This window comes from Melospiza melodia, chromosome 17 (assembly GCF_035770615.1).
Source record: "Melospiza melodia melodia isolate bMelMel2 chromosome 17, bMelMel2.pri, whole genome shotgun sequence".
In the NCBI taxonomy this organism is placed as follows: Eukaryota; Metazoa; Chordata; class Aves; order Passeriformes; family Passerellidae; genus Melospiza; species Melospiza melodia.
In genome coordinates, this window is record NC_086210.1 from 10,969,031 (window position 1) to 11,040,128 (window position 71,098).

Genomic DNA, 71,098 nt, shown 5'->3' on the forward strand with positions numbered 1-71,098 from the left:
TTGGCTTACATTGTACTGGCTTGGTGCGCATGTGTAGCCCAAAGGTGAATTAAAGGACAGGGCCTTCATCAGTGACGACCCCCAAAGACTTGTGCGACCACCAAACCGAGTGGTGGCGCATGCGTGGTAAAGGTGGTAATAAAGGCGGAGACAGAAAAGTGACGAACCAAAAATAGGAGGAGATGGCATTGACATATGGCATATAAGGGGTGATTTTCACTTGGCAAGCTTGTACGTGAAGTGGCAAGGGTCGTTGAACCCTGCACTCCGTACCCCACGGCATCTCTTGCTTATGCGCTATTATTGGAACCAAATTATCCCTTATTTTAATCAAATTATATTGTATCCAATTTTATATTTTTCATTTTAATTATTCAATTAAAATTGTTACTACTTTTAATATTGTTTGGGTTTTTTTTAATGATGGGATAATTGGGCAAACATAACACAATCAAAAGGTAAAGCCATGTCTGGAATCTGGACCCCACCGGCTGGGAGACTTCTTTCTTTGGTCAGAAGTTGGACCCTCCACCACCTGGGATACTCCTTTTGTAGGATACATCCTAAGAAAAACTAAATCACAATAGAATATAGAATTGTGATGTAAAAATTGGGAAGAGAAAATGCTGATGAGTAAAAATTTGGAATAGAAACTGCTGAGAAAGCTTATGAGTACCCCTATAAATACCTGTAAGCCACAACTATCGGTGTGCAGCTGGAGGGAAAACTTCCCCCACTGTACCCAGTGCTGTATTGTGCATACTTTACCAAAATAATTAATAATTTGATTGCTGCTTGAATATTGGCCTAGTCAAGCTTCTTATTTATAACAGTGGAAAGTCAGAGAACCTGAGATTTTACCCCTAGAAAGACAGAACATTTTCTGTCTTTCCCCTAACATTTACCTCAGGTTTTGTCACAACATTATCTCTATGTGACCTCTAGAAATTAATCATACTTTGCCCCAAAAGTACGTTTTTCCCCTAGAGATCACCTCAAATCTTCCTGCTCAAATATCCACTACTCAACTGATCACCTCCGATTTCATTATTCTCACAAACCAGTGATTGCCTGAACTTTAAAGCCCAAATGTTCACTCTGTGCCCTACTGGTGGCACCAGGTAATTCCAGCATTCCTGTGTTAGGAAGTTCTGTCCCTCTAGGCTACTGCAGCTTCACCCCCGGCAAAGTGAAACACTCCGTGGCGCTGTGCCAACGCTGCCGCATTCTCCTCGGTGTGTATGAGCGCAGGGCAGCCCCGGGGCAGCTCCCCCAGGGTTTCTGGAAGGCCGCCCGGCGCCCGACCCCGCGGGGCGGCCCCAGCGGGTTCCAGTTGCCGCCCGCGGCTGAGGGGAGCGGCGGGGCGGGGCCGCCCGCGCCTGGGCGGGAAACGCTCCCCGCGGCTGAGAGGAGCGGGCGGCGGCGGCGCAGCGGGGAGCGGCCCGGCCCTGCCGTGTCCCTCTGGGCGAGCCCACGGCCCCTCAGCGGCCCTGGCGTCCCTTCAGCCAGCGGCATGTGCGCTCAGCCACACGCGGCGTGCCGTGTCCCCCTCAAGTGACGCTCCCGTTCCCTCAGTGACACCGCCGTACCCTGAGGGACACGACAGACACTCGCCTCCCCTCAGGGACTCTCGCTGGCCTCAGTGGCATGCAGGGCATCTGCCTTCCCTTCAGTGACACAGAAGGTACCTGCAACCTGCTGGGGAAGACTCAAGTCCTCAGCATTGGGACACCCACCTTTCCCTCAGTGACCCTCACGTCCCGACAGCAAATCAAGAGGCACCAGCTGTCCTGTAGATGACTCAGAGCGGGTGCAGTGGGTCATGGTTGCCAGGGGCAGCTGCAGGCAGAAATCCATCAGAGCTGGGGAAAAGGCTCTGCTCTGCTTACAGGGTGGGCTGAGGGCCGGGAGAGCTCCATTTCCCCCTTGTGATGTTGGAGACAGGGCCTTTCACCCTCCTTATAGGGCTGCCCCTCACTGCAGGCAGCCAAAGGAGCATGACAGCAACAGGCCGAAGACAGCAAAGCAATGAGCCAGCCCTGCATATAGAGGAGGTGGCCCAGTGCAAAGGCAGCGTGGCACCCTGAAGGTACCTGCCACACTCTCATGTGTCCCTGCCCTGGGAGGGCCTTTCTGTGGCCCCTGTGGGCTCAAAGCTGCGTCTCTTCTGGCTCAATGGGGCCTAAAGCCACAGAGCTCGGCCTCCCCCACGGCAACACGAACAAGACTCAGCAAGCAGGCAGTGGAGCTCAATGCCTAAGGCTGAGGGGCCGGGGGCTCCAGTCTGGTGCACAGGGAGGGCACACGCCAAGCCCCACAACTCCAGGCCTCACAGGTCTGAAAGGCCGGCAACAGGGTTCCACGCCTGATTCCGGGGGGTCCCTCCAACTGCCCATTGAGGAAGCATCAGAGCAGCCTGCCGTCAGGATCAAGGCAGCTGCCAGGGGGCTGCTTGTGGCCTCTGACAGCCCATTGCCCGGGGCTTGCCAGCGCCCCAGCCCCTCAGGGGCTGCCCCAGCCCGGCCAAGCCGCCCGGCAGCAGCCCCGCAGCCCCACAGCAGCTCCAGAGCAGCCCCATCCAGAGGCACCTGGGAGCCCTCAGCAATCCAGCCAGCAACACATGGGCAGGAGGACACGGATGGCCCTTCTGGCCTGGCACAGGGCTTGTGGCCATCTCCAGGCACCGCTCTGGCAGGGATCCCCGCAGCCCCGGCCCCTGCCCAGCCGCTCTGTGGGCAGCACAAAGGCTTCAGCAGAACCACCAAAAGCCAAGGGGCTTCTGGCCATTTTCCCTGCAGCACTGCACACCTGTGCAGCTGGCTGAGTGCAAGCACCCTTTTCCCCCTCTTTACCTTTGCTGTATAGACCCTGGGATGCAAAGAAAACCTCCTGAGAGTCTGTGTATTGTAACAAACTCTATATTTACATAGGATATGTAATTGAAGGGAAGGGAAGAAAAATCTTTAAGGAAATTAAAAATTCCCAATTGGCCCAGGTTGCCCCAGCAAAGAGAGCCTCCCGGATCAGCTATCTACAGCCCTCATGCAGTGCAGCCAGCCGAGCCCTGACAGACGACGCCGAGTCTTCCATGCCTTGCGCAGCTGATTGTGCAGCCTCTGGAAGACGAAATATCGCCCATGCTGTGTTGCTTGGAGGATATGCAGCGTTTGAAATGCCAGCTCGGAAACGGCACTGCTCATGTCCTCCGTCAGGTGTTCAAGGGCTGCAAGAGAGAGGAATAGAGCCATGGTCAGATCCCGGATCTTTGGGAAGCCGAGGAGAGCCCCCTGCAAGGGCCATCGCAGCCGGCTCTTGCCATGGCCAGGAGGGAGCAGGGAGCAAGGGGATCAGCCCAAAGCTGCTGGCCACAAATCCCTCATGTGGCCCTGAAATCTCTGTGTGCTCGGCCAACGGGAGCAGAGCCCTCCGCAGCCGGGGCAGGGCTTGCAGCTCCCCCCTGGCAGCCCCCGCTGTCAGCCCACTTCCCTCACTCACCAGTGCAGATCAGCTGCAGCTCTTGCTGCTGCCCCCTCAGGCGCCGCCCGGCCATGCCTGTCAACACAGAGCCTGTCACGGTGCCAGCGGCACAGCTCCCTGCCAGCGGCTCTGCCGGCGCTGTGGCCACACGGGCTCCTGGCCCGGTAGAGCTCAGCCCAGGCCCTTGCCGCACGCTGCCGCCCAAGGGCACGGCTGCCAAGGGCACAGCAGCAATGCCCAGGCTAGACGGGGCTCCACGGCGCCGAGCCCGGCTGGCGCTGCCGGGGCTGCAGGCGGGGCTGGGGCCGAGCTGCGGCGGGCCGGGCCGGGGAGGGAGCCCGGACTCAGGACTCACCCAGGAACCTGATGGCCGCCTCTCGCAGGGGCTCCTGTGGGCTCCGCAGGTAGCGTAGGGCCCGGCGCAGGTGCTCGGCCGCTCTGCTCCTGTCTTCTGCCAGCTGCAGAGAGCGGCAGGAGGGAAGGGTTGGCGCGGGCTCAGCCGCTGGGCCGGGCACTGCCTGCACCCAGCCCCGGCCTCCCCTGCCTGCACAGCCCTGAGGCGCGGCCAGCAGCCGCTGGCCAAGGGCTCCCGAGGGGAGGGGGCAGAGGGCCGGCTGCTGCCCGGGGAGCCGCGGTGCCGGCCCGCAGCCCCGCCGGGCCAGGGCTCCATGGGCACCCGGCTCGGGCCCACGGGAGCCTGCAGAACAGCCCGCGCGGCCTCTGGCTGCAGCAGCGGGCAGGGGCATAGCTGCCCGACCCGCACACAGAGCACCGCCCTCAGGGGCCTTCTCCAGGCTGAGCCTGGGGCTTCCAGGCCCTCCTTACCAGGCTGTCTGCGAACATGCACAGCTTCTTCTTCTTCAACAGTTTGTCAAGGCCCCTCCTCTTCAGGAATCTGGCCACACAATGCAGCGTTTCCGCAGAAGCCTGGAGAACAGCAAACACGTTGAAATGCCCACATAACCCAGGGCAAAGGACCTGCATGCCAGTTCTAAAGCCTGGAGGAGGAGGCTGCAGTCTGCAAGGCGCCCGGGCAGGAGGCAGCCCAGCCCCCTCCCAGGGGGGACTGCAGCTGGCCACAAGTCCTCACCTCAGCAACAATCTGATTCTCATCATGGCAGTGGAAGTAGAGTGGGACCAGGCTCTGGCGCACCTGGGACTTGAGGGCCTTTCTTCCATCTTTGGTTAACAAGTCCAGCATCTCTTGGAAGACACACATGCAGCTCAGCTGCACCTGGATATCATCCTGTATGAAAGGAAAGGCAAAAGACCTGAGCATCAGCTGCTTCAGGCCCCCCAGGGCACAGGCCTGCATTTTCACAGGGCACCAAGTTTCAGGGCAGCAGCCAGTGGCCGTGGCTGTGGGCACAGAGCCTTACATGGTCAAAGAGTGGCAGGAGCGCCTCAGCCAGCTGCAGGGCGATGGGGGTGGGTATTGGGGCACCATTATCCAGCAGCAAATATCTCAGGAGAAGAATGGTCATCCTGATCACATTGCTTTCATTTTCCTGCAGGAGCTCCACAAGACTTTCAGTCAGGCTCCACATTTTTTCAGCCTGTGTGGAACACAAGTTTGTGAAAGGCCGCCCTGCTGCCGCAGGGCCCAAAACCCAAAGGCCTGTCCCGAGGCACTGAGGCAGCTGAAGCGGGAGGCAGGAGAGCGGGGAGCAGCTGCCCCAGCGCCCGAAGCCCAGGCAAGGCCAGGCGACTGTGTTGCCCAGCCCCACGCTGCCTGTGCAGCTTCAGCCACTGCCCCCTTCTCACCATGGAGGGATTCTTGCCCAGCACTACGAGGCCTCTGAGTGCCAAGTGACGCCTCTCCCTGTCCTCGCTCTGTAGGTTCCATGCCATGATCTCCAGAACGCTGTCACTGCATTCCCTCAAGTCCAGGCACTCGAGGACCTGAAAGGCACAGGGCAGTGACAGGGGAGCCGGCCGGCAGGAGCCCGGAGCCGCACAGGGCCGGGCCCAGGCAGCAGCACAGGGCACGGGCACTGTCCTGGCAGCTGTGGCTGCGAGAGGGCAGAGAGCTGGGAGGCGGCTCAGCCAGGCAGTGCTGGCCTTGAGGCTCACCTCCACAAGGAATGCCAGGGCAGGGAAATCCCAGTATGGCATCTCTTCACTGAGCATGGCGAGCAGGTAAAATGCAATCCCGGAACAAAAGTGTATGGATGAATGGCAAATTAATCTGACAAAAGGAAAAAGGCAATAAGACCCTGAGCCAGTCGGGCAAATCTCTGCCAGGATTGACTCACAGAGTTCTCATCTTTCCCCACCACCCTTCCAGCAAGGGGACCTGGGCCATTTGGGAGTTGGTTGCTCATGGGCACCCTCCTCTCCCAGCCTTTTCCAGTCTGCTTGGCTGTCCCTCAGTGACAAGGCCCTCTGGCCTATGACCACGGGGACTGTGTGGGTCACACTGGGCACAGAGCACACATGTCTGAGGCAGTGGGTATAAGGGGGTCACACCTGGCCAGCAGAGCCACAGCATAGTGGCGGGTGTCAACAGAGAGCAGCATGTCCCAGCCACACCTGCGTTCCATTGCCACCACCACATCGTTGTACTGCTTTCGGCAAAGCAGGGACTTCAGGGTCTGCACTGTAAATCTGTGGGCACAGCAAAGCCCAGGTCACACTGGCAGCACTGGCTCCTTTGCAGGCCACGTGGCAGCGACAGGAGGAGTGGGATGGAGCACCTGTTGGGGCTGGTGGCAAGGCCGGGCTCTTCCTGGCATCCATTCCAGAAGGTATCGACCTCCTCTGTCATCTCTTCTGTGCTTAGGAACACTTGGAATAGCAGACGCACAAATAGGCGGGGCAAATACACCTTCAATATACATGGGACAGGGGGCTCCTGGAGGATCTTCCACATCACCACGGTTGCCTGCAAAGGACAAAGCCCCCGAGACAGCGCTCAGTGCCGAGGTGTCCGTGTGGCAGGGCCCGAGCGTGGCAGGGAGAGGCCCGGAGAGACCTTGGCAGGGGGAGCACGGGGCCTGGTGGGCCTGAAGCTGCCCCTGGGCCAGGTTTCAGGCCAGCGCCTGAGGCAGGGAGATGCAGTGGGGGAAGGAGGATGGAGAGCTGCTGGAGAGGGAGCCTTGGGGCCAGCAAAGGCCAGTTGCAGAAACTCACAGCCAGGGCAAAGACACCCGTTTCGTCCCCATCGGAGGTGCACGTGCTGTGCTCTGGCCAGCTCCCCAGCACATCCAGGAGGATCAGCTGCGCCAGCTCTGCAGTCCTGGCTGAGCCCATGATGGTCTTCCACATGGCCATGGCAGCTCTGTGGGGTCAGAGCTCTGTCTCAGGGACTCTGTCTCAGACACAGCCCCGGGGGGAGCTGAGCTGGCTGCCAGTTCTGCCTCTGCCCACTGGTCCTGGCCAGCAGCACCCAGGCAGCCCAGCCCTGTGGGGACAGAGCCCTGAGGGGCAGGGAGGGAGCATGGCAGCAGGCTCAGGGGCTGACATGCCAGGGCTGGGAAAGGTAGCAGCCAGAGGGCCATGGAAGTCTCTCTTGGTCAGACACCTGGGCAGGCTGTACAGGGTGATGGGCTGGGGAGGCCTGAGCCCTGTGGGCAGGAGGGCCCCATACCTGTCACAGGACGGGGCTACACGCAGGAGCGTGATGACTGCGTCATCTGGCTGTGCTTCGGTGAGATCCAGCAGGGTCTTGTCCAGCCTGTGCTCAGCACAATCATTGGCCACGAGCCACTGGTGGATGAACCTCACCATGGCGGGCACCTGGAAAAGGCACAGGGAGACTTGGAAAGCTGCCAGAGGGAGCAATGTTCCCAGCTTCCCCAGAGGAGTGCTTCCCTTGCCAGCGCACTGCCATGTGGCCCCAAAGGCTCACAGCAACCAGCATGCGTGGCTTGGGAGGCCAAGCAATTCCTGGGAGGATCAAACCCTGCCCACAGGCTGCTTACTTGGTTTGGATAGTAAAAATCTTCTTCTACAAGCATACACAGGAGGGCCGCGCTGGTCTTGGTTTGGAAGATGGCCGAGTAGGGTCTGAGGCCAGTGCCCATGGCGATGGTCTCTTCCTCCTGCATTCTCCTCATGAATTTGCAGACGAGCTGTAGGAGAAGTGCAGGAAGCCGGGGATGTTGCATGGAGTGCTGCACACACGGTGCTCGGCTGAGCAGGGACAGCAGGCCCAGCCCAGGTGGGGGTCGCTGCAGGTACCTGCGCTGTGCTGCGGAAGCGGCCACGGCTGGACTCCTGCTCTTGTGTGCGCTCCAGGGCTGCATCTGGCAAAGAGTGAGCGCAGCCAGAGCTGAGGGGCTGCGGGAGAGGCCGGAGAGCACGGCCCAGCCCTGCGCTCCCCAGGCAGGGGACAGGCCCGGGATGCGCCAGGGGATGGAGCACGGCCCCTGTGGGGTGTCTGCCCGGCCCCTCTTCCGTCCTGTCCAAGGGCATGTCCCAAGGGGATGGCATGGCATGGCATGGCATGGCATGGCATGGCATGGCATGGCATGGCATGGCATGGCATGGCATGGCATGGCATGGCATGGCATGGCATTGCATGGGGTCAAGCCGGCTGCAGGCACCAGTACTGCGGCCCAGCTCTGCCACTCACCCTCCTGTGGTGGCTGGAATGGCACCACCTCCTCGGTCTCCAGGGCTGGAGCAGCTCCAGGGCCTTCTTCCTCCTCATCCTCCACCCAGGCCAGCTTGGGCACTCTCGGCGGTCTCTGCTCCATATCTCTGACTGGATTGATGGCAACTTGCAGGAGAGATGCCTTGGAAAAGCTCCAAGTCACCAAGTCCTGCACTTGTACCCGGAAGGCACCTTCAAGAGAGAAGCCTCAGGAAGGCTGCAGGACAGCAAGTCCTGCACTCACTCTCAAGGGCTCCTGCCACAAGGACAGGAGATTCCTGTCAAGAATTGTAGTTTGGCCTCGAAGGGTCCTGCAGAAGAAAAATCTCGGGGAGATCACAGGGTAGCACGTCCTGTGGCCTGGCCTCGAGCTCAGCTGCAGGAACAAAGCCTCGGAAAAGCTCCGGGCAGGACGTGAACGAGCGCGCTGTGCGGGGGCTCCTCACGGCACCGCTCTGTCCCGTGCTGTCCCGTCGCGTACTCTGAGCACTGTGGCGTGCTCTTGTCACCGCCAGCTCCTATGCCACCAGGTGTCACAAAGGGCCCTTGGACACCCGGTTCCATGTCACAATGACTGTGCATCGTGTCACCAAGGGCCCTTGCACACACTGCCGCCTGCCCTGGGGCTGCCCCCAGCCCAGACAAAGTGGCCCAGGCTGGAAGGAATGCCTGGCCCCAGGTGTCCAAGGCAGCCCCACAGGATCTTTAGGAAGGGCTCAGAGCATCACCAAATGCTGCCCTGCTCTGCGGGCTCAGGGCAGCAGAAGGAGCCCCCAGGGCTGCCGACGCAGCCATGCTGGGAAGGGCACGGGGCTTTCCAGGGAAGCTGGCACGGCCTCCTTGGGACACGTCCCGGCACATGGCCATCCTCAACCTGCGGATGTGACACAAGGAACGTGTGGGCCCGGGCACCAATGCTGCTCTGAGGCCTGGGGCCCAGGGAGCGCTGACATCAGCAGCTGTGGCAGAGTCCCTGCCCAAGCAGAGCTGTCACCCCCCGAGCCCTGGCAGCGCTGGTGCCTGTCTCCTGCCCCAAAGACCTGTGCCCCCGAGGGGCTTCTGTGCCACAGGGAGCCAAAGCCCATGTGCATTGGGGGCTGTGCTCCTTCCTGCAGGGGCTGATGGCCCGAGCACCTGGAGCAACTTCTGGCTACACTTGCTGTCTGTCAGAAGTCAGAAGCTATTAGTCAGTCCTGAAAGGATTTTCTCATGGAAGGGATTGGCAGTAGCCCCACAACACCACCAGCTTCTGAGCTTCCCAGGACTATCAGATTTCAGTGGAACGCTGTGCTTTTCTCACTCTCTTTCCTGCATTCTGGAAAAAATAGAATCTGTGCAGCCTCTTATCTTCTTGGCTTCAGTTGCCGTCTGTCTGGCGGAGGCAGCTCATGTCGAAACAAAACTCTGTCCCTGCTGAGCGTGGCAATGGGCAGCCACAAATAGAGAGGTTCCCTAGTGAACATCAAGGCAGACACATGGAAGTACAGTGAATAAGGAAAACTCTGGGAGGAGAAGCTGTTCTGTGTCTCTGAATATGTTGCCCGCACCCTGAAGCAACAAGAGAAGCGCTGTAAGCAGACAGTTGCAGTTTTGGGCACCACAATATAAAAAGATATTAAGCCATTAGCCAGAATGCAAAGGAGGACTGCAAGGATGAAGCGTGGTCTGGAGGGGAAGCCCTAGGTGCAGCCGAGGCCACTCTAGTCTGTTCAGCTTGGAAGAGAGTAAAGGGCATCGTTGTGGTCTTCAACATCCTCCTGAGGGGAATCAGAGGGGCTGCTGCAGCTCTTGTCACTGTTGGGACCAGTGACAGGACTGGAGAAAAGGGCAGGGAGCTGAGACAGGGCAGGTTTCATTTCCATAGCAGGAAAAGGTTTTTCACCCAGAGCACAGTTGGGCACTGGGACGGGTTGCCCATGGACGCAGCCCAGCGGAGCCCGGGCTGGGTCTTGGGAAACCTGCGGCGCTGCGCCAGGAGTGGGGAACGGCCAAGGCGTGGGTTCTGCCCGCGGCTAACCCTGGTGAGCCGCTGCTCAGTGGTTCAGGATATACTAACTGCAGCACAGAGCAGGCCAAAGAGAAGGAGGAGGCTCTTCCATTGTGAGGTTCCACAGGCAAAGGTTTATTCCAAGGGAAGGATTCAGAAGCAAAGAGCCAAAAGCACTTCTGTGCACAGGATTTTATCGGGGTACAACTCAGGGGGTGGATACAAAGGATTGAGCAATAAGGAATCTGCAGGGGAGGAGCGAGGGGATTCCATCAAGTGCTTGGGACTAATTAGGACAGATGGGAGGAGAGGGCAGGTCCCATGGGCCAGGGGGGTTCCCTGCAATAGGGGAATTCCAAAGGGGTGGTGCAGCCAGGGATTGGTCCAAGACAAAACTGACAGGGAAGGTTCAGAAATAAAGAGCTGGGTTACCTTGACAGGCAGAGGAGGAGCTGGAACAAAGAGTGGGGAATGGCATGAGGGACAGTTTTGAGGAAGGGAAAAACCTAGGGGTAAACCAACTTGGGGAAAACATGGGGTACATTAAAACAAACTATTACACCATAACTGATAAATAAACATGAACTGCAATACCCCAGGGAAATGGGCACAGCACGAAGCCCATCTCAGATTAAGAAGTGTTTGAACAACATCGAGCAGTCACCCAAGCTTTTAGACACTACATAAAAAGTCAAGGGTTGTGAACTCTAGGTTTATATGAGCATCTACTCCTGAGTATTATTTTAGGCAGTGTTTTAAGGAACTTGTTTTATCTCTGATCATACCCTGTTCCTTGTAGATTGTGTGGAACGTGTAATCCTTTTGTGTCCATTGCTTGCTAGGACTATAAAAAAGAATATTGGTGCTGGGTGATTTGGAGACACCCAGTGTGTGTTAGGTGAAGTATACAGGGCATAAAGAGAAGGAAAAGAGAAGTACTAACACATACTGATAAGTTTGGAAATTTAGATAGCATTAAGAATGAATAACCCAAGAAGTAAAAATGTTATTAAAAAGAGTCCACTAGAATGTATTTTAGCACATGAGAAAGATTTGGGAGGAACCCCAGAGGGTTATTTTTCAAGGAAAGCTAATCTGATTAAATACTCTACCCAATGGTAGCCTTGGTTTTAGTTAGAAAGTGGTGAAAAGCAACCCCCTAATGGAACTTTATTTATCATACATTGTGACAGTTATTATTGATGATTTTTTTAAGAAAAGAAGAAAAATGGGATCAAGTGATATATGCAGACATGTTTTTTTTCCCTGAAGAATAAACCTGAGTGGCAGAAAGAATGTGGCTTTGATTTGGCCCCACAGAACACTTTAGTCCTAACTTTGGAAAGAGATAACAGGCAGGAAATAAAGCGATGTTGTTCTGCATGTAGCATAGGGCAGAGATGTTTGAAATTGGCTAAAAAGCACGAGGAAATTGTGTTCTATGTGTCCAAGACTTACAGCCGAGTTACCCCAGGCCAGCTCGGGTACACTCCCCCTCACCCAACCAAATTAAACAAGGGGTTTTGAGCAGAGGAGCTTTTCCTGGAGACTTGTGGCAAATAGACTTTGCTGAACTCCCAAGAAAGGGAGGTTTCCAATATTTGTTGGTACTTCCTGATACTTTCTCTGGGTGGCCAGAAGCATTACCCTGTAGGACAAAGAAAGCTAGAGAATTAATAAAAGTATTGTCAAATGAGGTCATACCTAGGTTTGGTGCACCTAGAGAAATATCCTCTGACAGAGGATCTCATTCCTGTGCCATCTCAAATGATGCAAGCTGTCAGCAATGCATTAGGAATCCAATGGCAGCTTCACATGCCCTACAGAACACAAGCTAGTGGTCAAGTAGAAAGGCTGAATCATATGATCAAACAACAGATAGCTAAAATTTGGCAAGAAGTGCATTTATTTTGGTATCAATCTCTACCTATTGCCTTTATTAGACTCAATAAAACCTAGTAAAAGCCAAAGTAAAAGCCCATTTGAAATGCTTTATGGCAAACCTTATGGATTAAATGTCACTCATGATGAAAATTTGGCTCAAGATGGTAGTCAATATATCTATGACTATTTAATGACTACAAACAAACAATTGCACCAGAAGTTTAGTACTGTGTTTGAGAATCAATCTAAGCAGCCAGATCATAAATTGCATGCAATTGATCCGGGTGGCTGGGTGTGTGTTAAGAATTTTACAGGTGATCCTCTGCAGGAAAAGCGGGATGGACTGTTCCAAGTACTCCTGTCTACCTTTATGCGTTTGAGTAAAGACCTGCCTGGAATCACTACACCCCTTCAATCTTCTTGATTCAAGAAATCACCAACTAAACCCTGGACGGTTTTTTTCATTGGTTACACTGTCAGTGCCTTTGATGTTAACACCTGTGTAACCCTAATAGGAAGCATAGCTAATTTTACAGGACTCAGGGATTGCAGGCTTTGCGGAGAGGTGCAACAATGGAACCTTCCCTTAACAGGGCTACCATCCAGCAATTGGTCAGATTTGAACCCCCACAGCTTCCACAATGCTAGTGCTCAGTGTAGACAGGCAGGATCTTCTTGGGAAAGCTCCTTTTCCAGTTACTGCCTCTCAACAAGTCAGTCACAGATACACAGGGCTGAACAAGTCGGGAACAAATCTCAGCAGCTTTTCCAGTAACACAGCTGGGTGGGTCAGAGGCACTCAGCCAGTGAGTGATCATGGAAAAACTGTCTTTTTGATAGACATACGGGAAACAAGTCAGTGAGAATTAACACCAACTGCCTTCTTCCTGATGCATCTGGGTGCCTTTGAGGGAATGGAATAGCATTAAAGGAATTAGCAGGTAACTGGACTGGCCAATGTACATGGGATCCCTTATCCCTTGGTTACAGGTATGAATCAGACTCATAAAATGACAGGTATTATTCAAGGAGTGTGGAAGAACAGGCTCACTAAGAGAACAGCCAGTAACTTAGTAGTGTGATACAGCAACAGTTTTCACAATTTTTTGAGGGCGTAGCTCCCACGTTTAGGAATTGCACAACTGGAAAACGCAATTTCAAACATCTCAGCCAAAACAGAACTGATTGCTAATTCAACAGCAGATGCCTTAGAAAGACTACAAACAGAAACAGACTCACTAAAAGAAGTAGACTTTCAAAACCTCAGGGTGTTAGAAATGTTAACAGCCAAATGGGAGGAGTTTGTATTCTAATTATTGCCAACTGTTGCACTGATATAGATCAATCAGGGCAAATAGCAAAGGATATCCATGCCATTGGGCAACAGGCAAAAGTACTCCCTGCAGTAACCCAAGGCATTACATCTTGAAGCAAACATTTGAGGGAAACTCTGATCTCTTGGCTACCTAATCTGAACTGGCCTACACAACTTTTTGTAGGAATTTTAGGAACTGGAATACCACTCTTAGGAACCTGCATGATGAGCCAGTGTTTTATATGGTATTGTAAACAAACTGCCACCACATATCACAAATGGAAGCAAAATAAAATGGGATACAGGATCGAAACAGGTAAATATTTTGAGACCACAACAAGACTATAGTTGCCAAAGAATTTGCAAAGGATAAAAGAAATGGTGGACTTGATGCCTAGGCAAGGAGAGAATGCTTGAGCTACACAGAAAGCTGTAGCTGTGCAGAAGGAAGTAGCTACTCTGTAACAGGGTATGTGAATGAAGCATCTTTTGGAAATCAGCAAATTTAGCAGAACAAGCTACCTGCAAAAGCTGACCACTGGCTATTTGAGCAGACAATCCTATAGAGCATGCACAAGGAGCAGGCGTGGAGAGCTCAAGCCCGAGGAAGACTTATGAGCCTTCATCCAAAACGACCGCCAGAGGCTGATGACCAGCTTGTGCAGAAACCGTGCATGTGCTACAAGGGCTTGCATCATGGTGGGATTAGAAAATATGTTGCAATGTGAAGTGAGGAAAGTATAATGTGCACATGAAGTAAAACACGTATAAAAGCTTGAACTGTTCAAAGAATGGATGAGTGAGTTTGTGGTGCAGCAATGCCCCTCATTCCCGGCACTGAATAAACAAATACCAGCTGCATAGGCCTTATACCATGGAGGGCTGTTTTCTTGCCTAGTTTTTGGGCTTCAGCACCATAAAAAGAGACACAGAACAGCTTCTCCTACCACAGTTATGCCTATCGACTGCACATCCCCAGGTGTCTGCCTTGATGTTCACTGGGGAACAACCCTATTTGTGGCTACCCGTTGCCACGCTCAACAGGGACGCAGTTTTGTTTGGACATGAGCTGCCACCATCAGAAAGGCAGCGACAGGAGGCTAGAATATCAGAGGCTAGGATGATTATTTTTTTCCAGAATGCAGGAAACAGAGTCAGAAAAGCACAGCGTTCCATTGAAATCTGATTATCCTGAGAAACTCAGAAATGGATGGTGTTGTGGTGCTACTGCCAATGCCTTCCATGAGAAAAAATCCTTTCAGGAAGGAGCAGCATCATCTGACAGAGACCAAGTATTTCCAGCAGTTGCTCCAGGTGCTCGGGCCATCAGCCCCTGCAGGAAGGAGCACAGCCCCCAATGCACATGGGCTTTGGCTCCCTGTGGCACAGAAGCCCCTCGGGGGCACAGGTCTTTGGGGCAGGAGACAGGCACCAGCGCTGCCAGGGCTCGGGGGGTGACAGCTCTGCTTGGGCAGGGACTCTGCCACAGCTGCTGATGTCAGCGCTCCCTGGGCCCCAGGCCTCAGAGCAGCATTGGTGCCCGGGCCCACACGTTCCTTGTGTCACATCCGCAGGTTGAGGATGGCCATGTGCCGGGACGTGTCCCAAGGAGGCCGTGCCAGCTTCCCTGGAAAGCCCCGTGCCCTTCCCAGCATGGCTGCGTCGGCAGCCCTGGGGGCTCCTTCTGCTGCCCTGAGCCCGCAGAGCAGGGCAGCATTTGGTGATGCTCTGAGCCCTTCCTAAAGATCCTGTGGGGCTGCCTTGGACACCTGGGGCCAGGCATTCCTTCCAGCCTGGGCCACTTTGTCTGGGCTGGGGGCAGCCCCAGGGCAGGCGGCAGTGTGTGCAAGGGCCCTTGGTGACACGATGCACAGTCATTGTGACATGGAACCGGGTGTCCAAGGGCCCTTTGTGACACCTGGTGGCATAGGAGCTGGCGGTGACAAGAGCACGCCACAGTGCTCAGAGTACGCGACGGGACAGCACGGGACAGAGCGGTGCCGTGAGGAGCCCCCGCACAGCGCGCTCGTTCACGTCCTGCCCGGAGCTTTTCCGAGGCTTTGTTCCTGCAGCTGAGCTCGAGGCCAGGCCACAGGACGTGCTACCCTGTGATCTCCCCGAGATTTTTCTTCTGCAGGACCCTTCGAGGCCAAACTACAATTCTTGACAGGAATCTCCTGTCCTTGTGGCAGGAGCCCTTGAGAGTGAGTGCAGGACTTGCTGTCCTGCAGCCTTCCTGAGGCTTCTCTCTTGAAGGTGCCTTCCGGGTACAAGTGCAGGACTTGGTGACTTGGAGCTTTTCCAAGGCATCTCTCCTGCAAGTTGCCATCAATCCAGTCAGAGATATGGAGCAGAGACCGCCGAGAGTGCCCAAGCTGGCCTGGGTGGAGGATGAGGAGGAAGAAGGCCCTGGAGCTGCTCCAGCCCTGGAGACCGAGGAGGTGGTGCCATTCCAGCCACCACAGGAGGGTGAGTGGCAGAGCTGGGCCGCAGTACTGGTGCCTGCAGCCGGCTTGACCCCATGCAATGCCATGCCATGCCATGCCATGCCATGCCATGCCATGCCATGCCATGCCATGCCATGCCATGCCATGTCATGCCATGCCATGCCATGCCATGCCATGCCATCCCCTTGGGACATGCCCTTGGACAGGACGGAAGAGGGGCCGGGCAGACACCCCACAGGGGCCGTGCTCCATCCCCTGGCGCATCCCGGGCCTGTCCCCTGCCTGGGGAGCGCAGGGCTGGGCCGTGCTCTCCGGCCTCTCCCGCAGCCCCTCAGCTCTGGCTGCGCTCACTCTTTGCCAGATGCAGCCCTGGAGCGCACACAAGAGCAGGAGTCCAGCCGTGGCCGCTTCCGCAGCACAGCGCAGGTACCTGCAGCGACCCCCACCTGGGCTGGGCCTGCTGTCCCTGCTCAGCCGAGCACCGTGTGTGCAGCACTCCATGCAACATCCCCGGCTTCCTGCACTTCTCCTACAGCTCGTCTGCAAATTCATGAGGAGAATGCAGGAGGAAGAGACCATCGCCATGGGCACTGGCCTCAGACCCTACTCGGCCATCTTCCAAACCAAGACCAGCGCGGCCCTCCTGTGTATGCTTGTAGAAGAAGATTTTTACTATCCAAACCAAGTAAGCAGCCTGTGGGCAGGGTTTGATCCTCCCAGGAATTGCTTGGCCTCCCAAGCCACGCATGCTGGTTGCTGTGAGCCTTTGGGGCCACATGGCAGTGCGCTGGCAAGGGAAGCACTCCTCTGGGGAAGCTGGGAACATTGCTCCCTCTGGCAGCTTTCCAAGTCTCCCTGTGCCTTTTCCAGGTGCCCGCCATGGTGAGGTTCATCCACCAGTGGCTCGTGGCCAATGATTGTGCTGAGCACAGGCTGGACAAGACCCTGCTGGATCTCACCGAAGCACAGCCAGATGACGCAGTCATCACGCTCCTGCGTGTAGCCCCGTCCTGTGACAGGTATGGGGCCCTCCTGCCCACAGGGCTCAGGCCTCCCCAGCCCATCACCCTGTACAGCCTGCCCAGGTGTCTGACCAAGAGAGACTTCCATGGCCCTCTGGCTGCTACCTTTCCCAGCCCTGGCATGTCAGCCCCTGAGCCTGCTGCCATGCTCCCTCCCTGCCCCTCAGGGCTCTGTCCCCACAGGGCTGGGCTGCCTGGGTGCTGCTGGCCAGGACCAGTGGGCAGAGGCAGAACTGGCAGCCAGCTCAGCTCCCCCCGGGGCTGTGTCTGAGACAGAGTCCCTGAGACAGAGCTCTGACCCCACAGAGCTGCCATGGCCATGTGGAAGACCATCATGGGCTCAGCCAGGACTGCGGAGCTGGCGCAGCTGATCCTCCTGGATGTGCTGGGGAGCTGGCCAGAGCACAGCACGTGCACCTCCGATGGGGACGAAACGGGTGTCTTTGCCCTGGCTGTGAGTTTCTGCAACTGGCCTTTGCTGGCCCCAAGGCTCCCTCTCCAGCAGCTCTCCATCCTCCTTCCCCCACTGCATCTCCCTGCCTCAGGCGCTGGCCTGAAACCTGGCCCAGGGGCAGCTTCAGGCCCACCAGGCCCCGTGCTCCCCCTGCCAAGGTCTCTCCGGGCCTCTCCCTGCCACGCTCGGGCCCTGCCACACGGACACCTCGGCACTGAGCGCTGTCTCGGGGGCTTTGTCCTTTGCAGGCAACCGTGGTGATGTGGAAGATCCTCCAGGAGCCCCCTGTCCCATGTATATTGAAGGTGTATTTGCCCCGCCTATTTGTGCGTCTGCTATTCCAAGTGTTCCTAAGCACAGAAGAGATGACAGAGGAGGTCGATACCTTCTGGAATGGATGCCAGGAAGAGCCCGGCCTTGCCACCAGCCCCAACAGGTGCTCCATCCCACTCCTCCTGTCGCTGCCACGTGGCCTGCAAAGGAGCCAGTGCTGCCAGTGTGACCTGGGCTTTGCTGTGCCCACAGATTTACAGTGCAGACCCTGAAGTCCCTGCTTTGCCGAAAGCAGTACAACGATGTGGTGGTGGCAATGGAACGCAGGTGTGGCTGGGACATGCTGCTCTCTGTTGACACCCGCCACTATGCTGTGGCTCTGCTGGCCAGGTGTGACCCCCTTATACCCACTGCCTCAGACATGTGTGCTCTGTGCCCAGTGTGACCCACACAGTCCCCGTGGTCATAGGCCAGAGGGCCTTGTCACTGAGGGACAGCCAAGCAGACTGGAAAAGGCTGGGAGAGGAGGGTGCCCATGAGCAACCAACTCCCAAATGGCCCAGGTCCCCTTGCTGGAAGGGTGGTGGGGAAAGATGAGAACTCTGTGAGTCAATCCTGGCAGAGATTTGCCCGACTGGCTCAGGGTCTTATTGCCTTTTTCCTTTTGTCAGATTAATTTGCCATTCATCCATACACTTTTGTTCCGGGATTGCATTTTACCTGCTCGCCATGCTCAGTGAAGAGATGCCATACTGGGATTTCCCTGCCCTGGCATTCCTTGTGGAGGTGAGCCTCAAGGCCAGCACTGCCTGGCTGAGCCGCCTCCCAGCTCTCTGCCCTCTCGCAGCCACAGCTGCCAGGACAGTGCCCGTGCCCTGTGCTGCTGCCTGGGCCCGGCCCTGTGCGGCTCCGGGCTCCTGCCGGCCGGCTCCCCTGTCACTGCCTTGTGCCTTTCAGGTCCTCGAGTGCCTGGACTTGAGGGAATGCAGTGACAGCGTTCTGGAGATCATGGCATGGAACCTACAGAGCGAGGACAGGGAGAGGCGTCACTTGGCACTCAGAGGCCTCGTAGTGCTGGGCAAGAATCCCTCCATGGTGAGAAGGGGGCAGTGGCTGAAGCTGCACAGGCAGCGTGGGGCTGGGCAACACAGTCGCCTGGCCTTGCCTGGGCTTCGGGCGCTGGGGCAGCTGCTCCCCGCTCTCCTGCCTCCCGCTTCAGCTGCCTCAGTGCCTCGGGACAGGCCTTTGGGTTTTGGGCCCTGCGGCAGCAGGGCGGCCTTTCACAAACTTGTGTTCCACACAGGCTGAAAAAATGTGGAGCCTGACTGAAAGTCTTGTGGAGCTCCTGCAGGAAAATGAAAGCAATGTGATCAGGATGACCATTCTTCTCCTGAGATATTTGCTGCTGGATAATGGTGCCCCAATACCCACCCCCATCGCCCTGCAGCTGGCTGAGGCGCTCCTGCCACTCTTTGACCATGTAAGGCTCTGTGCCCACAGCCACGGCCACTGGCTGCTGCCCTGAAACTTGGTGCCCTGTGAAAATGCAGGCCTGTGCCCTGGGGGGCCTGAAGCAGCTGATGCTCAGGTCTTTTGCCTTTCCTTTCATACAGGATGATATCCAGGTGCAGCTGAGCTGCATGTGTGTCTTCCAAGAGATGCTGGACTTGTTAACCAAAGATGGAAGAAAGGCCCTCAAGTCCCAGGTGCGCCAGAGCCTGGTCCCACTCTACTTCCACTGCCATGATGAGAATCAGATTGTTGCTGAGGTGAGGACTTGTGGCCAGCTGCAGTCCCCCCTGGGAGGGGGCTGGGCTGCCTCCTGCCCGGGCGCCTTGCAGACTGCAGCCTCCTCCTCCAGGCTTTAGAACTGGCATGCAGGTCCTTTGCCCTGGGTTATGTGGGCATTTCAACGTGTTTGCTGTTCTCCAGGCTTCTGCGGAAACGCTGCATTGTGTGGCCAGATTCCTGAAGAGGAGGGGCCTTGACAAACTGTTGAAGAAGAAGAAGCTGTGCATGTTCGCAGACAGCCTGGTAAGGAGGGCCTGGAAGCCCCAGGCTCAGCCTGGAGAAGGCCCCTGAGGGCGGTGCTCTGTGTGCGGGTCGGGCAGCTATGCCCCTGCCCGCTGCTGCAGCCAGAGGCCGCGCGGGCTGTTCTGCAGGCTCCCGTGGGCCCGAGCCGGGTGCCCATGGAGCCCTGGCCCGGCGGGGCTGCGGGCCGGCACCGCGGCTCCCCGGGCAGCAGCCGGCCCTCTGCCCCCTCCCCTCGGGAGCCCTTGGCCAGCGGCTGCTGGCCGCGCCTCAGGGCTGTGCAGGCAGGGGAGGCCGGGGCTGGGTGCAGGCAGTGCCCGGCCCAGCGGCTGAGCCCGCGCCAACCCTTCCCTCCTGCCGCTCTCTGCAGCTGGCAGAAGACAGGAGCAGAGCGGCCGAGCACCTGCGCCGGGCCCTACGCTACCTGCGGAGCCCACAGGAGCCCCTGCGAGAGGCGGCCATCAGGTTCCTGGGTGAGTCCTGAGTCCGGGCTCCCTCCCCGGCCCGGCCCGCCGCAGCTCGGCCCCAGCCCCGCCTGCAGCCCCGGCAGCGCCAGCCGGGCTCGGCGCCGTGGAGCCCCGTCTAGCCTGGGCATTGCTGCTGTGCCCTTGGCAGCCGTGCCCTTGGGCGGCAGCGTGCGGCAAGGGCCTGGGCTGAGCTCTACCGGGCCAGGAGCCCGTGTGGCCACAGCGCCGGCAGAGCCGCTGGCAGGGAGCTGTGCCGCTGGCACCGTGACAGGCTCTGTGTTGACAGGCATGGCCGGGCGGCGCCTGAGGGGGCAGCAGCAAGAGCTGCAGCTGATCTGCACTGGTGAGTGAGGGAAGTGGGCTGACAGCGGGGGCTGCCAGGGGGGAGCTGCAAGCCCTGCCCCGGCTGCGGAGGGCTCTGCTCCCGTTGGCCGAGCACACAGAGATTTCAGGGCCACATGAGGGATTTGTGGCCAGCAGCTTTGGGCTGATCCCCTTGCTCCCTGCTCCCTCCTGGCCATGGCAAGAGCCGGCTGCGATGGCCCTTGCAGGGGGCTCTCCTCGGCTTCCCAAAGATCCGGGATCTGACCATGGCTCTATTCCTCTCTCTTGCAGCCCTTGAACACCTGACGGAGGACATGAGCAGTGCCGTTTCCGAGCTGGCATTTCAAACGCTGCATATCCTCCAAGCAACACAGCATGGGCGATATTTCGTCTTCCAGAGGCTGCACAATCAGCTGCGCAAGGCATGGAAGACTCGGCGTCGTCTGTCAGGGCTCGGCTGGCTGCACTGCATGAGGGCTGTAGATAGCTGATCCGGGAGGCTCTCTTTGCTGGGGCAACCTGGGCCAATTGGGAATTTTTAATTTCCTTAAAGATTTTTCTTCCCTTCCCTTCAATTACATATCCTATGTAAATATAGAGTTTGTTACAATACACAGACTCTCAGGAGGTTTTCTTTGCATCCCAGGGTCTATACAGCAAAGGTAAAGAGGGGGAAAAGGGTGCTTGCACTCAGCCAGCTGCACAGGTGTGCAGTGCTGCAGGGAAAATGGCCAGAAGCCCCTTGGCTTTTGGTGGTTCTGCTGAAGCCTTTGTGCTGCCCACAGAGCGGCTGGGCAGGGGCCGGGGCTGCGGGGATCCCTGCCAGAGCGGTGCCTGGAGATGGCCACAAGCCCTGTGCCAGGCCAGAAGGGCCATCCGTGTCCTCCTGCCCATGTGTTGCTGGCTGGATTGCTGAGGGCTCCCAGGTGCCTCTGGATGGGGCTGCTCTGGAGCTGCTGTGGGGCTGTGGGGCTGCTGCCGGGCGGCTTGGCCGGGCTGGGGCAGCCCCTGAGGGGCTGGGGCGCTGGCAATCCCCAGGCAATGGGCTTTCAGAGGCCACAAGCAGCCCCCTGGCAGCTGCCTTGATCCTGACGGCAGGCTGCTCTGATGCTTCCTCAATGGGCAGTTGGAGGGACCCCCCGGAATCAGGCGTGGAACCCTGTTGCCGGCCTTTCAGACCTGTGAGGCCTGGAGTTGTGGGGCTTGGCGTGTGCCCTCCCTGTGCACCAGACTGGAGCCCCCGGCCCCTCAGCCTTAGGCATTGAGCTCCACTGCCTGCTTGCTGAGTCTTGTTCGTGTTGCCGTGGGGGAGGCCGAGCTCTGTGGCTTTAGGCCCCATTGAGCCAGAAGAGACGCAGCTTTGAGCCCACAGGGGCCACAGAAAGGCCCTCCCAGGGCAGGGACACATGAGAGTGTGGCAGGTACCTTCAGGGTGCCACGCTGCCTTTGCACTGGGCCACCTCCTCTGTATGCAGGGCTGGCTCATTGCTTTGCTGTCTTCGGCCTGTTGCTGTCATGCTCCTTTGGCTGCCTGCAGCGAGGGGCAGCCCTATAAGGAGGGTGAAAGGCCCTGTCTCCAACATCACAAGGGGGAAATGGAGCTCTCCCGGCCCTCAGCCCACCCTGTAAGCAGAGCAGAGCCTTTTCCCCAGCTCTGATGGATTTCTGCCTGCAGCTGCCCCTGGCAACCATGACCCACTGCACCCGCTCTGAGTCATCTACAGGACAGCTGGTGCCTCTTGATTTGCTGTCGGGACGTGAGGGTCACTGAGGGAAAGGTGGGTGTCCCAATGCTGAGGACTTGAGGCTTCCCCAGCAGGTTGCAGGTGCCTTCTGTGTCACTGAAGGGAAGGCAGATGCCCTGCATGCCACTGAGGCCAGCGAGAGTCCCTGAGGGGAGGCGAGTGTCTGTCGTGTCCCTCAGGGTACGGCGGTGTCACTGAGGGAACGGGAGCGTCACTTGAGGGGGACACGGCACGCCGCGTGTGGCTGAGCGCACATGCCGCTGGCTGAAGGGACGCCAGGGCCGCTGAGGGGCCGTGGGCTCGCCCAGAGGGACACGGCAGGGCCGGGCCGCTCCCCGCTGCGCCGCCGCCGCCCGCTCCTCTCAGCCGCGGGCGGCAACTGGAACCCGCTGGGGCCGCCCCGCGGGGTCGGGCGCCGGGCGGCCTTCCAGAAACCCTGGGGGAGCTGCCCCGGGGCTGCCCTGCGCTCATACACACCGAGGAGAATGCGGCAGCGTTGGCACAGCGCCACGGAGTGTTTCACTTTGCCGGGGGTGAAGCTGCAGTAGCCTAGAGGGACAGAACTTCCTAACACAGGAATGCTGGAATTACCTGGTGCCACCAGTAGGGCACAGAGTGAACATTTGGGCTTTAAAGTTCAGGCAATCACTGGTTTGTGAGAATAATGAAATCGGAGGTGATCAGTTGAGTAGTGGATATTTGAGCAGGAAGATTTGAGGTGATCTCTAGGGGAAAAACGTACTTTTGGGGCAAAGTATGATTAATTTCTAGAGGTCACATAGAGATAATGTTGTGACAAAACCTGAGGTAAATGTTAGGGGAAAGACAGAAAATGTTCTGTCTTTCTAGGGGTAAAATCTCAGGTTCTCTGACTTTCCACTGTTATAAATAAGTGTGGAGAGCATTATTAATAATTGGTTAGCTGAGAAAGGCCACACTGACATAATGCCGCTGGTTAAACTGAAGGAGAAAAGTCAGCAGTCAGCAAGCTAAAAGGAAGAGTCAGCAGCGACCTTGCTGCAACATGAGGATAGGGAGTTGAGATTAGCCCTGAATACATCCTAAGAATATGTAGAAAGTATCAAAAGTAGAACCATAGGAATGTAGAAGTAGGCGTAGGTGCTGATATGCAAGCTGACCAATCCTGAGCTCAACTTTTGCAATATGTATGAAGCTCATTATTAACTGTATTTAACCCGCCGTACTGATCAATAAAATCGAGCCTGTGATGATCAAAATGATGTCCTGGTTCCCTTCCGTCGACAAATGGTGGAGAATGCGGGCATAACCGAATCTCTGCCCTTTTTCTCGGATTAAAAGAAAAAGGGATTACGCCACGGTCCGGAAGTTGGGTTTGGGTCCTTGCAGCTGGGACGGTGCCGGAATTTGAAGCACCCTTAAGGTTCACAACGGTGACTTAAGCCAATACGTGTCGCAGGAGCCTGGAGAGCTGCAACAGCGCGCGCTGATTAATAGGTATGGATAGGCAAGCGGCATATGATTTATTTACCGCCTATTTAGAGCGGCGTGGGATAAAAGGGATAGATTTAAAAAAGGAGTTACCAGGGTTATTAGCTTATGGCCATGCTAAGGGTATCTTTTCTAATCCTCATACAGTTCATGAGTTATCAGAGTGGAGAAAGTTTGGGGAAATATTGTGGGATACAGTACTAGATGATGATAAGTCAGCAAAGAAATTCGGGAAGTTATGGCGGGTGGTGTATAACACGTTACTTCAGCAGGTCTCTGAGAGAAAGGCAGCAGAAAGGGCAACAGAAGCTCATAAGAGGAATATAGGGTATGGTCGTGAAGATGATCCCCTGGCACCCTCTGTAACTAAGGTACTTATGCCTAAGAGTCCCCAGCAAAGTGGTGTGGAGGATTTCTCTATAGGCGCAGTGGAACCGTCTGCACCTTTCCTGTCAGAGGGGGAGGGCGAGTCGGATGGTGGGGGGAGGGGCAAGCCAGCTTCGCCTCCGCCGCCAGCCTTGCCTCCGCCGCTTCCCCTCAATGAGCCGGCTCCGGTTACAGCTTCGGTGGGGGAGGGGCCCATTTCCCCGCCCGAGGCGGCTCCAGCGGGGGGGCTGGTCCCCCCCCGCAGGCAGGCTCTGCTTGAGCCGGCTCCGGTTTCACTGTCAGCTCCAGCGGGGGAGGGGGGGCTCCCGCTTCCCCCGCGCGAGCCAGCCCCTGCTTCACTGCCCCCCCCGCGCGAAACCTCGGTGTCTGCACCGAAGCGCCAGCAGCATAGCACCCTTAAAGGGCCAGATCCCATCCCAGGGGCACACCGTGATCCATGGGGGGAGATGGCTAAACAGAGGAGGGAAGCTTGGGCTGCTTTGGCGAAAGAAGTAATGCAAATGGGGGATGGTGAGGCGGTGGAAATAGCTTCTAGTCTTGCATGTCCAGTTACATACACACCACAGTATGATGCACAGGGGAACCTTACGCATAATATAGCAGAATATACTCCCTTAGATTGGAAGCTGTTAACTCAGCTACGTTCTACGGTTAGTCAGTTTGGAGTAAAAAGTGAACCTGTTAAGCAAATGTTAGATTATCTTTTTAATACTCAGGTTTTATGTCCTAATGATTTAAGAGGAATAGTTCGGTTGATATTTACTCAGCATCAGCAGTTATTATTTAATGCCCATTGGCACGCGTTGGTAAATGAATCGGTTGCTGTACAACGAGCCCAGGGAGACCCATTACATGGGGTGACAGTAGAGGAGCTGATGGGCTTAGGGGCATATTTGCGTACAGAGGCACAGATGATATCGGGAGCTGATAAACTTAGAGAGTCTATGAGGTTGGTGCGTGCTGCAATAGATATGGTTAAAGAGCCAGGAGGGTTACCGGCTTATATGGGTATTAAGCAAGGAAGGGAAGAATCATTTGGAAATTTTATAGATAGAGCAGCTACTGCTATAGATCGGGCTGGTATGGCAGATTACATGAAGGGGGCGCTATTGAAGCAGTGTGCCTTGCAAAATAGCAATCCAGCAACCCAGAGAGTGTTAGCTACTTTAGGGGCAAATTGGACTATTGAGGAAGCATTAGAGCGAATGGCATTAATGCCAACAGCTTCACAGGCATTTATAGCAGAAGCCTTAAAGGAATTAGGATTGGGGTTGCAAAAGCAAGCAGAGTCCACCCAAAATCAGGTGCTAGCTGCTCTTGCTCCTCTCCGAAATGGCTCTCTGGCATTCACTCAAGGGGGCTCGAAGCCATTCCTCAAGTGTTACCGATGCGGCAACGAAGGACATACACGCCGAACGTGCCGAGCAAATGGGGTATGGTGTCAACACTGTCGATCCAGCTCCCACAACACTACGGCTTGTAGGCGCCGGTCGGGAAACCATTTGCAGAGCGCGAATCATGGGGGCCGCGCCCAGACACAAGTTGCCGCCGTGACATCGGAGACACCAACAGCTGCCGTGACATCGCTGCCACCTCCTGTCTGCAACCCGCAACAACCGGGAGCCTCGGCTTGGACTTATCAGCAGCAGTAGACGTCACACTAATGACGAACCGGCCTGAGAGGATACCCACTGGAATAAAGGGTCCTCTTATACTAAATGGACAAACATGTGGAGCATTATTGCTGGGACGTTCCTCTATAACTATGTTGGGATTATTTGTTTTGCCTGGTGTTATCGATGCGGACTTTACAGGGGAAATACAAATTATGGCTTACACCCTTTATCCTCCGATTAAAATTACAAAAGGACAACGCATTGCACAATTGGTACCACTGTCACAAATGACATCAGGAATACAATCGTTTACTGGGCAAGCACGGGATGAAAAAGGTTTTGGCTCTACCGGTGTTACACTTTTAACTGTGGATTTACAAAATAGACCAAAACAAAAGGTTGAAATTACCTATGGGCATCAAAGCATAACCCTTTATGGATTATTGGATACAGGAGCAGATACTAGCATCATTTCTCCAGAAGCCTGGCCACAACATTGGCCTCTATTTCCTTCATCAAACATGCTCACAGGAGTAGGAGGATTTACATTGGCAAGCAGGTCGCCGTCTTTGTCTGTGTGCATTGAGAATCAACAAATATCTGCTGTGTTTTCAATTGTTCAACTGCCTCCTACAGTTTCCTGTTTAATTGGAAGGGACATTTTAACACAATTGGGAGTGGTGTTAACTAATCAGCACCCTTTGGGGTAATTGCCATTGCTTGGACTTTCCCCATTCCACTCACCTGGAAAACGGATACACCGGTGATGGTTAAGCAATGGCCATTAAAAGGGGAGAGTCTTATGCATGCCCATGAATTGGTACAGGAACAATATACAAAGGGACACCTGCGACTGTCCACAAGCCCTTGGAATACACCTATTTTTGTAATCAAAAAGAAATCAGGGAAATATCGTTTGATACATGATTTGAGGGCTGTAAATGACCAAATGGAACCAATGGGGGCCTTACAGCCTGGTCTTCCAAATCCAGCTATGATTCCAGAACACTGGCCACTTTTAATTATTGACCTAAAGGATTGTTTTTTCACTATTGGCCTGCATCCTGATGACATGAAGAGATTTGCTTTTACTTTACCAGCAATAAATCGTGGGGAACCAGATAAAAGATTTGAATGGACATCTCTTCCGCAGGGCATGCGCAACTCTCCCACTTTATGTCAGCTTTATGTTGATGCAGCATTACAGCCACTACGTCGTAAATGGCCAGCAACTATAATATATCATTACATGGACGATATTTTGTTTGCACAGCAACAGCCATTCTCCTCTTTACAGATTAACACCATTAAAAATACTCTTGCTGCATATTCACTTGTTATTGCTGCAGAGAAAATTCAGACTACAAAGCCCTGGAAATATTTGGGATGGACTTTGACGGATCAAATAGTGATACCACAAAAATTGGAATTACAATTGGACATTAAAACTCTACATGATGCACAGAAGTTGCTGGGAGACTTACAGTGGCTGAAGCCTATTGTGGGAGTACCAAATCACTTATTAGAAGCCCTACGACCTTTGTTAAAAGGTGTGGACCCTACTACTCCTGTACACCTGACAAAGGAGCATCATCTTGCTTTGCAGCAAATTAGTAACTGTGTACAGCAAGGGTATGTGTCTCGTCGACAACTCGACCACCCCATTGACCTTACTATTTGGAATAGCCCCTGCCACTTGCTTGGTGCTCTCTCTCAGTTGCAAAAGAAAACGGGGGAGATACGGGTGTTGGAATGGTTATCACCACCACTACAGCATAAGAAAACAATATCTTCAAAAATTGAACAATTGGCTGCATTAATCAAAAAGGGGCGTCTCAGAATTCTTGAAGTGGATGGTAGAGAACCTGCTACTATTAGATTACCTATGGAAAAAGAAACCTTGGACTGGTACTTGATAAATTCAAAGAATTTACAAGAAGCATTATTGATGTCACCTGCTAAAGTAGAGACTAGTAAATTAGTGCCTAGAGTTTTGCAATGGATGACAGAATGGAACTGGATTACTCGACCTTTGAGAGAAGAAAACCCCATAGAAGGAGCTATTACAGTTTTTACAGATGCAGGAAAGAAATCAAGGCGTGCTGCTGTCACCTGGCAAGAAAAAGGACAATGGAAGCATCAACTCCTCACAGCAGACCCTGCAGATAGCTTACAAACTTTGGAATTGTTAGCAGTAGTATGGGCGGTGTCCAACTTACAGGAGCCTTTAAATGTGGTCACAGACTCTATGTATGTTGCAGGAGTAGTCAAACGAATAGAGGAAGCAGCAATTAAGGAAGTGAACAATAAACGATTGTATGAGTTACTGATACAGTTAAGGAAGGCTTTACGAGAAAGAAATGCAGCATATTCTGTGATTCATATCAGGAGCCATAAGTGGTCTGAAGGTTTAGGAGAAGGGAATGAACGTGCAGATAAATTGGTTACCCTACCCATTGATAATTCTTGTCCTATTGACAAGCACACATTGGCCAGAGAAGCACATAGTAGATATCATCAAAATGCAAGAGGTTTGGCAAAACACTTTGAGCTGAGTTTGTCAGAAGCTAAGGCCATTGTCAGAGCATGTCCAACATGTAGTTATCATAATGGTGGGATAGGTCTAGGCATCGGGGTTAATCCTCGAGGTTTAAAAATAAATGAGATATGGCAAATGGATGTTACACACGTAGCTAGATTCGGTAAAGTCAAGCATGTGCACGTCACCATAGACACATATAGTCATTACATATGGGCTACGGCTCAGGCAGGACAGAAAGCTATACAGGTTATCAGACATCTGTTAAGTTGTTTCGCTGTTATGGGAGTTCCAAAGAGTATCAAAACAGATAATGGTCGAGGTTATGTAAGTGCTAGGGTCCGGAAATTTTTGAATCAGTGGTTTGTTAAGCACGTGACAGGTATTCCACACTCTTCTACTGGACAGGCAATAGTGGAAAGAGCAAACGGTACCCTTAAGCAGTATATTGAAAAACATCAAGATTTGACAGATCCACAAGCATGTTTGGCTAAGGTTTTGTATGTGATTAATCATTTATGCATTTTTGGGGAAGATGATACCCCCCCTGCAATTAAACATCATCCGAGGTCAGGTCAGGAAAATACTAAGGAAGCAGAGGTCTGGGTTAAGTATAAGAACCCAAGTACAGGATTATGGGAAAAACCTGCAAAGGTATTATATTGGGGTCGGGGGTATCTTTGTGTTTCCTCACCTACAGGGCCTTTGTGGGTGCCTGCTAAGTGGACTAAACCTGTTTTTGATGCAGCCTCTGGTGGATCGCCTTACGGAGGAGGACAAGGAGCGACTGGGGAAGAAACTGCTTCTAGTCCTACAACCACTACTGTTTCAATTGAAGGGGTACTCGGAAGCGGTGGACAGAGCACTGACACGCCACTACCGGACGGCCCAGGAGTTGATTGGTTTCATTGACTCATTATCAACTTTTCACTTAACAGATCCAGCGAAACTACATTGCCTTGACTGTCACAATTCACATTGTGCTGCCTGGATAGCTCTACGTTGTGGGGGTTGTAAAAGAACTTTTTGGATAGAACAATCATTATTACGGGATTTGTGGTGTCATACCTGTAAACACGAGCACACGTGGGGTAAAAGCTGGCAAGATGAATTAAGGAGACAAACGGGGCAAAACGCATATATAGCTTTAAATCTTTATGAGTCTCCTGAACAGAAGGTTCTTGCTTATTATCAATGGGAAATACAATGTATTGTAAATAGAATTAAGGTTCAAAGTAAATCACGTATAGTTTCTATAAGGTGTAGGAAATTAGTGCCTTTAACACAGCATTCAGTTGTAGGACCCTTCCAAGGGGATCCTGATAGAGCATTAGATTGCTGCGTTGATAAGTTGCAAAAATTAAGTTTGAAAGTGGCAGGACCAGTGAAATTAGGAGCAGCAAGATTGAAGATAGATAAGAAGAAGAAGGCAAAAAGGGGAACGGTCTCATTTGAATAGGGGTATCAGTGATTGCTAATTAATTTTCTATGATTAGAACAATTTTGCTGTTGTGGGACCCTCGGGAGGATATAGTTGTTGAGGAGGATAACGAACAAGAACTACGATTACGAAATAAGATACACCTTGTGTTAAAGAAAGACCTTGAGCTGTTAGCCTCATATAGTAAAAAGGCTGAAGAGGCTTTGCGATCACCACCATTGAATTGGTTGCTTTGGGTTGAAGATACACAATTTTATACTGGTCCTTACTTACATTCGCTTCCTTGTTATGTTTGCAAAAGGGATAAAGATAAATGCTATGCATGGGTAGCTTTGCATTGTGCAGATTGTAATCAGGTTTATTGGTATTCACAGAAGTCATTGGGATATTTATGGTGTACATCTTGTTTTGGAAAGTGGATTCGAAATCATATCTGGGTTAGAGCTCTTGAACAAAGTACTGGCCTGCCAGGACGGACAGGATTACAGCTCTTTGAGAGTGCAGAACAAGTGGTTATAGCATATCTTAGGTGGAAGTTACAGGAAAACCTTAGAATATTTGAAATTACTAAAGCCTCACGCATCATAGCAGCTCGCTGCAAAGCTGATTTGCCTTCAAACTTACCTCGTGCTATACCTGTGAGCAAGGATGCTGATTTAGAATTAGATCAGTATATTCAAGAATTGACTCAGCCTCACAATAGACAATCTAGCAAACCAGGGAAAAGACAGCGAAGAAAGAAAAAACAAAGTAAGCAGAAAGAAAAATGAGGTTTGTTTTTGTTATACTGCTCAATGCTGTAGCAAGTGAGGCAGTAGGAGTAACACACTTTAGTCAACCAAGGGAAAATTTATGGGTAACGCTTGCTAATCAAACTAACCAATCATCACTTTGTCTTAGTCTTGGAGGAGTCACTAACCCATTTCGAACATGCCTGGTGGGACTTCCGGTGTGGTCTCCTGGAGAATTTTGTAGTTTGATAAACAATCAAACCTTATGTATGTCTAACATGTCAAACATCACATTGCCAGTGCAACAAGGGTATACTGCAGGTCAGAGTGATGGCTATCGTCAATGCTTACTAATCCAATCACTTAACACCTCTTTGCACTCTCCTCCTGAGGAATTGGATCTTTTTGGAAGTACAAATGCCAGCATATCTAACACTACAGCTGGTGGATGGTTTAGCTTCAAACTTTCGGGTGCTCAGAATTTAAACCAACCTAAAGAAACATGGGCCACCCTAGATTCATCCCTGAATGTGAGTGAATTCTCTCCACAGCATTACAGTCAATGTAACGGCACAAATATCACAGCACCAATGAAATTACCCACAGGAATATTTTTGATTTGTGGAGACAGGGCATGGAATGGTATACCAGCTAAACCACAGGGTGGACCCTGTTTTTTGGGAAAATTGTCATTGTTTCATCCTAATGTGTCCTTGCTAATGCAGCTGAGTCAGAATTCAAACAGGAAAAAACGTAGCATACATGACTTAGACTGCAGCAAGATAGGAGATCCACGATTTTGGGGCACATTCAAGCAGGTGGTAGTTTCAACTATCTTACCAGGAGGATCTGCCAATAAAGCCATGAATTTAGCAAAACAATTAGGATGCTGGGCAAAGAATGAGCTGAACAAGACATCACAAATTCTAGACATGCTAACTGCAGATGTGCAAAGTGTTAACCATGCTGTTTTGCAAAATAGAGCTGCTGTAGATTTTTTGCTCTTAGCACAAGGGCATGGATGTGAGGAGTTCGAGGGAATGTGTTGCATGAATCTGTCTGATCATTCAGTGTCCATTCACACTAAGATAAAAGAGTTACAACAGGGACTTCACAAACTTAAAGAAGAAGACGGTTTAGGAATTGACGAATGGCTTAAAGGCCTGGGACTCGGACCGTGGCTGAGGAACCTTGTGATCTATGCTATAGGATTGCCGGGTGTAATTTTACTGTTTTTGCTTATCTTGCCTTGTATCTTTAACTGTATCCAAAACATGGTCAGCCGTACAATAGCAAAAACATGGCAAACTAATCTCCTTGCACAAGAAGAAAACGGGGGAAATGTGGAGAGCATTATTAATAATTGGTTAGCTGAGAAAGGCCACACTGACATAATGCCGCTGGTTAAACTGAAGGAGAAAAGTCAGCAGTCAGCAAGCTAAAAGGAAGAGTCAGCAGCGACCTTGCTGCAACATGAGGATAGGGAGTTGAGATTAGCCCTGAATACATCCTAAGAATATGTAGAAAGTATCAAAAGTAGAACCATAGGAATGTAGAAGTAGGCGTAGGTGCTGATATGCAAGCTGACCAATCCTGAGCTCAACTTTTGCAATATGTATGAAGCTCATTATTAACTGTATTTAACCCGCCGTACTGATCAATAAAATCGAGCCTGTGATGATCAAAATGATGTCCTGGTTCCCTTCCGTCGACAAATAAGAAGCTTGACTAGGCCAATATTCAAGCAGCAATCAAATTATTAATTATTTTGGTAAAGTATGCACAATACAGCACTGGGTACAGTGGGGGAAGTTTTCCCTCCAGCTGCACACCGATAGTTGTGGCTTACAGGTATTTATAGGGGTACTCATAAGCTTTCTCAGCAGTTTCTATTCCAAATTTTTACTCATCAGCATTTTCTCTTCCCAATTTTTACATCACAATTCTATATTCTATTGTGATTTAGTTTTTCTTAGGATGTATCCTACAAAAGGAGTATCCCAGGTGGTGGAGGGTCCAACTTCTGACCAAAGAAAGAAGTCTCCCAGCCGGTGGGGTCCAGATTCCAGACATGGCTTTACCTTTTGATTGTGTTATGTTTGCCCAATTATCCCATCATTAAAAAAAACCCAAACAATATTAAAAGTAGTAACAATTTTAATTGAATAATTAAAATGAAAAATATAAAATTGGATACAATATAATTTGATTAAAATAAGGGATAATTTGGTTCCAATAATAGCGCATAAGCAAGAGATGCCGTGGGGTACGGAGTGCAGGGTTCAACGACCCTTGCCACTTCACGTACAAGCTTGCCAAGTGAAAATCACCCCTTATATGCCATATGTCAATGCCATCTCCTCCTATTTTTGGTTCGTCACTTTTCTGTCTCCGCCTTTATTACCACCTTTACCACGCATGCGCCACCACTCGGTTTGGTGGTCGCACAAGTCTTTGGGGGTCGTCACTGATGAAGGCCCTGTCCTTTAATTCACCTTTGGGCTACACATGCGCACCAAGCCAGTACAATGTAAGCCAAGACTAAAGTATCACTGCATCTACATATCAAAGCAATAAGTCCCTTATAATTAGCATTTTCTTGGACCCAACCAGGTTCTTGGTCATTTTTAGCAACTGTATCTTCAGCTTCTTTCCTGTAGTCCTTGAGAACATCTGCTGGAAAAAGGGGGGTGGAGCCCCTCCTCTCCCTCTCCTCTTTGGCATTACTATTTTTGACTTATTTTATTATTTCCAGATATTAGTTACTGTATCAATATTGATTACTGTTTCAATTTTTATCAGCACGAATCATACCTATTTATCACAATTGCAAGGACTATAAATCTCATAACAGTGATGTGCAGCTTCCCTTGGTCGAAATTATTAGTCCTTGAGTTGATGTTCATATTCCTTTCTCAAGCTGCTTTTCACTGTCTGGTCCAGGCGTGAGATAAGCGTGTTTCCTTTTTATACATTCTAAAGCTATAGTTTCAAAGATCCATACTACAAGCAATATTGTAAAATTATACTTCAAACGGTTATTATTGCAAAACTCTTTAAGGCTTAGCTACAAACAGAAAGTTCCTGTCAAAAAGCAACATGCTCAAAGCTTTAATTCAAAGGCTCCTGAATCACCTTAAGACTTATAAAAGTTAATTGCGAACAAAGGATAGGTTCAAAGGCCTTTTTCCAAGCTTTACTTTCCTCAGTTATTATTAGAATTCATCTTTATAAGTGTCCCATGGTCGGTTTCCACACATATCACAATCACAAATACACGCGTTCCCTGTATGTACCTGACATGAAACACAGCTTTGCATTTCACAAAAGGAGAGAAAGGAGAGCGATTTAGAAAGATGCATCATCAATTGCCTAAATTGTTTATCATCTCGCAGTTCTGCACTTTCTGGGGAGCCTGATTTTACACCAAAGACCTGGGGAACAATTCCCAGACACTGGGAAAATCCGAGGTCGTCCATCCCCTCAGAGATGAGGTCTCCAAATTTGCCCCAAAAGTAAATCCAGCTTTTATAGGCCAAAAAGAGCAAGTCCAAGTGTCCTGATGATATTTTCAGCCCAGAAATCCCTGCAGCTGATGGCACACTTCACAATCAGCAGGGGACACAGCTAGGCCAAAGCCCAGACCTCTGCTGGGAGCCTTTCTCCTCAAATACCCCTCAAACGAGCCTCCATGCAAGTCAGTTGGGAAAGTTTCTTCAAATGAGACATTGCTGGCACATAACTACACAGGGTAAAGTGAAAGATTCTAAAGCAGCTGCTCTGGAGTCAAAGAGGCAGCACTAAGAGTCCTTGTCATCTCTTTGGAGCTAAATCACACTTTGGAGGATTTGAAGGAGTTTGGAACAAGCTAGAGAGCAGACCTCTGAATTTTTTAGATGATGCCATTGCTTTTTCTTCTCTTCTACATAGACAGAAAGGGTGAGTTTGGCTCACATCTCCCCCACATGGCTCACAGGGCCGCAGGACTTGTAGTTACAAGAGCTTTGAAGGATTTCTTCGGCAAGAAGACACAGCCAACAAGGATATTTGTGGTTTGGACCCAATCTCCAATATTTCGTCTTATGGACTCATGCTCTCGGGGTCTCTAGCTGATCAGAGTGACCCGAAGATAAGTTAGCCCAGCGGTCGAAGAAGGAGTCAGAGCTCTTCATTTCTCGGTCTCCAGGTTGTTTATTGTACCTTATCTATAAAATTCTTTCTCCTGTCCAGCCGAAGTCTTCTCAACAAGACAGTCTAAGGCACTCTGCCTCCCCCGGGGCGGTGTTATTTTTTTATACTAAAAACAACTACGTGTACAATATTTGCAGTTACTTTCCAGTACCTATCATCTACGTTAGACAGTCAGCTTCTACTCTAAACCAGCCTAAAAGTGCCAACATCAGAAGATGGAGGCCAAGAAGAAGACGGAGAAAGGCTGGACATGCCCAGACTCCTCCATCTTCCCTCCTGAAGCCCCATTCTAAAATGCCCCAAAATGTATTTTTCCACTCTGTGATAAATTCACTATCATTCTGCTTAAACTTTTGTGGCTTGTCATTCTTCCTACAAGGTTGGTAATTGTTTTTTCCAAAAGCTAAATCAAAGGCACAGGGATCTTGGGCTCTGTGCCAAGGCCTCTGAGCCCTCTGACAGGCTCTCCAGTCCTGCAGGGCAGCCAGAGGAATTTCCTGGGTTCCCACATCCTGCTACAGTGTAAGCCTCCTTAGCCAATCATGCTATGACACACAAACCTACAGCACTGCATCCTAAACTTCTTGTTTACCATTGGAACTGATTTGATTTTTTCTGGATCCTGAACTCTAAAACTCTAAACTTTCCTCCACTTCAACTTTCCTCCCCGTGTCTCTGCTATAAACAAGAAATCTGCATTCTCGCTTCTAGCACCTAAGTTTGGAAGCCCTTCCCAAGGTCTCAGACCAAATCCTGTGTTTAATTCTAAGCTTTGCTGACAAGACCAAAGGTCTGAGATTTCCCTGCATTTGGGTTTCCAACAACACCGATGCTGTTGGTTGCAGAGTGCCCAGGATGCGTCTTGCAAGTCAACTCTGGCAGGAACAAGACGGTTGCCAGGGCGCTGCTTGTGGCCTCTGACAGCCCATTGCTCAGGGCTTGGCAGTGCCCCAGCCCCTCAGGGGCTGCCCCAGCCCGGCCAAGCTGCCCAGCAGCAGCCCCGCAGCCCCACAGCAGCTCCAGAGCAGCCCCATCCAGAGGCACCTGGGAGCCCTCAGCAAGGCAGCCAGCAGCACACGGGAAAGATGACACGGACGGTCCTTCCTGCCTGGCACAGGGCTTGTGGCCATTGCCAGGCACCGCTCTGGCAGGGATCCCCGCAGCCCCGGCCCCTGCCCAGCCGCTCTGTCGGCAGCACAAAGGCTTCAGCAGAACCACCAGAGGCCAAGGGGCTTCTGGCCATTTTCCCTGCAGCACTGCATGCCTGTGCAGCTGGCTGAGCACATGCATCTTTTCCCCTCCTCCCCTTTGCCCTGCGGACCCTAGTCAGCAAAGAAATCTCCTTAGAGTCTGTATATTATAACACATTCTATATTTTTCTTATTTATCTCTATTATAACACATTCTATATTTATGTATACAAAGGATAAGAAATGCAACGAAAGGGAAAAAAATCTTAAAGAAAAGGAAAATCCCCGCTGGCTCAGGTTGCCCCAGCAAAGAGAGCCTCCCGGATCAGCTCTCTACAGAGCTCCAGCAGTGCAGCCAGCTGAGCCGCGACAGACAAGGCTGAGTCATTGTTATGAATAAGAAGCTTGACTAGGCCAATATTCAAGCAGCAATCAATTTATTGTTTAATATGGTAAAGTATGAGCAATACAGTGCTGGGTACAGTGGGAGATGTTTTCCCTCCAACTGCACACTGATAATTGATGGTTATAGGTATTTATAGGGGTACTCATCAGTTTTTTTCAGCAGTTTCTATTTCTAATCTTTTACTCATCAGCAATTTTTATTGGAAAATATTACATCACAATTCTAAACACTATTGTGATTTTAATTTCTCAGGATGTATCTCAAAGGAGTATCCCCAGATGGTGACGGTCCAGTTTCTGAAAGAAGAAAGACGAATCCCATCTGGTGGGGTCCAGCTCCCCAGATGTGGGTCCACCTTTTAATTGCAGAGACTCTAAATCTCGTAACAGTGATGTCCAGCTTCCCTTTGGTCAAAACTATAAATCCTTGAGGTGATGTTCATTTTCCTTTCTCAAGCTCTTTTTCTCTGCTTCAATAAGGCATGAGATAAGCATATTTCCTTTATATATATTCAAAGCCATAGTTTCAAGGATACAAGTAATATTCTAAAATTATCCTTCAAAAGGTTATTATTGCAGAGCTTTCTATGGATTAAATGCAAGCAAAAAGCAACATCTTTAACACCTTAATTCCAATGCTCCTAAATCAACTAGGGTTAATTGCAAACAAAAGATAGGTTCGAAGGCCTTTTTCCATGCTTTATTTTCCTCAGTTATTATTAGAATTCACAGCTCTCTCATTGTCAATGTCCACACATTTCGCATTCGCAAGTACATAGTTTGCCTGTTTGTACCTGACACGAAACACAGCTTTGCATCTCACATAATTGAAAGTAAGGGTATTCTTCTTTAATTTCATGCAACTATATTTAGTGATATTAGTGGTTTGAGCATTGCTGTACATCCTCCCAACGAGAAATTATCTGGTTCCACCATGTGGACTCAGGAGAATGTAACAGCTCCATCTTTTCAGGGAGGAGGCAGCACTAGGACCACAGTGATTGTTTCACACAGTAGACCGGAGCACACAGTTTGCTCCAGCTCGGAGCATGGGCTCATCCCAGCCTAAGAACTCCTGAAGGCTAAATGATTAGAAATAGCATTACCACAGGATCTATGATGGCTATCATGAGATAATCATCACACGTCTGGATTTTTAAGACACGGAGCATAGTCTGGTGCTTTCCAGTCCCTGGTGACATGACCTAATAGCAACAAGCGCCTGGAGCTGCACTAGTGCAGCACTCTGTGCTGGGGGAAGGAGGCACTGCTGGGCTGGGAGAGCACACAATTGGCAGCCCATGGCTGTGATTTACACAAAGCTGTTTGTGTCTTGTAAATAGATTTCTTTTCCTTCAGTGGTAGGGAGCCAGGAGATGCATTAGTCAGCAGCAGAACAGAGAACATCTTGGTGCAGATCCAGGAGCAGGGGAAGGACAAGCCTTCCAGCACAGGGTACTTACATGGCTTTTGAAATGAAGAGCTGCAGCAAATGTGGAAGGGTAAATAAGGCCAGGAAATCTTTTGCTGCATGAATGAACTCCCTGCTATTTATGATGCAGAGTTTCCAGGGATGTTGCTTTGGAGCTGGGCTCCTGCTGGGCAAATGATTCTTCCCAAACTGAGGTGGGTGCCATGTTATCATTCCCTGGCTCTACCTGTCCCTATCTGGCTGCTCCTCAAAGCTCTGGCTTCAGCCCAATCTTCTGCCTGCTGAGTAGCAAGGTTTAAATGGTCCTTATCATTCAAATGACTTGACTTCAAAATGAAATGATTTGATTATTTTAACAACTGATTAAATCAGCTCCCTCTGCTCTAACGGTGTTGGTGTCTGGGAACAATGCAGCCAAGACTGAGATGCTCAGTACAGGCTGCAAAACCTGCTGGAAATGCATGACAGTATTTAGGTTGTTTATGACACTCCCCTCCCATTTCCTCATGCTGTTCCTGCACCTGTACTGGGTGGGCGAGGCTGTGCATGCCCTTTGAGCAGAGATGAACTTTTGGGGTCAGCTGCCTAATGGCCAGGAGGTGACAAACTGTTTGGGTCACTGGTGTCCTCTGCCTGCCCTGCAATTCATAGCCACCATTTCTCTCATCTCTTATTTCTTCTCCCTGGTACCTCTGCCACTACTTCAGCTTCTCAAACCTTTTTTCTGTTTCTCCTCCCCTCTGGAAGTTGCCGGATCTTCTCTTCTCTTCCCAAGGAAGTGATGTGGGCTCATTTTCCTTCTCCAGTCTTCACACCTGGTTTTTTTCTTCCATGTGCTGGAAGATGCATTGGCACATGGATGTGGAGAAAACATCAGAGAGTGAACCAAGTCATGTACACCAAGAGAGATTTGATTATGTTGTCACTGGGTTGTTTAGAATCATGGAATCAGAGAATCCTTAAAGTTGGGAAAGACCTTCACAAAAATCAATTCCAACCATCAAGCACCACCATCATTATGTTCACCACTAAACCACATCCCAAGTCCCGCGTCAATATGTCTTTTGAGCTCTTCCAGGGATGGTGATTCTACCAGTGCCCTGGGCAACCTGTTCCAATGCTTTACAACCTTTTCCAAGAAGAAATGTTCCCTAATTTCCAATCTAAACCTCTCCTGGTGCAAGTTGAGACCTTTTCCTTTTGTCCTGTCCCTGTTCCCATGGGAGCAGAGCCCCACCTGGCTCCACCCTCCTGTCAGGGACTTGTGGAGAGCCACGAGGCTCCCCCTGAGCCTCCTTTTCTCCAGGCTGAAACCTGGAGAAACTCAAACTCACAGTTTGAGTTTATTCAGAGGAACCAACAAATCTGTTTTAGGTACTGTTAAATGATGCTGGCTGCTCTTAGTAGTAAAAACCAGAAAACAAACGAGATATGCCCAGCAGCTCAGTGTGGTGAGTTGTGCTAGGGAAGAGCCCACTCCAGACTCCAACGGCACAAGCATCAGCACCAGATTCTGCCTGGGATAACCTCTGTGAATTCCTCCCTCAACTTATGCAGCTGAAATAATACCTGATCCACATGAACCAAATCTTGACAGTGGGTACATTTTTTCCCTACTGTTTCCAAACAAAAATCAAACATAAACAGTGAGAAATTATTTCATTTCTACTAATGAGTGGCAGCATGAGAACTCAGCAATATGTTAAGAGAAAATCTCCCTGGTACACTGACTTACACTTTTCCTGGAGTGAAGCAAGAACCCCTGTGATTGAAAAACTCCCTTTCCACACTCAGAGATTGTTTTTACAAAGTATTAAAAAAAAAGTATAATGTTCCAAACTTCAGCCAGGAAAGCAGCTGTAATAATTCTTCCCTAATGCCTCTGAAATTAAGCTACACTTAGCCTGATTTTTGTCAATTTGGAGTGCATGTATACACAATATTGCTAACATATACCTGCAGTAGATGTGTGCAGTGTGTGCTGCAGTGCCCAGCTGCTGGCTCTGTCACCCCAGAAACTGCTGCTCCATCCCCACGGGCTGCAGGCCCCCATGGGCAGGGCTGGGGCGTGGGGGCTGCTCCCCTGCACGGCCTCCCCTTCACATCCCTGCCAGAGCCATGGGCAGCTGCCTGTGGCCCCCGAGCGCGCTCAGGAACTGACCACTGCTGCTGGAGGCCTTGGTGCTGAGCCCCTGAATCATCTCTCACTCGGACATGCTCACAAACAAAGGAGGAACAGGGCCTCAGTGGCCCGAAGAGCTGCCCACAGAACCAGGAGGACCTGGACGAGTGGGATTACAGAAGTGGCGCGGGGAGAACATCCAGGCAGGCTGCCAGGGGCTGAGGCTGGGGCAATGGAAAATCTGCAGTGGGAAGGAAGCAACACAGCATCTGGGATTTTGAAACACAGCTAGAGTTTTCCTGTGCATTCTGACTATGAGTCACCAATGGTAGGCTGTGAAATTCCTAACACCTGTCTGGCCCTTGGGGCTGAGCTGTGGGATGAAGCTCTGGGAGGAGACCTGGGAGAGATCCTAGAGTGAGCCAGGGTCCCCCATGTCAGAGCAGAGCCCGGAACAGTGGGAAGGGATCCATGGCAGCCTCGCTCCCCCTCTGCCCTTTCCCCAAAATTGGCCAAAATACATCCTGAAGCACATTGTGAGAGAACTGCTCAAAGGGAATGGTGGGTGCATTTCCCTCAGCCTTGTCCTGGGACTCAGCAGCCAAGGGCTCTGGCTGCACGTCTGGACACGCCGAGCCCGGAACAGCGGGAAGGGATCCATGGCAGCCTCGCTGCCCTGCTGCTGCTTCCATGCCCTGCAGGGCTGTTTCCCAGCCTGGCCTGGCTGCAGCTTCTCCCCAGCCTCTGCAGGAAAGCATTGGGCATCAGCTGCCACACAGCCCCAACTCACCAGGGATCCCCTGCATTTTCCCAGTCCCCAGTAATGTCCTGAGGTGTGGCTGCTTGGAGGAGGCAGGGTCATAGCCAGCCCCAATGGTTAGGGGGGATCAGGATTTTCCTGATCCTTACCCATGTCTTGGACAAGTATTGCGTCCTGAAGAAGCCACCTCCTGGATGTGCAGTGATTACATCTGATCCAGCTGTGCCTCCTCCTTTCTCAAGGGCTCGACAGAGAGGCTCTATGGAAGGTGGCATTTCCTGCAGGAAGGGAGGCGATGCCAGGCACAGCCACAGGAGGTAATTGCTGTGCCTCTGGGCCTGAGCCCTGCTGAGGCTTGAGCTGCCCTCTCTACTGCTTGGCACTGCGGGCACAGCCCAGACAAGATGGGCACAGCCCAGAGGAATTATCCCCAGCAGGCTTAGGGCACTCGGGTACTGAGCTGTCCTGCTGGGCTCCCTCCGTGGGAGACACGTCCCGAAACCTGGGAGCGGCTGCACGGGGTGCCCATGGTAGGGAAAGGGCAGAGGGGGAGAGCAAGGCTCCAGTGTGTCCTGAGAGGGCCTGGATACGTGCCTGTTGGCTGTGGGAGCTGTTCCATGGGCAGGTGGGCAAGCAGGAGGGAGGGACGGAGGTTGGGAGTGACAGCTGTGGCACTGCAGATTTCCCCAAGCATTTAGTGAGGCTTTCCTGTGTGGGAGGGAGAGAGCCCCAGGGCCCTGGGCTGCTCCAGCTGCCCCTCCAGGCATGTTGCACAGGACCTGCAAAGAGCGTGGAGAGTGACCAGGAGCCACAGGCTCCCACAGCCTTACCCCACCCCCTTGCAGTGCCCAATTCCCCAAGGCAGAAGGGGATCCCAGCACACCATGGAAATGGTTCTGTAGCATCTGTGCTCCCTTCTCGACTGGGATCATGACTTGGATTAGTTGGAAATGCTGGTGAATGGCGCTTTGAAGACCTTGCCAGATGTTGGAGACATGTTTTGAATGTACCTTTCCTGACAGAATAATCCATGTCGGTGTGGCAAGAGCTTACTCATGAGCCAGTTCCCTTAAGTTCCTCAGAAGGTTGATCAATTCTGGAAACCTTACCCTGCTCCCTTCTGGAGCCCTGAGGGATCCCACAGGATCGCTCTCAGTGGGAGGAAGGGGCATTTGGCTGCCCATCCTCCTCCCATGTGCAATGGCACTGTGTCCTTCTGTGTGCTCTGTGCAGCCACAGAGAAGAGCAGAGAGGGAAGGGGCTGGGCCCAGGGCTGTGCCTGGGGGCTGGGCCTTTCTCAGCTCCTTTGCCACCCCCAGGGAGCCTGAGCTGCTCCTGCTGCCACTGCCAAGCCCTGGCCCTGCCTGGGGCTGTGTTTGGAGCTGCTGGCAGCTCCAGGGAGTCCTTTCTGCCCCGACTGCCCCGCATGGGGCTCCTTCCTTCCCAGTGTGGGGCCACTGCAGGCACGAGGTCCCTCTGGCCCTGCTCCTGAGCAGAAGGCAGAGACAAGGGAGTGCCTTGGAGGGCACCAATCACCCAGGTGCCCTCACTGCCACTTGGGCCTGAAGGAGAATCTTCAGCAGTGCCATTGGAGCTGTTCTGTCCTGCCTTTCGTTGCAGCTGAGCCTGTTGCTAAAGGTGATCTGGCTTCCCAACCCACATTCAGGATTGAGTCTCTGGGAGATGGTGAGGGTACGTCAAGGCCTTTCCCCTGGGAGAGCTGCCAGCTCAGATCCCAAAGCTAGGCATGGGGGGCATCGCTGCAGGTGCCAGGACAGAGCCATGCACGTGTTTGCCCACGCCCTGCACAATCCACTCACAACTTCTGCACAGCACTGGCAGCTGTTTGGAGGAGGGTCCAGCCCAGCTGAAAAAGACCAGATGATTTTTTGATTACACCCGATTTTGCATAAGCATGATGTCCTGAACATGCCATTAAAGAAATGGAGAATTTTTCCATCTGTTAAGGTGTACTTTTTGTTTCTCAAGTGATGGGCCAAAAGGCAGGACAGAAGGAGGTGTTTCCCCAACGAAGCAGAGGCCGATTGGCAGCCCCTGCTGCAGGAAGGAAGGCCAAGCCAAACAAAGGCATGGGCACGGGCACAGGCTCAGCAGGGCTCAGCCCTTGGCAGGGCTGTGTGACAGCAGCTCTTCATCCAGGGCCTGCCCTTGCATGGCCCAGCAGCAGCCAAAGCTGGAGGCATCTCTGGAGGCCTTGAGGCCTCCGGAGCTCGTTCACAGCCCCGGGGAATGTGGACTTGTGCACCAACGTCTCTCCAGCTGCAGCTGCTCCGGAGCTGGCCATGAGTGCCCAGAGGCCCAAGGCACAGGAGCAGCCCCAAGCGGGAGCCCTGCCGCAAGCCCAGGGCCAGAGCCAGCCTTGGCTCCCGTCTGGGCAGGGGCTGCACTGGGTCCTGACTGGGCCTGACTCTGCGCCCTGTGGCTGGGGGAGCTGTCACAGGGCAGGGAGGGCCAGGGCTGGCAGTGGCTGCTCAGGGATGGGTTTGGCCCGTGTCCCTCCAAGCAGCGACTGCCCAAGAAGCTGCACAGCCCCCGGGCTCTCCTCCCGGCCTGCTGGGCTTTGTTGGGTGGCACAGCCTGCGCCAAGGGGCGGCAAGGTGCCTGCAGGCCCCATCTCTGGGGGAAACGGAAAACGTCCTGCCCGCATCCACCGTGCTGCCAGCTCCCCATTGCTCCCACAGGTGCAGCTGGAACCACAGCACATGTTTCCGATTCCCTGAAGGGCCTTGGAAGGGGTTTCTGTCAGGGAACAGGCTTCTGGCTAGGGTTACTGGCAGGCCTGCTTGTTTTGGAGCTTATCTTCATCTTATGCTCTGTCCAAATTTGGACTTGCTGGAAGAGAAAAGGGTGAGTGTTTAGTTCACCTTTCCCTCAAACAGCTTCTTTTGAAAGTCTACTGTACATAGGAAACATTCCCAGTGAGGCTGCAGTGTAGGTGTGGCCAGTCCTTGATGTTCCAAAGAACTCTGCTGAGGGTTCTGCTGCTGCCCAGAGCTTTCATTGGCCTCCTAATTGCTGGGCCTTGTCCGGGGGGGCCCACTGGGGCTGCAGCCAGTGCTGGCTCCCACTGAGGCTGCCTGGCCAAGAGCAGCCCCAGGGGCACAGGGCAGAGGCAAAGCTTGGTGGGGAGGAAAAGAGCAGGGATGAGATTGCCCTTGAACGGTAGGGGAAGGGAGAATGTCGCTTATCCGAGAGAGCCCCAAAGAGCGGCTGGAAGGGGTGCCGGCTGATCAAGGACCTCCGAGGAGCAGAGGGAGGGCGTATCAGCTGATGGAGTGTCCCAAGGAGCGGCTGGGGAGAGTGTGGGTGTCCGTGGGTGGGGAGGAGCGGCCGGAGCGCTTGCACAGTCCAGTCGTGGGGAGGCCGGCGGGGCCTGTTGGAGTAGGCTCAGCCTGGCCGGTGGGTATGGCTAACGCCGCCCGCCCGCAGGACCACGGCGCAGTTCCTGTTTGAGGCAGACCTGCACGGGCTGCTGAAGCTGGACACGCTGATCCTGAACGCGCTGCCTGCGCGATGGCAGCGCAAGGCCAAGGAGAGCGGCCCCGGGCCCAGCCCCGTCGGCGTGTCGCCCAGGAAGCCGGCCAATCGCTCCCACAGCTCCAGCAAGACGCCGTCCAAGACACCAGGTGAGCACCGGCCACCAGCGGCAGAGGTTGAGTGCGGGAGCCTCGCCCAGGCTGCTTGTCCGTAGCCACGGGGCTCTGGGCTCTCTGCCACGCTGCCCTACCGGCTGCTGCTCAGGCAGGAGGAGGTGGGCTGTGCTCCTGACAGCCACCCACCTCCTTGCCAGCATGAGGGGTAGAGCTCTGAGCACTGGGGCTGGCGAGCTGCTGTTCGCCCAGCTGAGCCTTGCTGGCACAGCTGTATGCTAGGACGAGTGTGGGCGGGAATTGTTGCACTAGACCCAAGGAGTTGCTCCACACAGTCCCTAACCAACTTGGTGGCAGGGAGGAAAATATAAGTTAGTTGTGACTGGGTGGCATGAGACCTCAGAGTCCTACTTGTCTGGTGGGTGTGATGTGGAAGTGTGTTGGGTTTGCTCCCATGAATGCTCTAATACAGGCTGTTAAATAGCTGTAAGACAATATTTTCATATGTGAATGCAGGTAAATCTGGATCCAAAATTCAAAGCACCCCCACAAAGGCTGGGGGGAATCGCTACATTCCCAACCACAGCACTCTGCAGATGGAGATGGCAAATTTCCTCCTAACTAAAGAGAATGACCCTGCTGAGGATTCCCCTACCAAGAAGGTGAGCGTGTTGCTAAGTTACAATTATTCCAACAACCGCTACTCCTTTCTGCCCCTTTACAGAGCAGTAAACTATAGGTTCTATCAAGTGGGCGCACAGGACTGACAAGTCCCAGCCATCACTACTTGCAGCTCTGGGCTTCAGGAGCTTAGGATGAGATTGAAGCTGTAGAGACTGCCATGCACTCTAAGCCTATGCTGCTTCTGGTAGCAAAATTTAGCTTTTGACTAATGAGGCTTTAAAATGTAGCAGGCAACAAAAACACAAAGCTGTAAGCCTATGCAAAGTGAAACTGCTGGTGGTAGCTATTCTAGGACAATGTCTCCACAGGGAACACTTCTGGAATGTTTTACACTGTGTTCTGAAATCTGTTTATGAAGCATTTGGTCGCTTTGTGGCTGTGGCTTTTCCCACTGGCAATAACACTGAATTTGCCATTGTGTGAAAAGTGAGCAGGACGATGTATGAAAGTCTGAGGAAAAACTCCTTTGACCTGCCCTGTGTGACTGACCCTTGCAGCACAGTCAAACATCTTCAGATTCTAAGAGAAGGGGACTTAGGTGTCTGTTTAAATTGCAGTGTGGGAATTGTTTTAAATGCATTGTACTGAGGGTGATTTGTCTCTGTAGGAGCAACAGAAAGCCTGGGCAGTGAATCTGAATGGTTTTGATGTAGAAGAGGCAAAGATCCTCCACCTCAGAGGAAAACCCCAGAATGCTCCAGAAGGTATGATATAGGCTCTGTGTGAGCTGAATCAGCAGGAGAGATCAGGTCAGGGGAACAGCAACACAAAGGCTCTGTGTGTGGTCACAAGAGAAATCAACTGGTTTCTGAGAGCTGTACTCTCAGGAGTACAGGCTGGAGTCTCCTTTCTTAAGGTTCCTGAGGTTGAGGGAGGGCATAACATTTACAGTGAATTTATTTAGGAGAGTTGCTATGACTGCCAGTTGGTCACCTGTTACAGGGCTTGCAAGGGTCTTCAGGGAGAAGAGAGAGACGAGAATCTTGACCTCATGTTCAGAAGGCTTGATTTATTATTCTATGATATATATTACATTGTTACTATACTAAAAGAAATAGAAGGAAAGTTCTCAGAAGCTAGCTAAGCTAAGAATAGAAAAAGAATGAATAAACAAAGGGCTGTGTCTCAGCAGAGGGTGAGACCCAGCTCTGCCGTTAGTGGTCAGTAAGTCCAAACATTCACCCAAGACCAATCTCGCATCCACCTGCTGCATTCCCCAGCAGCAGATAACCATTGTTTACATTTTGTTGCTGAGGCCACAGCTTCTCAGAAGGGGGGAAAATCCTAAAGAAAGGATTTTTATGAAAAGATGTCGGTGACAGTCACCTGTACTGCAGGTTCCAAACCTTCATGAAGTCTGTAAGAGCATCAAACTCTCTGCTGTGCATTTTCTAGCTTAAACTGCAACTAAATAGAATGGGATTCAAAAACCCAAGTGTTTGTTAAATTTGTTTCCATGAATGAGGAAATTGTAGCTCACCCCTGTTCAGCAGTTCATACTGCCAGTGATTTTAGTGCACTGCAGGCTTGTGAGTGTTTCTCTTAGGGCTTTATTTTCACTCCAAGGGATTCCTAGTTGGGTGAGCAGCACTCAGCTGGGAGGAAACTAACTCAGGTTAACAAACCTGTTCCCCTGCACACAGGCTATCAGAATAACATGAAAGTGCTCTACAGTCAGAAAATGGCACCTGGATTCAGCAGGAAGAATAGCAGATATATTCCCTCAAAGCCAGAACAGGTCTTGGATGCACCAGCGATCCGCAACAACTACTGTAAGTAGGCTACAGGGTTGAGTGCTGGGCATCCAGAACATTCTGCACTGGATTGCTGTTCCTAGGACAGTGTAACTGGGCTGTCTGTATTATTTTGTGTACCCAGGCTAGCACAGACCACTTCTGAGGTGTCCCTGTGTGGCCTTACAGGGACAGTGGTCTAGGGCACTGTGTAGATGCCTTGGAGCAGGGTACCTGGCCCCAGCAGCTGGGCATAGTGACACTCAGAAGGCTGCCCCTCACCTGTACGTGTGTGTGTGCACATGTGCACCCACACCTGCTGCAGCAGCACGGGTGAAGGGCATGCTCTCTAGCCAAGCATGGTGTGACCTGCATTGCTCTTTCAAAGTGTAGATCTGAGTCTCATAGACTGGAGCTCCCAGAACTTCCTGGCAGTGGCTCTGGACGACGCTGTTTATCTGTGGAATTACGGTACTAGGGAGATTATCCCCCTGCTGCAGACGGAGCATCCAGATGTTTACATTTCCTCTGTGTCATGGATTAAAGATGGAGACTACCTTGCTGTTGGCACAAGTAGTGCTGAGGTTCAGGTGAATGCAGGAGTAAAACTAGAGGCGTTTTCAAGGGATTGACAGAACTGTGGGGCCTGGGGACAAAACCTTGGTTGGCAGAGGAAGGATGCCATGCACCTGATTTGTCTTCCCTGGTGTGGGGTGGAACTGCCCAGTGTGCAAGGCAGGGTTTGGTTTGGGGGTTTTCTGATAAGCAGCGTTACCTTCTATGCTATAGTCATGAGATACACATTTTCTCTGTTCCCTTACTGAGAAAGCTGAATGCCAGAGCCTGTGCCAGAGGTTCCTAGGGCATAGAAACAGGATTGGGTTTCTTCTGAAGAACTTTTTGCTTTGCCTTTCCAGCTATTGTTGCATTTATGTTGTTGCATATCATATTTCTAGGGTCTCATACCTTCTGGGTGGTTTTCTCACAGCAGGTCTTCACAGCAGTGTTGTTGTTGCTTCTCAGCCAGGGCTCCTCTGCAGCCCTCCCTGAATGCCTCACCCCCTTTTATCCCAGCCACCTCCACGGGCTGCAGCTGCTGCCCAATCAAGGACATTGCAACTGCAGCCCATTTACAATAACTGGAATCAGGGCAGGGTCACTTATACAGTACAGAGATCTTTTACTGCAATACATATATTTCCTCAGGCCCCTATAAGCTATGGGACATTGAGCAGCAGAAACGTCTCCGAACCATGACCAGCCATTGCGCCCATGTGGGAACCCTCGGCTGGAACAGCTGCATCCTCTCCAGGTAAAGCAGTGGGTCAAGGGCAGTTTCCAGTTGTTGCAAACTCCTATCCCTCAATCTATGTGTGGCATGGGTTAGGGATGGCAGAGAGAAGTTTGTCCTGGCTTGGGATTCTTTCTCAGCCTTATCTGTTCGGGCTGTGAGGAGAAGGCCTCTTTCCTGTATTGCAATTTGTGCTGAAGCTGTGAAGAGCTTGTGTGGGTGTTTCACTCACACCAACAGACCTGTGTTGCTGGTAACACTGGTTGAAACCCAGTGGCAGGTATAGCAGTCTTGCAACAACAAAAATGGATTTGGGTGAAAATGTGCAGCCTGACCCTGCAAGCCTTCTCTTCTCTCTGCAGTGGTGCACAGACTGGGCACATCCATCACCACGATGTCCGAGTGGCTGAGCATCACGTGGCCACCCTTGCTGGCCACACACACGAGGTGTGCGGACTCAGATGGTCTCTGGATGGCCGCTACCTGGCCAGTGGTGGCAATGACAGTCTGGCGAACGTCTGGCCATGCACCCAAGGTGGGGGTGGCGACTCTGCTCCTGTACAGACCTTCACTCAGCACCATGGTGCTGTCAAGGTGAGCACAGAGCTGCCGCGGGTGGATATGTGTGTGCAAGGCAGGCATGCAGCACTGGCTGGGTGCAGGTTGCCTCTTGTATGTTTTAAAATGAACTCTCCTCTCTCAGGCTGTGGCGTGGTGCCCATGGCAGATGAATGTTCTAGCCACTGGAGGTGGCACTAGAGACAGACATATCCGCATCTGGAACGTGTGTTCTGGCGCCTGCCTCAGTGCTGTTGATACCCGTTCCCAGGTGAGAGATGAACATCAGCTTGGAGATAAACACCTTCTGGCAGCACACCTACACAGAGCTGCTGGCTCCTCAGGCCCAGAGGCACAGGGAAGGATGGGGACCATGCTCGCCTCTGAGTGGTGAGCATCAGCCCATGCACCTCGCCTCACCTGTGTTACTACCTCTTTGCAGGTGACTTCTATCCTATGGTCCACAAACTACAAGGAACTCATTTCAGCCCATGGCTTTGCACAGAATCAGCTGGTTATATGGAAGTATCCAATATTGACCAAGGCTGCAGAGCTGCAAGGTAGGTGGATGTTGTTATCTTGTTGCATTTCTAAAGTCCCATACTGTCGCAATCATATTTCTGAAAAGTCTGGTACCTTCTCGGTGATACTTCTTGGGGGCAGTTCTTCACAGCTCTGACTTCTTCTCCTGCTTGTTGCTCCTTCTTCGTCAGGGCTCCTTGTCAGCTCAGCTTGACTGGCCAAGCCCAGCCCCTTTTATCCCAGTTATCTTCACTAGCTACAGATGCAGCCCAATTAAGGACATTGCAGCTGCAGCCCATCAAAAACAACCAGGACTTATCAGGGCAAGGCCTATGTACAGATATTCAATATACAATACAGATATTTTACTAAGACTCCTACTATGTTCCCCCTTTTTGTTTACTTACAGATACTAAGACTCCTACTATAGGTGGACAGGGCCTGGGTGGGGGGCTGTTAGAGGTTGAGGACAGCTGCACTCCTTGGTTTGAGCCTGCAGCATCACTGATACAGGACAGTATCCAGGGCCATGCTGCTAGGAGTAAAGCATGCCCACGGGGCTGTGGAAGAGATACCATTGATCCAAGTGTATGGTTGGGGTCTGAAATCATGCTGCCACAGCCACTGGGGAGACAGCTATGCAAGCTGGCAGGGCTCATGGGAGCATACAGGAGTAAATGTGCATGTGCTGATCAGCTCAGCCCTGATTGCACATTCCTTCTCCTCCTAAGGTCATACTGATAGAATCTTGAACCTGACCATGAGTCCTGATGGTACATCAGTGGCCTCAGCAGCTGCTGATGAAACAGTGCAGGTCTGGTGCTGTTTTGAGATGGATCCCATAAAGAAGAAGGAGAAAGAGAAGGCAAACAGTGCCAAAAGCGGTATTCTTCACCAGAGCATCCGCTGAGAACACGGGATTGTTGTGGGGAGGGGAATATTTGGTTTTACACACTGTACAGTATTTTAAATGTTAATGAACTGCTTAACTTGACTTTTTCTTAATGGAGTCTGATGGAAGAAGAAGCCATGCCTCTTAAACCCAAGTCCTTCTCCCTGAGGCTGGGGATCTGGGCAAGGAGTGGAGACCTAGGTCTTAAGGGCCAGTTTAGAGGCCCCTGAGCTTAGCACAGCCTAGCAGAAGGATGCTGTGCAAGGGCTGTACTTCTGTTTCTGTCCCAGCTAAGATAGATATGCCACCTGCCCCATCTAGATGCTGACTACAAGCACAGCAGCTCCACCACAGGCTCAACTGAAAGCACAGCATGGCTGTGGCCTCAGTTTGTGTTGTCCTGGCCTGTCTCACAAGCCCAGGGACACCTTCCTATGGCTCTGCAGGCAGATCTCAGTTTGTCTTGTTAGCTACAGGCAGCCACCACTGCCTGCCTGTGGTGCTGGAGTAGAATAGCTGTTGGAAAAAAAAGGAGGGAGAGAAATATAGAGCAACAGCTGTAATCACCCCAAAGGCTGGAAAGGGGCTGGCTCTGGCATGAAGCCTGATGCAAAACAAAAGGTTAGCTTACACTGCCACAGCCAGCCTGGATGTCATGCAAGAGCCACGCAAAGCACCACCAACCCTGTGCTCAGCCTTCAGTCACGTATTCTTCCAACAACTCTGATCTCCCTTCCCCTCCTGCTGACAGGAGGCCCTGGTGCCTCACTGAGGCTTCATGCAGGGGAGCAAGCACCAGGGCTCAGATGCCATCTATTGGAGCTTGACTCCCCTACACTTGGAAAAATGTCTTTTTTCCAGGCTGAACTGTGCTGGAGCAAGTTGCAGGAAATATATTTGAGCCCTTACCTGACCAACAACCAGCTCAGCCACGCTGCTTTGCACGGTGGAGCTGCAGTGTCTGAGGTTGTGGGGCTGCACCAGACCCATCAAGCCTGTCCTTCAGCTGCACCAGCATTGCCAGGGGCTGCTGGGGACACTGCACAACTGATAAGCACCTCGGCCTGTACAAAGCAGCTCCACCAAGCCTGTGCCTCCCATCACCCCTCAGTGATTAGCTGAGAGTGGATTACTTACTGTTTTCACCTTTCCCTCAGCACAGTACCACACTGTGCCTAGCACCAGCTCTGCCTCCTGAGCCTTACAGCAGCTGGAACCTTCAAAGGTTCCGCCTTGTGCTCTGCCAAGGCCAGTGAGTGTGTAACCACACCCACCAGAGCACCCCCCCAAACACACATAAAGCTGATATGGGAGACACAGTCTCAAAAAACAGCCACTGAGCCAGCACCTTTCCAGCAGTGCTGCTGGTGCATCCCCATTTGGCCACTTGGGAAAGATCAGGAGGTCCAAGTATGGAGCTCTCCCTCAGACACAAATCCTAGGGCCACAGCTGTCTCTAAAGGGGAAGCAGGCAGGAACCCAGATGCAAGGCTGGGCTCTTCCACAGAGCTGTGCTGTTGTTGTAGGAGCCCTGCCCCACAGCCCTGCACTTGGTGCTGGGAGTTAGCACAGACTTGCCCTGTAGGGCCACAGCTGATTAGGCCTTCCCTGGTCCCTGACCTGGAAGGAAATCTTTATATGCCAAAAAGTTCCTGTCATTTTTTCAGTCCCATGTAAGAGCAGCTCAGCTTTCTCACAGACTCTTTCTTTCTCCTTAGCACATGCCCCACACCCAGATGCTGTGCATTACATAGCCCTTAGAGAAACCTCTGAGCATTACTAGAGGGTAATGATACTGCAGGGTCTTTGACCCCATGCTGGTCTCTTACAGTCCTGGAGTGAGGAGGAGCAGAGGAAGGAAGTGGGCACTGATCCAGCAGGCCCAGTAAACACAGCCCTGTAAGGTGTGAATTCAGTTCACAGCATGACAGCATATTAATTACCAAGTGCCATGGCCAGCCCATAGAAGAGCACAGCTAACAGTGTTATGAATAAGAAGCTTGACTAGGCCAATATTCAAGCAGCAATCAATTTATTGTTTAATATGGTAAAGTATGAGCAATACAGTGCTGGGTACAGTGGGGGAAGTTTTCCCTCCAACTACACACTGATAATTGATGGTTACAGGTATTTATAGGGGTACCCATCAGTTTTTTTCAGCAGTTTCTATTTCCAATCTTTTACTCATCAGCAATTTTTATTCCAAATTATTACATCACAATTCTATACACTATTGTGATTTTAATTTCTCAGGATGTATCTCAAAGGAGTATCCCCAGATGGTGATGGTCCAGTTTCCAAAAAAAGAAAGACAAAAAAGACAAATCCCATCTGGTGGGGTCCAGCTCCCCAGATGTGTGTCCACCTTTTAATTGCAGAGACTCTAAATCTCGTAACATTGATGTCCACCTTCCCTTTGGTCAAAACCATAAATCCTTGAGGTGATGTTCATCTTCCTTTCTCAAGCTGTTTTTCTCTGCTTCAATGAGGTGTGAGATAAGCATATTTCCTTTATATATATTCCAAAACTACAGTTTCAAGGATACAAGTAATATTCTAAAATTATATTTCAAAAGGTTATTATTGCAGAGCTTTCTATAGATTAAATGCAAGCAAAAAGCAACATCTTTAGCACTTTAATTCCAATACTCCTAAATCAACTAGGGCTAATTTGCAAACAAAAGATAGGTTCAAAGGCCTTTTTCCATGCTTTATTCTCCTCAGGTATTATTAGAATTCACAGCTCTCCCATTGTCGGGGTCCACACATTTTGCATTCACAACTACACACATCGCCTGTTTGTACCTGACATGAAACACAGCTTTGCATCTCACAAACAAGAAAATGCACTCCTTGCTCTTCTGACACACCTCTCTCTGTTCATGATGTGGGGCAGTGAGTGCCAATGTGCAGGAGCTGATGCAAAGGACAGGGACGAGGATGCAGCAGGCACAGTGCCAAGCTGACAGAGGGATGATCTCTGGCAGTGGCACTGAAGGAGAAGAGTATGCAGGCAGGACAGAAAATGGCTCTTTGTTTCACCTCTTCTTTCAGTGCTGCTAAGAATATAGCCTGGAGCAAGCTGGGAATACCAGAGCCTGGAGCCCTTTCCAGGCAGGGCTGCATCAGACACAAACCAGCAGGGGACTGAGGAGCCCCTGGGGTGGCAGTGAGCAGCCTCGGGCTCCGCTCACTGCTGGTGGCATTTTCTACTGAACCATCTCCAAGGACTTCTGCTGTGCTTTGTATTTCTAAGGGTTTCCCCCCCTTTTTTTTTTTTTGGTTGTCTCCTGCACCTTTTTTCCTCCAAATTTTCCTACCCTGTCAGCAGCAGCCCCTGTCCAGAACTGGCTCTAAAATATCAGCAAAGCAGTTAGGAACAACAATGGGTGGAATCCTGCGGCTCAGGAATTCGTATGCCAGAGCCCTGCCTGTGCCTTATGCTTTGTCAGGACCTCCTTCTCTGTGCAAAAACTAGGCATTAGTGGAGTTTTTTTGCCAAAGAGCTCCTGAGATGCAAATGTTGTGCTATGTTTCTCAGGAGTGTATCTGTTAAGTTCATTGCTGGCAAAGAGAAAGTAAGGCCAGGGTAGCAGAGCAGCGAGGAGCTGGTCACTCCCTGCAAAGGGCTTGTGTAGGATGTGGGAACAGCACGTTCCAGGAGGGGTGAGCAGGGTCAATGTGCTCAAGATGCTGCAAATGAGGTTTGGGTTCAGTTACAGAGTAGTCAAGAGCGGTGAGCGCCGAAGATCCAGCTGCAGTCCCCATCCATGTCCCTTTCAGTGCTGGCTTTAGGGTGTCTGCAGCCTGGATCCAGAGCGCCCTGGGGGGCTCCTGAGGCTGCCTTTGCACTCAGGGTGAGGATGCCCAGGAGCCCCTGAGGCCGGCAGTGGGGAGCAGGGCTGGGGCTTGTGGCCTGGCAGGTGTGGCTCTGGGGGCTGTGACCTGCCAGGGCTTGGGTCACTGTCACTGCCCTCCACAGCCCTGGCTAGCTCTGTGATGCTCCAGGGACAATGGCAAGAGTGGGGAACTGGCTAGACTAGGGTTTGCTTGAGCCAGAACCTCTAGGCCAAATGCTGAGCAGTAGAGACCCCTGGAGGGCCGAGTGAAGGAAGCAGAGGAGGCTCTTCTGCGGTGTAAAGTGCAGCAAATTCATCAGAAGAGGCGGGGCAAAGGTTCACAGGACAGAACTCCCAAAGGGAACAGATGTTGAAAGAACCCCCGACACCCCTGTGCACGGGTTTTTAAAATCTTTCAAAACAGGGAGTGGACACCATATAGTAACCAATAAGCAACTCTTGGGGTGTGGTTTTGAGGGCTACAACAAATCAGAACAAGGGGAAGAGAGAGCGTTGGGAAAGGGATTGGATCTTAGGGTGAGGGACAGGGAACTTTCTGGAACAAAGGGTAGGGTTTGGGCTGATGGATGGGGCAAAGGAGCCAGGTTGTCTTGACAGAGGGAAAAATCTGGTGAGGAGGGAGGGGATTCCTTGAGGGACACTTGGGTAGGAGAGCATAATGTAGGGGAGAGACTAACTGTAATAACTCAGGGAACACTTTGACATTCCACTATATAAGAGAACATTTGACTCAATAAACTAATACACTGCAACACAGAAATTCAGGCTTTCAGGAGCTGAGAGGTGGCACTATTAGAACTCGCAGCAGCTGGTGAAAGCCATCTCTGTCCTTCAGGTTCTTGCTGTGTGGGAAGGTGCTGCGAGTTGTGGTGGCTGCACTCCCCCTTTGCTGGGAGGATGATCTGTACCAGGGCAGAGCAGAAAGCTGCCATGGTGAGCAGAACATGCTCAGAGCATTACAGTTCAGAGAATGGAACTGCCCCTGAAGGGCAAAAATCTTGAAAGCTTATAATTCTGTGCAGAACCGTTGCACAAATTTTCTCTTCTAGAACATGCCCATTTTTGTATGCTGTAGATGAATACTCTGGGTTTTATAGAATACAGGGGGTTTTTTCTTAAGGTTTTTGGGAGAACTCTCAAGTTTATTTCTGTTTGTATTTTACATCCAGCATGCATACAGTTTATTTTTTATTATTATTTTTCTTTAGTAAATACTAAGGGAAAAAATACCTAAGCATTTTTTAATCCTTTGGGATATTGTGATTAATATTCTTAGAAAGCACACCTTGTTGAACAAGTGTGAAAACACAGAGAGAGGGAAAATAGCATAAATGTCTTTTAGAACAGGACGTGTAATAAAGACTGCAGAACTGAGTAATTCCTCCAAGGGCAGAATTATCAAGATATATCACCAAGAATACTTGCCAAGATACTTCCTTAAATCAAGGGAAATGTGACCAGCAGCCATATGAAGTACAGCCAAAGCAAATGAAAACCTTTGAAAAAGAGGGAATTTTGCCAGTGACATCAGTCTGTCTGAAAAACTGTCGGATGCCCATCAATATTGCACTACATTCCTCAATATTTGCTATGTCTTTTCTCCCAGCTTCTGTGAAATGAATAAGCTGCAGTTGTTTACCATTAACTTAAGCTCTTAGGGGAATTAACAAGCACCATGTTTTTCTGTAGCTGAGCAGGACTTGAGTTTCCCAAATCTTCTACAAAGCAGAAGGGAATCACACAGTTACTTGTGCTAATGTTAATGAAGGGTTTCATGAAAGCAGGTGAATGAGAGCATTGCACTGTAAAACTTCCACATGCAAGAAAACAGGAGTCCACTTGGAGTAAAACATATAAGGCTAGCATAACATCAGAACAGGACAAAATGAAATTGCTAGACAGGAACTGATGCATCAGAAATTAGGTGTATCATTTCTGATACATCTGCATGCATTTGAAAGCTAAAACAGAAAAGGAAGGGCAGAGATAATAAGGAACAAAGATTTTTAAATTGCACTGTGCAGAAGAGACACATGAACCACCAGTGTGAACACAGCTGGAAGATCCAGCTTGGAGATGGATTAGAGTGGAATCCATTCACTGAAGGTCTCTGGTGCACATGAGTGCAAAGACTGAGGAAAAAAGGAAAAAAGTTTAATTTCTGAAAGCTATTTAGATTGCTGGAAGCATTGTCTAGAGATCTAAAAATCTAAAGCCTCAGAGAATCTGAACCTAAAACATCCCCAAATGGACTGATAAGGTATGATGTGCACATCTCTGCTGTTTTCAGTCAATAAAATTGACAGTGAGTGTCTGGAAATTAGGAATGTCCACCCAGATTTTATCTCCCTTACTTTAAGGACACCTTAATAAGACACTTCAGGAGCTGAACACTGACATTCTCACCCTGCTCTATCTACTTTACATTTGAATACAGGCTGGTAGAAGGAGAAATTGGGCTTTAATTTCTCCCCAAATTACCTGTTGCACTTTGAGGTTAGGAGTAGATGTAAAATTCAGCTAATCACTCTCTCTATCCGTGAATATTCCACTAGTGAACTGACATACCAAACATCCTTTTTCTCTTTTGTACCTTCCTAAATGGTGCCCAATGAACAGGGCACTTGCATAAATCTCACAGAAAATCACCAAAATCGCTGAAATTAACACTCAATTCCATGGTAAAAGCTTCTGAGAAAAGGCTTGACAGGATCACTGAACAAACTGAAACTTGGAAGAGAAACACGAATTTCAGCACTGATCAAGGGGAAAGAGAAAGAAATGCTGTAAAAGTTCCAACTGGAAGGTAAGGAGAAACACAGGAAGCACAGAAAGAACAAGGCCCTGTCAGGTGACCTGTGCAAGGTAACTTTGTGCCCCAGCACTGTTAGAGGACATTCCCTGTCATTGGTGCAAGCAGCTGGAGACATAAATGCTGATTGATATGGGGGCCACAGTCTTGATAGGTGCAGAGGTGGTTCAATAACCTGACATGAGGGAGTTCCCTCAGAGTAACTGGGATGCCAGAAAGAAGTGAACATCTCACCACAGCCTGGCCCACTCAGCTGCTTTTCCTTCTGACCAATGTCCTGGGGTGACGTTATGATGCTTGTATCCCCCATTCATCTGTTCTGTGCCTTTAAGACCGGCTCTGAAGAGTGGAAGTTTTGTTTGGGTTTCTCTTATCAGGGACACAGAGACGGGCAGGACATAGGGCTGTTTTGGCTTCTTGTTTTCAGCTTGCTGCTTTGCTTGCTCTCTTCTCTGCTCTCGCTTCTGCTCTTGCTTTTGCTTCTGCTTATTAGCTAGTTTAGCTAAACAGTCCAAATTCCTTCCCGGACTATTTCTCCTCTCCTGTTTCTGTGACCATCTCGAACCTGCTCTGGACTGGGACCCGGGAACATCGAGAGTTTGATGTTTTGGCCTGCAGCAGCTGCCCCAGCGCCGGAGGGACTGAGAACAGAGCAACCATCCCCGAAAGAGACTTTCTGATTTTGTCATCTTTCTCAGAGCGGTGTCATCGGGTATTGTTCATTTTGTGTGCTGGGGGTGCTGTGCCTGAAATAAACAGGTTCTTTCCACCTCTCTCCGAGGAATTTTTTCCCGAACCAGTTGGGGGGAGGGGCCATGTGGGTTTTGCTTTCCGGAGGGGCCCTCCTTTGCAGATGCTTTAACAAATTCGCCCTAAACCAGGACACCCTGCTGGGGAGGTCTGCCATTTCCTCTTCCCTGATGGAAGCGCAGCTGCTGCCAAGGGAAACATCCCCACACTCACTCAGTGTTCCCTTTGCTTGCCAGATGTCCCATCTGCTGTCCTTGTCCAGGAGAGCTGCTCTGCTCAGAAGGAAGAGCCCGAGCGAGAGCCTGGGAACATCAGCGGCTGCAACCCCTCCTGATCTAGCGCTGTTTATGGATGTGTAGTTAGGTTTAGATAGTTACAAGTATAGGGATATTTACATACACTGACTGATATTTGTATAGGGATATTATGTATGTATATTATTATATTGATGCGTGTATATTCATCTGTTTATATACTTGTACAGCTCTGTAGCTGTGCATTTCTATTGCTGGGGTTGTATGGATTGTTTTATTGGTCCATTGATATTTGTGTATTTATAGACAGGTTTGTTATGTTTGTATTATATTGTCATGTTATATGTCATGAAATATGTAATGCACGTTTACATCTCTCTATTGTTATGTCTATACATGTATTTACTTCTGTTTATTATGTATGGAGTTGTATAGTTCTAAAATTCTATTTATTTAGTTCTGGATCTGAGATTCTTTAGAGAGGGATATTGATGTTTCTGTATTTGTATATGGGCTGTACGGTTGTAGTAATATGTAATAAATTAAATTGTTAAACTTCAATTCAGTAACTTCAATATTTGTGTACAGTGAGTTGTTGCAGAGGGTTGCAATGAAGTAATTTTTTTTTCACTGAAGCTGATATCTGTATATATTTACATAGCACAATTCTCACAATAAATTAGATTTTATTCATAAATTGATATTTCTGTGTTTCTATATTGGTAGCACAGGTGTTGCAATTTAAAATAAATTTTAGTTTTAAACATAAGTTAATGTTTGTGTATTTGTACATTAGTAGTATGGGTGTAACTATCTGCAATAAATGCAATGTTTCAACTGAAGTAAGTGTAGATTTGTGCTACCCAGAGCCATGGGCAGATGTAAATGCTGGAGGATTTTGGCCATGCAAATCTCCGGCTATGCCCAGCACATGCCCCACCTGCACTCGGGCTGGGCAGGGGAAACGCAGATTTGGGCTGGCAGCAGAGCCCCACGTTGGCTCAGAACTCGCTGCAGAGGCAGCTGAGAAAACTCTGGGACTCCATGAGCACAGAATCCAAGCAGGAGCCACCCGGGGAGGACAAATCCCTCATCCCACGGGCAGCTCTTTAGGAAAGGGCTTCAAGTGTCCCCCTGAAGCTCATCTCCGAGAGCAAAAGCCCCCAGGGATCCTGAGCCAGCTCTGCTGCCTTTGGCAGCACTTTGGCAAATGAGCTGCAGCAAGAGGAAGGCAGCAGCGACTGTGACTGCTTCAGGCTGGGGATGAAGGAAGGGCCATGGACAGAAGTGCTGAGATGCCCCAAAATCCAGAAGGAGGCTGGAGAGCTGGGAATCAACTTGGCATTTCGGTGCCAAGCTCTCACAGGCACTGAAATGATGGAATCCCTTTGTGAGAAGTTACCTGGAAGAACTGACAGGGAGCTGCAGCTAGGATCAGCAGTAGCAGAAAGCAAAAATGTACAAACACTAGGAGATCATCTAATATCCCCCACAAGCAATGGCTTCAAAAATGATCTCATATATTCATTATTATATTATATTATATTATATTATATTATATTATATTATATTATATTATATTATATTATATTATATTATATTATATTATATTATATTATATTATATTATATTATATTATATTATATTATATTATATTATATTATATTATATTATATTATATTATATTATATCAATCGAAATATATAATATATATATATGCATGAAATTCAATGCACATGTATTTTTGGAAAATTTTATATTTTGATATAGATTTTCATTTAAGATATATATTTGAAATAGCCTTTCAGCTCAAGAGAGTGAAGATTTACAACAGTGCAAAACCTTCTGCCCACACAGCAGTCAGCCTCTGGGAGTGTGCATGCACACCCACCCACTGTGCTTGCTCTTCTCAGCATCTCAGGGCTGCTGTTTGCATAGAATTGGGATGAATTTAACTCGACAGAGCCACGAGTGGGGTGTCCAGCTTGTCATGAACACTCATGTGGCAACGAACAACACAGAGCTGTCAAATCACATTATCACAGGTCATTTCATTCCTGCTGGGCACTGAGGAACTTTAAAAGACACAGAAAAGGGGTGGAAAACATTGGCATCATGCTACTGCTGGTATCCCCTAGGGAGTCTCTCTCCACTGTAAGATCTCCTTTGTCACTCTACAGTGACAAGAGTTGGCTGCAGGAGGCATTTGCATGGGAGCTCTCCCCAGATAGGGGGAAGAAAAAGAAGAGGTGATTCATGTGGAGATAAAACGGCAACACCGTTTGGGAAGACACCAGTGTGAGTTTGCTACAACACTAGGCAAAAAATCCCATGAAGAAAGCAACATCCATCCATGGGGCAGCACTTTAGCTTTGATATCAATGCTGACAAAATTGCTGCCCCTTCCTGCTGCTGTAGCTGACTCCAAATCACAAGAAATGTGCCAACTCCTCCAAAGACAGGCAGACATGGTGAGATAAAACCAGCTACTCTGCTGAAAAGGAGTCCAAATGAATGTTTTCTAACCCCTCCTTTCCATCCTTTCCGCAGCCAAGACAGAGCAATGTCCTTCCTCTCTGTCCCTGATGGTTACCCAGGCATGGGATGCAGCGTGGGGACAGGGCCTATCCCTGCTCCCAGTGCCCTGCCCTGCCCTTCCCTGCCTGCCTTGTCCTTCCCTGTCCTGCTGGATCCCACTGTGCTGTGCCGATCCGAGCTGAGCCCGGCCAGCGGTCACGCATTTTGGGAATGACCCTCCCCTGTGCTGCCCGCCGGCGTAATGAACATACCACTTTGTAACTTTGACTACTTAGAGAGTCTTTGTCTCTGATTTTCAGTTTTAACAATTCAGGGAGCTTTTGTTTTCCCTGACAGAAGTGCAGTTGCTGCCAAGGGAAACACACCCAAAGACCAATAGTGACCCAGCCTTCCCTTTGCTTCCCTTTTCCTTCCCTCACTGCTACACAGCGCTCTCATACCAGGACCTCAGTGCTGCCTCACCTGAGGATTTAGAGCTGCCTCCAGGCCTTTCCAGGCTAAGTGCAGGTGCTCAGGACTCTGAAGTTTTCCTAGCTGCTTGGGAGAAGGTGTTTTCATTATCTGGACTTCTTGGGGTTTCATCGGAGGAGCCAGGCACAGGCAAATTCATCTCCACTGTGAGCTCTTCATTCTGCTTGTTCCCGTGGAGCTTAAATGCCAACCTGAGCTCATTGTTCCTCTGGTTCCCGTAGACCATCACAGCCCTTCCATGGCCTCTCCAGAGAGGAGCAGCTGCACATCTTCAGAGCAGCAGTTGCCAGCCTGCATCCCATCAGGGAGGGAAAGAGCTTCTACCCTTGCTTTTTAGAGTGTTATTCTAGACAAGCGTTAATACACAGATCAGTATTCTATTTGTCCTTGATTTTCTACAGTTTAAATAATTTTTCTTATGACCTATCTCATGACTGCTGCTTAGCTCTAATCACAGTTCTACTGCCTCTGGGGCCTTCCTTTTGCAGCTTTCCCCAAAACCCTCTAATTTTGTGGATTCCCACAACTCCCCCTCTCTGTTCACCTAAAAAGAAACCTTCATAATTATGTCATTTATTACTTGTGTTTTGTAGCCTTACTATAACATTTCTGCTTATTAACTATTTAAAGCATTTTCTCGCTTGCACTAAGCATTGCTATATTACAACACAGCAATTTTAATGCTGTGGAAGTCCAGTCAGTTCAAAGGGCATAAATTATGCATGACAATAGTTACAAGTCATTGTTCAAAAAAGTCTTGTCGATTCCAAGGTCTTAATTCGAAACCTTACTCCATGTCTATACCTTCACCCACCATCTCTGTGAGATTCCGAGATCTCTCTGTGAATCCATTTCCTACCTCTCTCTCTCTCATGTGATAAAAAGTTCTTTGATCGTTTTGTCCATCATTTGTTGCACACACCAAAGTATGCAAGTTATTACTACTGGTATTACTCCCCAAACCCCCAATACATATAGAGACCTATTCTACAAAGTTCCCTTAGCCAAGGTGCAAAGCTCCATCCTTGGAACAAATCATCTAACCATGACCCACCATCTTCCTTAATTGGTGCTGTCAAATCTTTCAGCTTTTGTATGCTTTTGTGGATGGATTCAGAATGATCTGACAGGTTCATACAACACAGTCCTTCAAATTCCTCACAACCATGTCATTGTACCAGTAAAAGAAAATCAATTGCTGCTCTGTTTTGAAGGGTAGCAGGTCTAACACTATTAACATCAGTCAACATATCCCTGATTGCAGTGGATGTGGCATTAGTTGGTTTACTCTGCAAACATCCAACCCAATCTTATTGTTTCAATGCCATTGCTGAAGCCAGTTGGGGTAAAAACAAACCTGCTAAAACTCTTTTTGCAGCCTTCCAAGGCATGAAATCACTCTTACAGTTTTCATTATAATGACGAGCAGATCTTGTTCCCCTTAGTTTCCTCCTAATGACTGCCTTGGCAGTAGGTGCTATCACAGTGAGCATTCCAATGCTACATGGGCCACCTTCAAGGTGTGATGGATTGCCTTGCCAAGCCCTATCTCCACAAATGAACAATATCCCTTGGGCAATTGTTGTGGATATTGGTCAGCCTCAGAAAGCACATCCCAACTGTTTGAATAATAACACCAAAAACCTAAGTTTCTGTGTGCAAAATAATGGGGAGTAACATTGTACTTTGCAGGATCACGTTCTTGCTAATCATTAGCTCGAAATGTAAGGCAAAAATCTATTGTTAAAGAACCAAGGACTTCTAATTCTTGGGGCTCAGATACTGCTTTGGAAAGTTCTTTGGACCAAACATTCAAGTTCAATAAGGATTGTTCCCATTGTCAATTTCACTAGGCTCACCATTGGATTGGTTTTTGATCAAAGGCAAATCTTTTATGGGCACACCAACCAGACAGGTTGAGAAAGGCTTTTCTGGTTCCGAATAAGACAAACATATGGTATCCGAGCCTGCTGCCTTAGCTAAGGTCAACCAAACATTTCGTTTTGGTTGTTCGACAGGCAAATCTGCACGACAAGAAGTAATTAAAACCCACCAACACCAGCATATAATTTGATTTTGCTCTATCTTTTTTATGAGCTATATTTTGGCAAAATCCCCACATATATATCAATTTTAAAACTTGGCTTTTAAACTTAAGATAAGATGTCACCTTTCAGATGCAACAGGTGGGATCTAAACCGTAACAAAACAAAAACAGCCCCGCAGGGCTCCGTCCCATCCCATCCTGTCCCATCCATCCTGACAGTCTCACAGGGCTGCTGTCCCATCAGCATCTGCTCTGCTCCAGTGTGAAACAGGGCCCAGCTCTGGTGCCAGGATCACCAGAGAGCTGGAATTCAATGCCCTCCCCATCCCACAGCAGCCCTGCATTTCCCTCCTGCAGCCTTGGTCCACAGCACAGCCATGGAGGCTCTTTGGGTTCTGGACTGTTGCTGCATCCCCCAAGGGCAGATGAGCTCTGCCTTTGGCACAGTCAGGCCTGGCCAGCACAGGCCATGCTCAGCAATTCCCTGTGTGTGCCTGGCCTTGCTGTCAGCCCCGGCAGCGGCTGCGTGGCCCCTTTGTGGCCCTGTGCTGGCCCAGCCCAGGCCAGGAGCATTGCGGCTGGGAACGGCCCCTGTGCCGTGGTGCCCACAGCAGCCTTGGGGCTCTGTGCCCCGTGGCCTCCCTGCTGGGCAGCCTCTGCAAGCTCCTGCAGAGCCCGTGGCACCTGTGGGGCTGCACAGACAGCCCTGCCCTGGGCTCTCCCGGCCTCTGGGCCAGCAGAGAGGCAGCTAGGGCTGGCCATGGCCGGGAACAGGCCCTGAGCCCCGCAGGAGGCTGGGCCGCAGCCAAACTCAGCCCAGGCCAAAGCTGGGCTCAGCAGCCAGGTCTGCCAAGGACTGGGCACAGAGGCTGGCACTAACAAATGTCCTGGGCCCCCTCCCTGTTCTGTCCATGCCACCAAGGGCACAGAGCAGCCTCCTCTCTGGGCCACTTGCCTGTTTGCAATGCCTTGCACAGGCACTGGCCCTGCCCCACAAGGCCTGGCCTGAGTCCTGCCCCTGCATGCCCAGCCAGGCTGAGATGGACACTGATGGTTTCTGGGCTAGGCTCTTGGAACCCAGCCCAGCTCCCTGCAAGCTCTGCCAGCTGCCCTGAGCTCTGGGCATCACCAAGGGCCTCTCCCTAGCCCGGCCGGCTCTGGCCCCACAGCTCTGCTGAGGCCAGGCTGCTCTGGGCACTGCCCCACGGCCTCAGCCCCTGGCAAGGGCACAGCAGCAGCTGCAGCTGCCACAGGACTCAGCCCCACCATGGGGGAAGGTGCTGGTCCAAGGCCAAAGGAGGCTCCCTGGCTGCCCTGCTCCCCTCTGCCTGAGGTGCTGAGAGCTCTGCAGCCCCTGCTGCCATCCCATCTGCCCAGGGCAGCACAAGAGCCCCGGCCTTGGGGCCCTCAAGAGCTGCTCCTGCTCCAGGCCCAGGACCCATGCTAAAGCTGGGGCAGCCACAAAGCTGTGCCCATTTCTCTTCATTGCTGCTCTGATGGGGATGGATCCTCAGCCACTTAGAGGTTGCTGATGATTTTTACTACTCCACAGGCCACTTCTTTCTTGGGCTCTTCAGTTCAGGAAATCAGTGAGAAGAGCTCATAAATATTTGTTCCAAACACCCAAACAAGACAAGCTCCAAGGAATAATTCAAATCTTCAATCCTTCTGTGGTTAATTACACAGCTTTCACAACTGTATTCAATGTGAATCTACTATATTGAAAACAATTAAGAGAGAATTGTTTTGTCCTGTTCAGTTTTGTTTTCCTGTTCATAGATTGTGATCAGCTATTACAGCGTCCTGAGTGGGTCACTGCTGGTGAGAGAAAGACGGTGAATCTTGTTTGTAGATCAAAAGGCTGGATTTATTGATATATGATATATAATACATTATGACTATACTAAATAGAATAAAGAGAGAGGTTGCAGAGCTTGCTAGCTAGACCAAGAATAGAAAGAAAGAATCTATAACAAAGTTGTGTCCAAGGACTCTGTCCCTAGCTTGTTCCTTGTGATTGGCCCTTAATTATAAACATGGGAACATGAACCAATCACCAATCAAAATAGGTGCATCCTATCGCATTCCACAGCAGCTGATAACAATTGTTTACATTCTCTTCTGAGGCCTCTGCCCTCCAGAAGACACAGAAATCTGAAAGAAAGGATTTCTGTGAAAAAATGTCTGCGACAATCAGCAATGTCCAATTGATATTGACCCCCAGCGCCTCCTAATGCAGTTTGAACAGATATGAAAATCAAGACTCTTCATGGCTGAAAATCACTCAGACGTTGTCCCTACCCCCACCCCAATATTTCTCCCATCCAAGCCCTGGGACTCAGAGCAGCTGAGGAATGGAGTTACATCCAGGGGTGTCCCCAGGGCTCAGGATCACGGCTAGGTCAGTTCAATCTCTTTATTGCTGATCTGGACAAGGGCATAGAGGGATAGAGGGCAGCCTCAGTTCCCAGGTGACACCAAGCTGGGTGGGAGTGTGGCTGTGCTGGAGGGAAGGAAGCTCTGCAGAGGGATCTGGCCAGGCTGGAGCCATCCATGGGCCCAGGACAGCTGGATGAGGTTCACCAAGGCCAAGGGCCAGGTCCTGCCCAGGGCTCACAACGAGGTTCTGTGATAGATATAAACACAACTAAGTTCTTGTATCAGGATGCTCATCCTGGAGTGGGGGCAAAACAGCTCAAATAATTCCTGATTTGCAAAGCTGTCAGTGGTGGATGGAGAAGGGAGGTCAGGCTGCTCTTGGTGTTGAGGAAATGCTGCAAGCAGCCTGACTCATTTCATCTCCTCCTGTCCTGGCTGATCTCCCCTCTTTCCTCTTCCATCCATTGGCGTTTGCCTCCCCCCAGCCCCTGGTGAAGAGCCTGGCTCTGTGTTCTCCATCCCCTCCTCGCTGGCACTGCCAGGCTGGGATGAGGAGCCCCTCAGCCTTCCCTGCTCCAGGCTGGACCAGCCCAGCTCCCTCAGCCTCTGCTCACAGCCCAAGGGCTCCAGCCCCACCTTGGAGGCCCTTCCCAGACCCTGCTCCAGCTGCCAGACATCCTTCCTGCCCTGGGGAACCCAACCCAGGCCACAGTGACCTGGATAATCGCCATCCTTGATGTCCTGGTCACACATCCCTGGCCCCTTGTCCCCTGTCAGGCTCTGGGGTGGATCCTGTGGAACATCCTTTGGTGGAGGCTGTGGCTCCAGGTGGGCCAGGGGGATACTGGGGAACAGGGACCCTGTTGGGCATGAACAGCATTGGACTTGTAGGGAGAAACTGTGAGGGGGAGCTGGGGCAGAGTGACCAACCTAGTGACCTGACACAGTCCTGCTGGGATGTCACAGCCAGCTGTGTAGTGTCATAGTCTACTTTATGATGTCAGACCTCTGCCCTGTGGTGTCACAGCCTGCTCTGTGCTGTCACAGCCCATTCTCTAATGTCACGGATCTGGTCTCTGATGCCACAATCCACTCTATGATGTCACAGAGCTGTCCTGTAATGTCACAGCAAAATCTGTGATGTCACAGCAAAATCTGTGATGTCATAGCAAGATCTTTGATGTCATAGTCTGATGTATGATGTCAGAGCTCTCTCCTGTGATGTCACAGTCTGCTCTGTGAGGTTTCAGCTCATTGTCCAATGTCACACAGGTGGTCTCTGGTGTCACAGCCAACTCTGTGATGTCACAGCCTGCTCTATGATGTCAGACCTCTGCCCTGTAATGTCACAGCTGGCTCTGTGATGTCACAGGTGCTGTCTATGATATCATAGCTGCTAAATGACCTCACATAACCCACTCTGTGATGTCATAGGCCACTCTGTGATCTCATGTTACCAGATGATAAATTGTCTCCACCAGGTGAGCTGACACCTGGAGCTTGTTCTCCACAACCCCAGGCCTGTGGAAACCAAACAATGCCCATTGTGTGAGAAGGGGAACTGGAAGTTCAGCAGCCTCACTGTCCTGCCCGCTCAGCCGGGCCCACTGGAACATTGGGGTCCATGAGCACCAGGGACCACCAGAGAGACCCCCAGGACAGAAGAATACATGGGTAAAGGGGAGGGGAGATCTGTTAATGGTTTTGGGGAAATGATTATCATATGTGTGTTTAGTCCAGGACAATCAATGAATATGTGTACAAAATACAGAAAATAAACAGAAACTTTCCTGTGCTCCGCATGCACAGCTTTGGGAGGAGCTCTGCCCCGTGCATCCCCCTGAATAAAGAATGCTGCTTCTTGATGCTACACTGGGGTTAAGGAGTTTTCTATGTTACCAAATTTTTGGTAACACTCCCACTGCTAAGGAAAGCTCTTTCTGCTGCTGTTCATAAACAGAGAAGGGCTGGTGGCAGATGTGGGGCTCGGAGGCTGCCTGGGGCACAGTGACCATGAAATAATCAAGTTTTCAAAGTTCTGTGAAAGAAGGGGGGCAGCAACAAAACTTCTGCACTGGAATTAGGAAGGGCAGACTTCGGCCTATTTAGGATGCAGATGTGGGGAGTACCGAATCAGGTACTGACTATTTAAGGGAAACAGCCCTTAAAAACAAAGGTGTCCAGGAAGGATGGACACATTTCAAGAGAGTAATCTTAAGGGGGAAGGAGCAGCCTGCCTCGGTGCGGCAAAAGTTGAGCAGGTGAGGAAAATTACTGTCCTGGCTGGGTGTGGAGATTTTGTGGGAACTCAGATGGAAAAAGGACCAGCAACTCAGGAAGTGTTTAAGGATATTGTTAGGCTATGCAGAAAGAAAGTTAGAGAGGTGAAAGCTCAATCAGAACTTAACCTGGCTGCTTTTGTAAAAGAAAAAAAAAGTGTTTTTATAAAAAAAATATAGCAAAAGCAGGGAAAAGGCAAATGTCTATTCTTTATTGGATGCAGTGGAGAATATAATTAAAAATAAAGGGGTCACAAGCTCAGCTCTTACACAGAGAACTAAAGTAACTAAAGATACGGAAAAGGCTAAGCTACTTTACACCTTTTTTGTCTCAGTTTTCACCAAGAAGACAGCATGTTCTCAGGACAAGTGTTCTCCTGAGCTGGTAAATGGGCACAGGGCGCAGAACAGCCCCCTGTAATCCAGCAGGAAGCACCTGGTGACCTGCTGAGGCACTCCGATGCTCACAGGTGTAGGGGATCCATCCTAGGGGGACGAGGGAGCTGTGGATGAGCTCCCCAAGCTGCTCTCCATCATTTACCATCAGTCCTGGCTCACTGGGGAGGCCCCAGGGGAATGGAGGTGCCAGTGTGAGCCCATCCCCAAGAAGGGCTAGAAGGAGGATCTGGGGAACTCCAGCCTGTCAGCCTGACCTGGGTGCCTGGCAAGATTATGGAACTAATCACCCTGAGTGCCATCACAGGGCACCCACAGGATGGCTGAGGGATCAGAGCCAGCCAGCATGGATTTCAATGTCTGCACTGATGATCTGCATGAGGGGACTGAGTCCAGCATCAGCAAATTTGCAGATGACACCAAGCTGGGTATGAGTGTGGATCTGCTGCAGGGTAGGAGAGCTCTGCAGAGGGACCTGGACAGGCTGGATCCAGGGCCCAAATCCAACAAGGTGAGGTTGAACAAGTCCAAGTGCCGGGTCCTGCACTTTGGCCACAACAACCCCTGCAGTGCTACAGGCTGGGGACAGAGTGGCTGGACAGCAGCCAGGCAGAAAGGGACCAGCAGGGACTGGTGGACAGCAGTGTCATGAGCCATGACAGGGACTGGACATGAGCCAGCAGTGTGCCCAGCTGGCCAAGCAGGCCAATGGCTCCTGGCCTGGCTCAGGAATGGTGTGGCCAGCAGGAGCAGGGCAGGGATTGTTCCCCTGTGCTCAGCACTGCTTGGGCAGCACCTCGAGTGCTGTTTGCAGTTCTGGGCTCCCAATTCAGAAAGGACATGGAGGGGCTGGAGTGTGTCCAGAGAAGGGCAACAAGGCTGGTGAGGGGTCTGGAGCACAAGTCCTGTGAGGAGTGACTGAGAGAGCTGGGGTTGTGGACACCTCAGCTGAAGAAGAGGAGCTCAGGGAGACAGGACAGTGTCAGGACACGGGTAAGACACGATGATCTCCATGGCCTGTTCCACCCTTGCTGATTCTGGGATTCTCTGAAGCCACCCATGGAGCAGTTGCAGGAGGAGCCCTGGGCCTCCTCTTCAGCAGCTCCAGCAGCCCAGGTCCCTCAGCTTCTCCTGCCAGTCCCAAAGCCCAAAGTCCTGCAGAGCCTCTGCAGCTCCTCCTCACTGCCCAGCACAGGGAGCCCCAGAGCCAGACACAGCAGCCCAGATGTGCCCCCCTGGCCTGGGGTGCCTCTGGCAAGGGAGCAGCACCAGGCACTGCAGGAGCCTGCAGACAATTCCTGCAGCACTTGTAGGGTGATCCTGCTCCCCAAGGGACGTTCCCATGGTGCCAAGTCAGGAACTGCAATGGGGAGTGGGGCCAGAGAGGAAAGGGCAAACAGGGATGGGCTGATGGCAGGGGAGGGAACGAGGTGGGCAATGGGAAGACACTTGTATCAGGAAGAGTAAAGAAAGCAAAGGTGAAGCCAAGGAAATGCTCAGGGCAGTTTGGAGGTGGCTGCCGGGCAGCCCTGGCTCTGAGCAACAGCGTCTGCAGTGGCACAGGAAACTCCCAGCTGATGGGAACAAACTTTCTGGCTGACTGCAGAGGCCAGGACAAACCTGGGTGGTTTCCCTGGTGTCCCCCAGCCCTTGCTGGCCCCAGGGGCTGATGGCACTTGTGCTCCCTCAGGTTCATGTCCCCACACCAACAGCATGGGGGTGCTCCCCCTGCTCTGTGCAATGCAAACGGGCTGCTGAGCCAGGGCTGCCGTGTCTGTGCCTGCAAGGATGGGGCACCTGTGTGAGCTGGGGGAGAGGCCAGGGCTGCAGAGGGGGGATGTTGTTGGCAGCTCCATGAGGACGCTCTGGGACGCTGCCCTGGGCTGTGCAGCGCAGTGGGGATGGATCAGCCCCTGCTTTGCTGCTCCTTCCCATCTGCCCCAGGGCCCTTGCAGAGCACCAGCTGTTGCTGTCCTCAGCTGCCATGGCAACCCTCAGGAGAAAGCGGTGCCAGGGCTGTTCCAGGTACAATTGCAGTGACACTCGTTGGTGCCACCAGGTGCCATGGCACAGCCACAGGACCAGTTCCTTGGTTTGGTGCCATGGCAACCAATGCCCGGAGCCGTTGTGATGGTTGGTGGCCATTGAAAGCTGCCCTGGGCCCTTGCTCAGGGCTGGTGTCAGTGCCCAGAGCCAGAGGGGATCCCTTGCTGGGGGCCGTGCCATGGCCACCTGCCCTGTGCTGCTCTGGCCGCTCAGGCACCAGGAACCAGCAGCCACCGGCACTGCCAGGGCCAAAGGCCAGGTCAGCCAGACAGAAAGGGGCGGGGCTGGGCACTGCTTCCATGGCAACCGGCACTGGGGGGGACACCTGGGTCACCTGGCCTGGCAGTTGCCATGGAAACCCCTGGCAGGGACTGAGGGCACAGCCCCTGGCACTGAGACACTGCTGGGCCGTGTGCTGGGCACAGGGCTGAGCACGCAGAGATGGTTTTGTTCTTGCTGAGCTGCAGCACAGCCAAGGCCTGTCCTGCCCCTCGTCCAGCCACGCTGGGGAGGGGCTGGGGCTGTGGGGGAGCTGGGCAGGGGACACAGCCAGGACAGGGGACCCCAACTGACCCCGGGCATACCCCAGACCAGAGCACATCATGCTCAGGGTATGAAGGGGGGAACAAGGAGGAAGGGGTAATTTTGGAGGGAGGGCTTTTGCCTTCTCAGGGAACACTTAGGCAAGAGGGGGCCCTGTTTCACCAGTGGGCAGGGTCACTACCAAAGACACAGACACCAACTTAAGGAATTGTGTCATTTATATCGTGCACAGCTGCAAAGATTTACAAAAGGATAAGCTCAGCAAAGCAAATCATCATTAGCAAAGAATTACAAAAAAAACTCAGCAATCCATCATAACCCATCACTACATTTTGATGACCATTCCCTTAGTGAAACACTAGAGGTGTTTTTGGCAGACAAAGATTCTGGCTGACTATCAAGGTACACCTTTACAGACATCAGTAGTACTTTAGTGACACCGTTCTTCATTCTTTTTTCTCAATCTCATTGGAGTTAGGAACAAGAATCCTGTTGTGCATGGAGCTGGCACCTTTTTAATTCCAGAATAACGCCCCCAGGCCCTTTGCTGTTCAGCTTTACCATGCTGGCTGTGGCTAACAAGGCTGGGGGGGGCCCTTTCCCCTCTGGCTGGAAGGGGCCAGGTCCTAGTCCCTGAGGGGCACCCAGGCTCCTGGATGGAATTCCTGTGCAAGTCCCTCAGTGTCACAGCAGCCTTTACATGGAGCCCTGTGGATCAGAGCATTTTCCAAAGGGGCCCCTTGGGGCAAACAGGGAGATCTGGTCTGGCAGGATGTGTAAAGCAATCTCCTGTCAGATCTCCTTGTTCTCACACAGAATCCTTGGTTGCAGGGACACATTCCCATTGTTCCTGCCCAGGTTTCAGGACTCTGAGTTGTCTTTCCCAGGAGCTGCTCCTTCAGCTGCCTCTGGAGGGCCTTTTGGCCTCTGGACCCACACTCTGGCTCCATTATTAGGGCTGCTGCATCCAAACCCTTTATTTCCACAAATGGTGGTGACTGGAGCTGGATCTCCTGTTTTCACAATCGTTCCAAAAATTGCAAGATCAATAATTGTGCTACCCTGTCACGGGGTTGAATAATCCAATCCTGGTCACTATTGTTTAACAGAATTACTGTAATTTCT

The 71,098-nt window shown here is 51.2% G+C and overlaps 1 protein-coding gene across 1 annotated transcript; it reads left to right on the forward strand.

Annotated features, from left to right (window-relative positions):
- Positions 1 to 22,277: 22,277 nt before the first annotated feature.
- Positions 22,278 to 49,616, forward strand: LOC134425973 (cell division cycle protein 20 homolog). The gene is made up of 11 exons (XM_063170971.1): positions 22,278 to 22,567; positions 43,758 to 43,954; positions 44,435 to 44,580; positions 45,210 to 45,306; positions 46,246 to 46,374; positions 46,729 to 46,925; positions 47,553 to 47,647; positions 47,989 to 48,220; positions 48,330 to 48,455; positions 48,627 to 48,744; positions 49,438 to 49,616. Exons 1-11 carry the CDS (start codon positions 22,278 to 22,280, stop codon positions 49,614 to 49,616), a joined length of 1,806 nt encoding a protein of 601 aa, XP_063027041.1.
- Positions 49,617 to 71,098: the final 21,482 nt, after the last annotated feature.

Coding starts and splice junctions, on each gene's coding strand:
- LOC134425973 (XM_063170971.1), top strand. CDS start 22,278: ATGCCGCTGGCTGAAGGGACGCCAGGGCCGCTGAGGGGCCGTGGGCTC. Junction 43,955..44,434: donor GACGCCGTCCAAGACACCAG/GTGAGCACCGGC, acceptor ATGTGAATGCAG/GTAAATCTGGATCCAAAATT. Junction 45,307..46,245: donor ACCCCAGAATGCTCCAGAAG/GTATGATATAGG, acceptor CCCTGCACACAG/GCTATCAGAATAACATGAAA.